At 44.8% G+C, this 72,089-nt stretch overlaps 1 protein-coding gene across 2 annotated transcripts; it reads right to left on the bottom strand.

Moving 5' to 3' along the window:
• Positions 1-27,661: 27,661 nt before the first annotated feature.
• LOC308480789 (kelch repeat and BTB domain-containing protein 8-like) lies at positions 27,662-38,861 on the bottom strand. Of its 2 annotated transcripts, XM_081012647.1 has the most exons (5): positions 38,740-38,861; positions 36,212-36,349; positions 31,916-31,994; positions 30,880-31,101; positions 27,662-29,260 (listed from the first exon to the last, which is right to left on the bottom strand). In XM_081012647.1, exons 2-5 carry the CDS (start codon positions 36,288-36,290, stop codon positions 27,751-27,753), a joined length of 1,890 nt encoding a protein of 629 aa, XP_080868773.1. In that variant the 5' UTR covers positions 36,291-36,349; positions 38,740-38,861; the 3' UTR covers positions 27,662-27,750. The 2 variants fall into 2 exon arrangements, with proteins under 2 accessions (XP_080868773.1, XP_080868774.1); XM_081012648.1 differs by lacking the exons at positions 31,916-31,994; positions 38,740-38,861 and having other exon boundaries at positions 36,212-36,351.
• Between the last annotated feature and the right edge of the window lie 33,228 nt (positions 38,862-72,089).

Below are 72,089 nucleotides of genomic sequence, written 5' to 3'. Positions count from 1 at the left end.
TCCTGTCTGAAAAATTTCCAATCTAATCTCTGAGTATGCATTTCTTATTTTCCCTACTACATTTCAAACTCATAATCAATATCTCTATCTTTTTCTACTTTGTAACACTTCATATATTTCTCCTTACAAGACTTCTTGTAGTCCTACTAGCGTAATTTGTTGATTACAGTTGCTCTTCAAATAATTCATATACTGCTTCCAATCTTCTGTAATTCTGTGGTCCCGCAGGTTTCGAATCCTTCCTGTCATTCATTTACTGTACCATTTTAAGCAAGATGCTGTTGGTGCTGTGGGTTAAACCACAGAGCCTAGGACTTGCCGATCAGAAGGTTGGCGGTTCGAATTCCTACGACGGGGTGAGCTCCTGTTGCTCAGTCCCTGCTCCTGCCAACCTAGCAGTTCGAAAGCACATCAAAGTGCAAGTAGATAAATAGGTACCGCTCCAGCGGGAAGGTAAATGGTGTTTCCGTGCGCTGCTCTGGTTCGCCAGAAGCGGCTTAGTCATGCTGGCCACATGACCCGGAAGCTGTATGCCGGCTCCCTCAGCCAGTAAAGCGAGATGAGCACCGCAACCCCAGAGTCGGCCACGGCTGGACCTAATGGTCAGGGGTCTCTTTACCTTTACCTTTAAGCAAGACAACCTTAGGTTTACAGACGCCACCTTGGCTCCTGATCCCAATCCCAGATGTCCTGTTTTGGCTTCTGTGCTCTGGCTATGCAAGAGCGCGGGACCAAAAGGCACATGTTTTTTTCCTGCCCCGTGTTTTGGTGTGCGTCAGTTGGCTCACACCAGACTGTGAGCCCCAAACCTGGAAGCCACCATGCGTTACCACTCGTCTTCCTCCTTCCACCGCAGCTTTCCAGCTGACACACTTCATGAAGTCAGCGCTGCTGATTTCCGGAAGTACGTTGGCAGCTGCGGCAGAGGTGGAAACCGTAGTGGCGGCGGTTGCAGTGGCAGCTGCCGTAGTGGTGGCTGGTGAAGGTGCAAGGCAGGGCGGAGCCAAGGGGCAGGGTTGGAGTCAGAGAGGGCGGGGCCAGAGTGAGAAGGGGCACAGCTTCCATTGAGATCATGCCCTCATTTCCCTCAGGCCGGTATTGGAGGGTGTGTCCTTGTTCCCCTCACAGAGCTACAATTCCCAGAGGTCTCTGGGAAACCAGATTTACTGTTAAACCAATCTGAAAATTTTAGCTCTGTGAGGGGAATAGGGGGAATAACAATTTAGCAAATTACAGCCCCTAGGATTCTCCTCATTATTTAGGACTCGCTTGTTTAGGACTTGTTCGTATTGACCCTCCAGAAAAAAAAAAGCCCAAAACATTTGTTCCTCTTTTTGGCAAGTCTTCCAAGGGCTATCATGTTTTTTTAAATTACCACCATCGCATACTCTTTTATGGTACTGCAAAAAATAAAAAAATAAAAATCCAATCTGTGGAAATAACGAGATGGTTGTTGATCTGAGGCAGAACAATGTTACGGCCCTAACTTTCTCTTTAATAAATACTCCATTTGCATTAAAATTACAAGCATATGTGCCCAGCATTGGAAGCCCTAATTACATCATAAATTTATGCCTGCAAATTCTTCTTTGAATCAATCATAGAATGTATAAGGCTTCGGTTATGAACCATTAATGCTGTGTAGGATTTAATTCCTCCTGGATATGCATCTGAAACATGACAACTTGTATCCACAGATTCTTCCCAGAATTATATCCATGAGGCTCTGAGAGATGCACTATTTTTTATAATTAATTATTCCAATGGGTATGCAGCAAAAGATTTCAAAAGAGCATAACTCAGAGGAATAATAAAATATGGACGAAATTCAATAAGTTAACTTAGTTGCACTCAGCCAGCAGTCAAAGTTTTTAGGCCAAGAAAGAAGAGACTTAAACATCTGCTGGAGGATGAGACCATTTTCAAAGTGTTAGGTGAGTGACTGAGGTTGTAAAAAACCCCTTACAACTAGCTTTCACTTTATATCCTTCATCGCTGTCTGCTTAGGTTCTTTTTCTAAATTTTTGAGAGTCTGACGATCTATGGAGCATTGTCTGTGATGACTGGGAGCGGCAATTTTATAATTCATCTGAGAAAAAAAGGCTTTGACCATCTTCCCCTGGAGCTCAACAATCTCATCCGCAAAGCAACATTACTCACTCCCACAGTGAGAATCAGGAAATGAAGTCATGTCACTACCTTTGACAGGTCTCACTGAGTTTACGCAGAATGTTGTCAACACTTCAACTAGATGCACAGCTATTTGCAAGTCAAATTTCTACTCAGGTGTGCACTAAGGAGAAACAGATCAGAAGAGAAGTGGGTAAACTCACGTGTTTGATGCTCAGACAATGTTTGCCAGATGCAATTGAGAAAAAAGTGCTGCATCGGAAACATGACTGGCCGGGTTGCCTAGAGGTGACAAGAGAATTTCTCCTTCCTGAAACAAAAGGCAAGAATTCCTCTGATAAAGGGATGTGATTCAGAGTGATGAGAAGCATCTCTGCGTGTGGTTCTCCTCTGCGTTAAATACAACTAGGGATGACAGAGAAATTTGATTCAGTTCACATTTAAAACGAATCTAGCAAATCTGTACTTCCCGAAGCAATAAATGAACAAAAATACTGCTATCCTTCGGAACTGGCACTCATCTGAATCTTTTGTGACTCAGGTGACAACCAAACAATGGTTGCATCTGTTAGGGGATATTGCGCATGCAAATATTAACAAAACAGAGAAAACACATTACACATTAGGGGAAATTGCTTGCAAAAACCTGTACAGTGGTACCTCAGGTTTCATACGCTTCAGGTTACATATTCCGCTAACCCAGAAATAGTGCTTCAGGTTAAGAACTTTGCTTCAGGTTGAGAACAGAAATCGTGCTCTGGCGGCGCGGCATCAGCAGGAGGCCCCATTAGCTAAAGTGGTGCTTCAGGTTAAGAACAGTTTCAGGTTAAGAACAGACCTCTGGAACAAATTAAGTACTTAACCCGAGGTACCACTGTACATTAGTCAAAAGTGTGTACAACAATGTATTTATATGAAGAAATCCGCACTAAAATGCTGGTGAATGTGCAGGAGGATTTTTAAAACAGCAGCATATAACTTGCTGCAGGAATGTGGATAACCAAATGTAAGGTTAGCAAAATGGGAAAGTGAGAGCACTAAAATGGACAGACCTTTCCACCCTCGCTAATGACCCACATGTGCTGCTTCTTCAGGGGCACACGTATTTCTGCTTAGTGCCAAATCCAATGCTCTGCTGTTTTTGCAATGCAAGCTGCAGCGTTCAACACACTTACTAGGGATCTTCTTCTTCTTCTTTGGCGATCGCTCATAGCTGAGTAAGATTGTCTTCCATAAATGCAGTTTTAACAATAAGTCCGTAAGTGACTGTGGAGGCCAATTCTGGATCCACACGTCCTTCCACAGTGAGGACATTGCTTTCCATGTGGGAGTTGATCACGGTGTGGATTTGCCAAGTGTGCCTTCTTCTTAGCACGTTTCTCCCTTGCGTCCTGAGTTCGAGTGTCTTCAAAGCCCATGACACCTTTGGTAAAGGCTGTTCTCCAATTGGAGCGCTCACAGGCAAGTGTTTCCCAATTGTTGGTGTTTATACTACATTTTTAAAGATTTGCCTTAAGACAGTCTTTAAACCTCTTTTGTTGACCACCGGCATTATGCTTTCCATTTTGAAGTTCAGAATAGAGTAGTTGCTTTGGAAGATGATCATCCACACAACATGACCAGTCCAATGAAGTTGATGTTGAAGAATCATTGCTTCGATACTGGTGATCTTTGCTTCTTCCAGTACACTGGTATTACTTCACCTCTCTTCCCAAGTGATGTGGAATTCTTTCTGGAGTAAACGCTATTGCACACAGCAAAACTTACTTCTGAGTAAGTTATGGTTAGCATTACAATGCACATCTTATAGCCACCGAAGAAGAAGAAGAAGAAGAAGAAAAAGAAGAAGAAGAAGAGGAGTTTGGATTTGATATCCCACTTTATCACTACCCGAAGGAGTCTCAAGCGGCTAACAATCTCCTTTTCCCTTCCTCCTCCGCAACAAACACTCTGTGAGGTGAGTGAGGCTGAGAGACTTCAGAGAAGTGTGAGCCTCGGTCCTGTATACCTGAAGGAGCGTCTCCACCCCCATCATTCAGCCTGGACACTGAGATCCAGCGCCTAGGGCCTTCTGGCTGTTCCCTCCCTGTGAGAAGTGAGGTTACAGGGAACCAGACAGAGGGCCTTCTTGGTAGTGGCACCCGCCCTGTGGAACGCCCTCCCATCAGATGTCAAAGAGATAAACAACTACCTGACATTCAGAAGACATCTGAAGGCAGCCCTGTTCAGGGAAGTTTTTAACATTTAATGCTGTATTGTTTTTAACACTTGATTGGGAGCCGCCGAGAGTGGCTGGGGAAACTCAGCCAGATGGGCGGGGTATAAATAATAAATTATTATTATTATTATTATTATTATTATTATTATTATTATTACTAGCCCAAGGTCACCCAGCAGCTGCATGTGGAGGAGCGGAGACGTGAACCCGGTTCCCCAGATTATCAATCTACCGCTCTTAACCACTACACCACGCTGGCTCTCCAAGAACAAGACACTGAGCATTCACGTGAATGTTGCTCTGCACACACACTTTCCTCACTCGCTAACGAGTGAAAATTTTTAAAATTTATTTTATTTATGTACCACTAGGTTATTATTATTATTATTATTATTATTATTATTATTATTAATTGACTTTACATACCACCCTATACCCAGAGGTCTCAGGGCAGTTCACGTAAAAGGATCACAGTATGTAAAATGGAATAATCCAATAAGATCCCTCCCCCAAAGAGCCACGTTTTAAAAGGGTATGGGATGTTGATCAGGTCAACCAAAGGCCTGGTTAAAAAGGAACGTTTTTGCCTGGCGCCTAAAGGTGTATAATAAAGCAGGCATTTAAAAGCATCTAGTATGTAATTAAAATCAGCAGAAAGCTAAAAAGAGATTAAAATACATGCCAACATCCCACCCTCTCACTATATATAAGGGTCTGGTGACTTCTTTTTCAGTGTATCTGAAGAAGTGTGCACGCACACGAAAGCTCATACCAATAACAAACTTAGTTGGTCTCTAAAGTGCTACTGGAATGAATGTTTTGATTTTGTTTCAAGCTGAAAAGAGTACAGGGAAGATAGGCGGGGATTTCTGAAGTGTAGGTGCTCCTACAGTAACAGATCAATTTCTTACGAGTGCAGAACGACTGTTATGTGGCATCTGTAACAGGGTCAGTTCCACAGATCAAAGAGGTCAAGTGGGCATATTGGGGTAAGGCGACTCTGAAAGAAAACTGGACCCAAGCTGTTAAGGGCTTTGGATATGAACGGAAATGGCAACAAAGCTGATTTTGTCTGAACGTTAGGTGAAACTTCGGAGTTGTTTTGGCAGGGGAGCAGTCCGTCTCAAGAAGCTGTGGACTCTCTTTCAGCGGAGGTGTTTTAACAAGATGTTGGGACAGCGTTTTGTCAGTGATGCTGTAGTTGTACGGCCGCATGAATATTGATAGCCCAATGCTGGAAAGAGGAAAAAAATCCCATTAAAAAAATGGCAAATTAAGTTAATGGAATATGCAGAGATGGCCAAACTAACTGGTAGAGTTAGAAATCAGGATGATAACAAATTTAAAAATGAACGGGGAACTTTTATTGCATATATGACAAAGCATTGTATGCAAGTAAATACATCAGCAGGATTCTAAAAGCACTTGCAATATTATCATAATAGATAAAAATAGATATGAATGGATGGAAATATGATTTGGACAAGCACGATTTAACAATGTAATAATGTAAATACGGAGGGGGTAGAGGGAAGTCGGGGTATTGGAGAAATCCCATATTTCGGTACTATATTGAATGTACAAACATTAAGCAAAATGATACAGTTGCTGAAATTTTTATTTTTTATTTCTTAATGTTTATTGTTATAAGACGTTTGTTATAATGAAAACCAATAGAAATATTATCGAAAAGGGATGCTGTAGTTGTTGGAAAAATCAATGTTTGGGGCTGAAGAAAGACTCTATGCAGCGAATGAGGATAAACAAAAAGTTTATTGCTTGGCTAGCCAGCAAGCTGGCTCAGAGAAATCAGTTTCCAAAGTCTGAGCCCACTCAAAAGGGAGGGGCTCCTTCATATATACATTTCTGTTATCTCTTAAGGCACTACATATGCATAAACTGCTGCAAAGTCCTTCCTATCCTAGGCCACATCGCCCTATTAACATACCATTTATGGTCTTTCCTTAATTGCATATACGTCAGGCTGAAGTAGCTTCAGGTTAAGTATTTTCAGGTTGCGCTCCGCGGCGACCCGGAAGTAACGGAGCGTTTACTTCCGGGTTTCACCGCTCGCGCATGCGCAGACACTCAAAATGACGTCACGCGCATGGGCGGAAGTGGCGAATCGCGACCCGCGCATGCCCCAAGGCAGGTTGCGTTCGCTTCAGGATGCGAACGGGGATCCTGTTTGCATCCAGAGGTACCACTGTACATTAAGCAAGCACACAATGAACTCTCTCTAAGCAGCACCTCGCTGCCCATTAACCCTTTTCATTCCTTTCCTTATGTGGGCCTACCTAAGGGAGTTTAGGACATGGAGAAGGCACATCTCCCTTTCTTATGTAGACACTCTGGAATGTGTTTTTGCAAGACAAAGATAACAGCTCATGGTACGATATTAGGATAGCCTGGCTTGAAGGTCTCTATATGCACTGTTAAATTGTGGGTGTACATATCAGACGACACAGCGATTCTTCAAACAGCTCTTGTTTATTCACAGGCCAGAACAGAACTGAACTGAAGGGTTCAGCCAGCCTGCTTATATAGAGCTCCAGAACAACGTAATTGTAACAACTTTCTGTAACTATCCAATCACTTTCGATCCCTTATTTACATAACTATCTACAGTATCCCCCTGCTGGCCCAGGGTGAGAACTTCTGTACATAACATGCACCATAGTTGCAAGGTTCATACACAGAGCCAGAGATTGGACTTGATGACTGCCAAAGCTTGCATTCTATGATTCTGTGATTCTGTGAATCAGTCTCTGATTCCTGCAAGGTCCTCTCTACCTGGCCTAGGAGGTGGGGTCCACATTCACCAGCTCTACTAAAGAGGCTCCTGGTGAGACTAGAGGGCCATCGCTATGCCTGATAAGAAATCCTAATTATTGGACTCTTTTGCCCCGTATTTTTTTGCCTGCCAAACAGCTGTGTCATGCTTATAATATTTCATTCTCTTGTTAATTATGCTGTTTTAAATGTGCGTTCTATATTTGACTTCACTTAGCATTGTTTTCTTTTGAAATGTTTAAAACTTTCCCTCCGTTAACTTTCTTTGTGTTAAATATGTATTCCGTAGTGGACCTCCTTTGTAATGTTTTATTTTGAAATCTTTAGGATAATATTTTAGTTTCCTGTTAATTATGTTGCTTTGACTGTATACTTTTTTATTTGACTTTCTTCAGAAATGTTTGATTCTGGATTGTTTTATTGATGCTTAATACTCTGTAAACCGCTTTGAGATTTTTCTTAAAAATATAAAGTGGTATAGAAATGACATGACATGACGTGAATACATACATACATACGTCTCTGAGGCCCTGTGTGCTGGTCCCGGGGGCTAACCGAGAGGCGAGGTCCGAGTCCAGTCCGAGGTCAATGGTGCGGTATGGAGTCTGTCCATCAAAGCTGTAGCTGGGTCCAAGGCAGGGAGTCAGGTGGGGTCAGGAACTCTGGCAGAAAAGCAGGACAGGGTGCAGGCAGGAACAGGCTAGCAACAACGTTGCTCCCACAACCTGGGACTGGGGCTGACTGGCTTTTATCTGCCCCGAGGCATAGGGCGGCCCCGGTCCACAGGTGACTCACCTCTCCTGGCCTGGAGGCGAGCATTCCTCCTGCAGGAACTTAGTTCCCTCTGTCTCTCTGCCCTGAGCCTCTGCAGCTCAGGAGAGGCTGGAGGGTGACCGGACCCAGAGGAAACCTCCTCTTCCCCTGACGGGGCTGCGAGTGGAGCACCTGCAGGCAATGGGTCCTCCATCACCTCAGGAGCCAGAGCAGACTCAGCTGGTGCCTGCACCTGAGGATCCAGCACAGGTGAGGACCCTTCAGACTCATGCCCCAGTCCCGGCTCAGCTGGTTCTGGAGGCGGGGACTCCTGTGCAGGCTGGGATTCCTCAGGTTCAACCTCTGAGTCCAAATCCCAGGCCATCACACCCTGCAGGAGTGTGGTAGAAAGTCTTAGCAATGGTGAGTGCTGTTTCCGAAGTCATTATCAGCTGCTAAATATTCACCCATGCACCAGCAAAAGCAGCTCATTATAAGAAGAAATGGATCACTATTTCTAATTTACTTGCAGTGGTTAATTACAGCCAATTATTACATTGAGTAATAAATTACTACTTCTAATTATACTGTGGGTACAGTTGGAACCATTAGAAATGCAATTTGCACCGTTGTTTACATCCTGAGAATGCCTAAGTAATTGTACTTCCAAAATCATATGGAACAATTGGTGTTAAACAATGTTAGGACGCCCACATGTGACGTTCTGTTCTTTGGTGGAGTTTCCAGGTGTTCTGAGAGCAAATTAATGCTTTTCTTTATGGCAAAGCTTTTCAGACTTTCCATACCCGGGGAGCCCTTTCGACGCGGGCCCAGCTACCTATAAATATCTATCACTGAACCTCTGTGAATTGCAGAGGGTTCTCCAGAACATTCCAGGGAGGGGGTAACAAAGTGGAACTGACTGCCGTTTCATAATCCTCCATCCCTATTGTCCTCCATTGATCAACTTGTCAGGTGGGCGGGATCACTAACCTGTCACTCACTTAGCATCTAATGATGTCATTAGTCAGGGTGCTGATGGTCCTCCTGGGTCTTCCTGTCAGTGCCGATCAGCAGGCATGCTGCCTTTAGATGGCATGATAAAAGCCTGTAATTTTATTAGGACAAGTTACTACAACTAATCCAGAATGCGGCAGCTAGACTGGTGACTGGGAGTGGCTGCCGAGACTATATAACACCGGTCCTGAAAGATCTTCATTGGCTCCCAGTACGTTTCCGAGCACAATTCAAAGTGTTGGTGCTGACCTTTAAAGCCCTAAATGGCCTTGGTCCTGTATACCTGAAGGAGCGTCTCTGCCCCCATCGTTCAGCCTGGACACTGCAATCCAGCTCCGAGGGCCTTCTGGCAGTTTCCTCCATGCGAGAAGTGAAGCTACAGGGAACCAGGCAGAGGGCCTTCTCGTTAGTGGCACCTGCCCTGTGGAATGCCCTCCCATCAGATGTCAAGGAGATAAACAAGTATCTGACTTAGATAGAAGACATCTTAGAAGACATCTGAAGGCAGCCCTGTTTAGGGAAGTTTTTTTAATGTTTGATGTTTTATCATGTTTTTAATATCCTGTTGGGAGCTGCCCAGAATGGCTGGGAAAACCCAGCAAGATGGGAGGGATATAAATAATAAATTATTGTTGTTGTTGTTGTTGTTGTTGTTGTTGTTGTTGTTGTTGTTATGATTACTTGTTTACTGTTGTAACAATTGTTTTCTCAAAATTTATCTTTTGTACCATGAAAATAATAGAATGAATGAATGAATAAATAAATAAATAAATAAATGATAGGCATGCTGTTTTTGTCTCCCGGTAAGAATCCTCTCATTTCAGAACACCACCTGACAGAGTTGGTCTCACGATGAGGCAAAGTGAGGCAGCTACCTCAGGCGGTATATGCTGATGTGTAGGGAGGAAACAGACCTGAGAGTGCCCTGTGGCTTTTTCTGTATCAGAAGAAGAAGAAGAGTTTGGATTTGATATCCCGCCTTTCACTCCCCCTCAGGAGTCTCAAAGCGGCTAACATTCTCCTTTCCCTTCCTCCCCCACAACAAACACTCTGTGAGGTGAGTGGGGCTGAGAGACTGTGGAGGAGCAGAGACATGAACCCGGTTCCCCAGATTACAAGACTACCGCTCTTAACCACTACACCACACTACACAACACCTATGCTAGCCTGCTGCCCTCAGCTGCAGTGAAATATATTGTCCTTTCACCAGTTTTGGAATAAGATTCAACTTCCAGTCCATGTTTTTGGCCTACAACTCCCATGATCCCTAGCTAGCAGGACCAGTAGTCAGGGATGATGGGAATTACAAACCTAGACAGCATCTTAAAAAGCAGAGACATCACCTTGCCAACAAAGGTCCGTATAGTTAAAGCTATGGTTTTCCCAGTAGTCGTGTATGGAAGTGAGAGCTGGAGCATAAAGAAGGCTGATCGCCAAAGAATTGATGCTTTTGAATTATGGTGCTGGAGGAGACTCTTGAGAGTCCCATGGACTGCAAGAAGAACAAACCGATCCATTTTTAAGGAAATCAGCCCTGAGTGCTCACTGGAAGGACAGATCCTGAAGCTGAGACTCTAATGCTTTGGCCACCTCATGAGAAGAGAAGACTCCCTGGAAAAGACCCTGATGTTGGGAAAGATGGAGGGCACAAGGAGAAGGGGACGACAGAGGGTGAGATTGTTGGACAGTGTTCTTGAAGCTACCAACATGAGTTTGACCAAACTGCGGGAGGCTGTGGAAGACAGGAGTGTCTGGCATGCTCTGGTCCATGGGGTCACGAAGAGTCGGACACGACTAAACGACTAAACAACAACACATGGTGTGGAGAAAGTTGATAATTTCTCTCTCTCTCCTAGAACTCGTAGACATCCCATGAAGCTGAATGATGCAGCGCAGGTGAAGGAGCACTTCTTTCATAGCATTTAATTAAGTTCCCACAAAGGTAGCGAAGGCCACCATCCTGGGTGGTTTTAAATGGGGTTAGACAAATGTCACCAGTGGCTACTAGACATGATACCCATGTATTTCACTGTTGAAGGAAGCATGCTGAAATGATAGTTTCTGGAAACAGCAGGGTGGGAAAGTGCTTTTTGTGAGACCTTTGCCTGAGAGCCCAGAAACTCAGTGTAGACAATACTGGACTGGATGAGCAAATACTTTTCCAAGCTGGTAGAAGGCAGCTTTCTTGGTTCCTGTATCACAGTCTGGAAACTCCTGTATTAAAACATTCATGTCCATTGACTAGTATTGCTAGCAGCCTCAGGGAGGAAATGCACTTTTCACCAGCAATTACAAGCTTGCGAAATACATATCTGCTGGTGATTGTGAAAGCAGGGGCAGAAGAATTTGCAAGGAAGGGAAGGCTGAACTCTTCTCGTACCTCCCTCTCTTGCAAATGTTCCTGCCCTGGACTGCTTTTTCATCCCCCCACAAGTCTTGGGAGTCTGAGGTGGGGAGCAACAGCAGCAGCAGCAACAACAACATTATTAATTGAGGAATGCATTTGTAGAGAAGATTGGATGGGTATAGGAAACATTATGCATCTTCTTGTTGGGAATGGTGGGAGAGGATATTGATGAGAAAGATCAGAAATTGTTCCTATACGCAACAACAACAGCGAGGTTACTGCTGGCTCAGGTGTGGAAACAACAATTGCCAACAGTAGAAGAGTGGCAGTACAAGGTCATGGAATATGTGGAAATAGCCAGATTAACGGGGAAAATTCGGGCGATGAAACATTTCAAAAAGAATGGGAAAAATTTATGTTATACATAGGATAAGGTGAAATAGTGAAATCAGTAGAATGGAAATAAACCTCATAATGGGAAATTAAAAGAAACTTTATTGGATGTTAATGACAATATAAATTAAAATGTAAAATACAATCAAGGTAACTAATTGTATCTGTAAATGAATAATAGACAAACAACAAGATGTATATATACAGAAAGATTTATTTGTGCAGTGGTACCTCGGGTTAAGTACTTAATTCGTTCCGGAGGCCTGTTCTTAACCTGAAACTGTTCTCAACCTGAGGTACAACTTTAGCTAATTGGGCCTCCCATTGCCACCGCACGATTTCTGTTCTCATCCTGAGGCAAAGTTCTTAACTCAAGGTACTATTTCTGGGTTAACGAGGTCTGTAACCTGAAGCGTCTGTAACCTGAAGCATATGTAACCCAAGGTACCACTGTATATAGACACTGTACGGATAAAGTTGAAAGAAGAACAACAATATACAAAATCGATAAAGACAATGCGAAAAACTTAGAGACAACATAAAAAAGCCATAAGAAGGAAGAAGGGAAGTCAACTCTTAGGAGTAAATATAAAGGTAAATGTAAAGTAATGTGTATATGTATAGTATGTAATCATAAAATCAACAAAGATTATCTTAAAAAAAAGAGAGGAAACATTATGCATCTTGCATGCTGACTCTCCTCTGCAAATGCTGTTCCATGTCCACCTCACTAGTCCAGTTCAGGCATTCAAGGTAGACATCTAATGAATGCTCGTTGGTGAGGAGGGTCTGCCCTGACCTCCACATGTTCATTAGCAAGGCTGTGGGGAGCACCTGCGCATCACCCAGCACATTAAGAGACATGTACCAGCAGAGACTCCCTGCAGATGTTCAAAGGAAAACTCACGGATTGCTGTGGGTGTGCGCAGAACCTGCCAACCCCCACATCCATGCACGATCATTGTGTATGCCTTGAATACCTGAACAGTGAGGCAAACATGGGTTGGAACCTCTACGTTTGCTCTGAAACTTACAATGCAAACTCAGACGCACCGGAGTTCTCTTTTCTCTAAGCCCCTGGTCCTCACAGCACAACGGCCGAGAAGAAAATGATAGCAGTACATAAATTCCCTGCATTGTGGAAGCCTCTGATAGGGGCCATGTGCACAAAGAGGCCTGTAATGTTATTGCCTTAATCTTCAGCTGCTGCTTAGCAGAGATATAAGGCCACAGGACCAAATACAGTCAGCTTCAGATGCTGAATCCAAGCCCTCGCTTGCCAGAAGGAGATCCCTGCTTAATCCTCTGGAATGCTCAGTTCTTTGCCTAAGGAATCAGCTACAAAACAGCACCACGGTGATAACCACTGGGAAACCTAAAGGATGGCTGACGGGTGCAAAAGGGGATCCAAGCCGTATGACGGAACAATTTGCTGCTGTCTGGCTATGCGTGCGTGCTGCGGATAGATTTTGGAATAGAAAAGCAAAGTCTGGGTGCTCCTGGCAACCCAGGGGATTTTAAGCACGCCATAACGAAATCCACTCTGTAGAATGTGGGCACACTGGGAAAACCAGCTCGCATATTAACCCTAAAAAGACACACTCCTTTTTTCAAGATGAATTTAAAACTTTTGCGAGTGTTGCAGCCTGTTTTGCCAGTTGTGCAAAGGGGCTTACCTCCTTAGATTTGATGCAACAAATGGATGGAGCGACCACACTTGGAATACTGGGAGCAGTTATGGTTGCCTCACCTCAAAAAGGATATTGTATGTTACATGCACCCCAGTCTCCAAGCAGTGAGAGACTCCTGTGTTTGCTTGGAATGAAGGTCAACAGAGGCGGTAGTGTCTTGAAGACATACAGTTTTACTTACTTACATCCTGAGTAAAGGATGGAGGGTCTTACAGAATTAACACCCCAACAGATCTTGCTTCCTCATTAGGTAAAGGTAAAGGGACCCCTGATGGTTAGGTCCAGTCATGGACGACTCTGGGGTTGCGGCTGTCATCTCGCTTTTTTGGCTGAGGGAGCCGGCATACAGCTTCCGGGTCATGTAGCCAGCATGACTTAGCCGCTTCTGGCAAACCAGAGCAGCACACAGAAACGCCGTTTACCTTCCTGCTGGAGCGGTACCTATTTATCTACTTGCGCTTTGACGTGCTTTTGAACTGTTAGGTTGGCAGGAGCAGGGACCAAGCAACGGGAGCTCACCCCGTAGTGGGGATTTGAACCAATCGGCAAGTTTGGAAGCAAATTGGAAACAAAAACAGACTTTTCTTTGAAATAAAAATTCTCCAGTCCAAAAATATGACCCAAAAGCTTTACTTCCAGAACTCAAACTCCAAAACAACAACACCACCCAACCTGAAACAATAAAGTTACATTCAGTTACAGGCGCAACTTCTTATACTGGTCCCAGCATTGGTTAAATACCGTATCTTAGATAATGAATATCTTCCACCTAGAGCTAAAAATCTAAGCTCTGTCTCATCTCCATTCCAACCTCTATTAGCCTAAGGCTGTTTTCCTGGGGAGAGATTAGTATATCCATTCTCTTCAGTAGCTTGAGAACAAAGACTCACTCCACCCAAGATGGAAGCCTACAGATTAGCATATGCCTAGACTTGTAACACTATATCTTTCATGTGATTTAAACACCCCATGACTAAGCCCTGAAGACATAGCCCCACTTAATCATTAACCTGTTAGGCTCTCTTCTCAGCTCTTCTTTAGATTCAGTGGAAATTTCCATGCCATGCTTCACAGTGTATATTACGGAGTTATTCTCTATTTCATTGTACACGAAACAATTATACTTAATACTCATTAGCTCTCCAGGGAAGCTTCATGTCACAGCTCTGGATCCAGCACAGAACAGACATGCCTCTGTTTCCAATTTCCAGCAGCAGCCAAAACCTTTTTCATACAACTCTGACATACCCAGTCCCTCTTGACTTATAGCTATTCATCCTAAGTTGACATTGCATCCATCGAGGTGAGATGGGAAAAGGTCCACTCATTTATCTCTATGGCCACCTTTTTTGGACTTGTAAATCACAGTATTTAATGACCCACCAAAGTCATTACTTTAAGGAAGAAACAGGTTTGGCTGGTTTCCTCCTATAGATTCTTCCCCACATACACCAGGATCTCAGGTTTGGAATGGAGCCAGGGTAGCATCCGGATGGAACCCACCCCAAAACCTACAACAACATTGTAGAGCTGGGAAAGGTTCAGAAACGGGCAACCAAAAATGGTCAAGGGGCTGGAGCAATGCCTTTATGAGGAATGCTGACATTGGTTGAAGCATTTTAGTTTAGAACAGTGGGGACGGGTGGGGAAGGCTGCTAAAGCCTTTGATAACCTTCTATTCCATTCATTTGCTTAACCACCTTTGGAAGCTGCCCATGTTGATGGCTTCCACAGTGTAGAGGTGTGAGGGAGGATCATTGGTCAACCACCCTGAGATCTCCAGATATAGGGTGGTATATAAATTCAATAAATCATAAGAATAATAATAAATGGTGGATCATTTAGGGACAGATATGGCTCATTAACCTGGGGTGGGTGGGTAGATAGATCATGTAGGAGACAGAAAACTCTGATCCTAAACCTTAGCTGGCTTGTGGGATATCTTCAGGAGAAGATAAAGCTAAGAAGGAAACCCTGCACAAATGCCCAATAGAGTCCCTAAGATGGTTGGATGGCATCTTGTACACCTCCTTCTGGCAAATCCTGCAGCCAAGCCGGTGCCAAACGTATTGTTCTGCTTTCCTTTGGACCACATCAATGAGGCCGAGAGGGGGTCTTGATATCTTGGCAGCCCAGGACCTCCGTACACAATGCCCAGGTTTGCACCGCGGAGAGGTCACTTTGGTGCTGTGCGACTTCACCCCCAGAGGCGCACTCCATGTCTCTCGTGGACCGTTTGACAAGACGATGCAACCTTTTACTAGCATTCTGAGATTTATACTGCAATCTGGCGTAATGGAGCCCCCAACAGCTGTTGGCTACTTTATATCTATCCTCACAATAAAAAGGTTTCGAGCTTTTCAGGGTGGGAACAGTATTTAATAAGAAATGAATGGGCCTCTATTTTTCATAAGGTTAAAATTCATTTTAAAAAATAAACGATTGTTCTGCGCTTGCCATGCTAGTTGCTATTTAATTAGCACGAAGAACTCTGAGCATTTTTCAAGTGAAAATGGATGAAGAATCAATCCCTGAGGGATAACTGCTGCTTAGCGATTTTAATCATACCCTCAGCGTTGCATCTCTCATCCTGCAGTATTTGGAGAGAGATTAGGGAAGCTGGTTTCAGCTGGCAACATTGTTTCTATAAATACTTTTGGGTGCCTACCGCAGGGGTGGGGAGCGCTTTTCAGATTGAGGGCCACATTCCTAACTGGGCAATCTTCTGGGGTCCACATGCTAGAGGTGTGAGCAGAGGCAAAAAAACACACAAAAACAAATGCAAATGTTGCCTTTGTATTGTAGGCTAGTTTCCATACACATTGCACATCCCTGTTCTTCATCCTGCTGTCTTTGTCCATGGGGTTTTCTTGGCAGGGATACTGGAGTGGCTTGCCGGTTCCTGCTCCAGGTGGATCACGTTTGGTCAAAACTCTCCACTATGACCTGTCCATCTTGGGTGGCCCTGCACGGCATAGCTCATAGGTTCTGTGAGTTATTCAAGCCCCTTTGCCATGGCAAGGCAGTGATCCATGAAGGGGGAAGCTACAGCATGAGTTTGACCAAACTCGAAGCTACCAGCATGAGTTTGACCAAACTGTGGGAGGCAGTGGAAGACAGGAGTGTCTGGCATGCTCTGGTCCATGGGGTCACGAAGAGGAAGCCTTTCTTCCTCCCTCAATCTGTCAGTGACTCTCTCGCTGTGTACTCACTAACCTGATGGTAGCACAACATTGTAGTCTTTCTCAATCCAGAATTATTTGTGCTCATCCTCAACATGCTGCTTTCAATCTAGATTGGTTGTGTATGTTAACCGGCCTCATAAAACCTGCCTACTTGAGTCTAATTAATGCACAAAGGGGTTAATGTCATAGAGGGAACTGTCCCGTCAAGCTTAGCCTATGCCACTTCCCCTTACCTTGGGAGGAAATTTTTGTTGTGGTCAGTTGACATGTGAATTCAGTGTGTGAGGAGGTCTCAGCTGGTTGCTCTAGCTCAGCCACATGACTTTTGTTTCAGTCTAGAATGAATTTTGAAACTTGCATTATTTTTTTAATAGCAATAGTTTAGGAACTTTTACCATTTTGTAACCAAGCAGTGATTTACTGCCTGTGCAACTTTTCCTGACTGCTGTATGAAAAAGCACATGAATCGGACCTTTGAAGAGTTTTGTAAGTAAACCATTTCATAACTTATTAAATGTATGCGTTATCTTTGTACCAGGGGAATGAGATGCTTTGGAGAAAACTATTGAAAGAGCAAGTTTTTAAAGGTTTTATAGCCTATATTTCCAGGCTTTTCTTCATGTTTTGCCATGTATAACTTCTGCTGGGGTTCTCTCACCAAAGAGTCCTTGCCCTGAACTTAAAGAAGGAGTGAGTGTTAAGCGATTATGAGAATTGTAGCTCTGGGAGCAGAATAGGAGGTTTCCCTAAAAACTCACAGCACCCTTAACAAACTTCAGTTCCCAGAATTCTTGAGGTGAAGGCACAACTGTTTAATGTGCTATCATAAATGCGGGGTCTAAATAATAATAATAATAATAATAATAATAATAATAATAATAATAATAATGTGAGTGTGGCCCAAGAAGGAGGAAGCTGACAGGCAGTGCCACCTCCTGGATTATAAAAAAGAAGAAGTGGTGGCTGAATGAGGGCACCATTGACCCTAACAGAACAGCCTCCACTAGGAGCTGATAAGCAACTTTTTAAAATAATGCAGAGTTCAACAAGTCTGATAATGCGTGCATGAAAAAAAGTTCTTTTGTGCTCCTCTACTTAACCTGTCCACTTAAAACTATGTGTTACTGTGAATAACATAATCTCCGATTTTGCTCTTGCAATGTTGAAAAACGTATCAATCAAGGAATTGTCAGAAATCTTCCTTTGTCCTTTCATTGCTTCTTAAAGAGGGCTGCTGTTTTCCCTTAATAGCAGTACAGCTTTAATTCCCTGCTCATCTTCAGAGGACTGGAAAGAGCCTGCCAATAAAGGAGGATTTAGCTTTCCCCTAGGCAAAACTTAACCTTTTCCCCCACTGCATTACCAGCTACGCCTGCACATAGGGGTGTCCTTTTGAAAACGGGAAACTCAATTGAGATGACACATGGATTAGGCAGCCAAAGAAACCAAGGCTAGTTGCATTTTGCTGAACGATTTCTTATCTTCAGGACAAGCCAACCAGTAAAGTTCCCTTTGCTCTTCTCCAGGATTTTTAGAAACTCCTGTCATAAGGTATCTCCCGTAGTAGATGGCATGGTGCGCTCACCTGACCTCCAGTTGTCGTGGTGCAAATGCACCAGCAGGAGTGCCGGATTGGCTCTGCTGGCGTGTTTGCACTGCAACAACCTCACTGCAGCCTCTTCTACTATCTCCTAGTAAGCAGCAATGAAGAGACAAACCAGAAGTAAGGTGAACATCACTACCCTGCTCTCTCATCTGCTACTGAGCTTAACCAAATCATATTGCTGATGTTTGCATCTGCCTTTCACCATGCATAGACCCTGTAGGGTAGGGACAAGACCTCTCTATCTGGCTGTCAGGACTCTCCCTAGGCTATGCCACATTCCCAGGCCAATGTCCCTCACTGGCTCAAATCTGTTTATCCCATGGGTGCTTTGGCCTAGCTGAAATGTGTCCCTGAAGTACAATCACGCCTCTTGTCTTGGCGGAAGTTGTGTGTGTTTGGAGGGAGTCTGCATGCTGCTGCTGTAGGCGGTTGCAAATTACCTAAAACCTTGCAATATCTACGATCTGTGGAGGAAGAGAATGACCTACAGTGTCTGGGGAAAACTCTGGAAAAGTGACTTGAAGTTTACAGCATGTTATTCTTTGAAGGAGAACTATCTGAAAATGATTCACAGATGGTATTTAACTCCAAGTAGGCATTCTAAGATGTATAAGGCTGAATCAGATAAGTGCTGGAGATGCAAAGAGGTGGCGGGAATGTGCTTTCATATGTGGTGGACTTGTAAAAGGGTAAAAGAAAATTGGGAAATGATTCATAATGAATTGAAAAAAATGTTTAAAAGTACTGTCCCAAAAACCCCAGAGTCCTTTCTGTTGGTGATAATTCAGAATGAAATTCCCACGTGTCAAAAAAGGTTATTTATGTATGCCACTACTGCAGCCCATGTTTTTTTAGCCCCAAAATAGAAAACGAGTGAGGTCCCAGCTAAAGAGGAATGGCAACTCAAGTTGACAGAATATGCGCAATTCACAGACTTAACACATAGAACAAGAGAACAAGAAGAACATATGTTTAGAGAAGATTGGAAAACGTTTATTGAATATATGGGAAATAATTGTGTACAGTTGGAAACGTTGGCAGCATTAAGATAAATTCAACAGTGTAAACAATTTTTGATGGATGCAATAATGGAAATTCTGAATGGTATAGTTTTTGTAAAATATGCAGGGATTTATGATCCATAAAATGAACCATGGAAAGAGAAGAAGGGAAGTCATTGATATCTTAAGGATGTAAAATTAGTATTTTAAATTGTAAAACAGAAAATTTAATAAAAATTATATACACACAACACACACACACACACACACACACACACGAGAATGACCTTTTGTTGTTTAGTCGTTTAGTCGTGTCTGACTCTTTGTGACCCCATGGACCAGAGCACGCCAGGCACTCCTGTCTTCCACGGCCTCCTGCAGTTTGGTCAAACTCATGCTGGTACCTTCGAGAACACTGTCCAACCATCTCGTCCTCTGTCGTCCCCTTCTCCTTGTGCCCTCCATCTTTCCCAGCATCAGGGTCTTTTCCAGGGAGTCTTCTCTTCTCATGAGGTGGCCAAAGTATTGGAGCCTCAGCTTCACAATCTGTCCTTCCAGTGAGCACTCAGGGCTGATTTCCTTCAGAATGGATAGGTTTGATCTTCTTGCAGTCCATGGGACTCTCAAGAGTCTCCTCCAGCACCATAATTCAAAAGCATCAATTTTTCGGTGATCAGCCTTCTTTATGGTCCAGCTCTGACTTCCATACATCACTGCTGGGAAAACCATAGCTTTAACTATGCGGACCTTTGTTGGCAAGGTGATGTCTACAGTGTGGCTAATTGTTATTGATATCCTCATCCTCCACAAACTGATCTGATCCTCTTTTAAAACTATCCAGGTTAGTGGCCATTACTGTCTCCTATAGGAGCAAGTTCCACTATGTGCTGCATGAAGAGCTTCTTTGTTTTATTTGCCCTGACTCTTCCAAAATTCAGCTTCACAGGATGCTCAAGAGCTCTAGCATTTTATGGTAGAGGGAGAACAACTTTTCTCTCTCTGCTTTCTCCATGCTATGCATAATTTTTTATAAATTTCTATCATGTCACCTCTTATTCGCCTAACCGTCCCCCCAATCCTAGAATCGTAGAGTTGGAAGGGACTTCAAGGGTCATCTACTCCAACCACCTGCAATTCAGGAATGCCGTAACCTTTCTCCATCCATCCCCTTGAACATTTACGTTGCCCTTTTGAACTCCACAGTGTCCTTTTTGTGGAACCCTGCATGAGTATGCTAGGTGCAGACATTTACTCTCCATCATATAGTAGAGGGCCAAAATGTAGCACCCCCAGATGGATCTTCTCAGTTATGGGTCTGCTCAATTTTGCACCCCCTCGGCTTGGTGTCCTGTATGGGGAAACTGGTCGCACCACCCTAAATTTGGTGCTGGGGGCAGATGGGGGTATTATTGGGCTATTGTTTTTGTTATATATTTTATATACTGTGATTTTTTAATGTGAACCGCCCTGAGACCTCCAGGTATAGGGTGGTATATAAATTCTAATTCTAATTCTAATAATTCTACTTCTACTTCTACTTCTACTTCTACTTCTAATTCTAATTCTAATTATAGAGTGGGGCCAGAAAATATGTTCCTCCCCTCCCCTTATTCTAATTACACGAGGCTTAGAACACCTGCATAGGGCTAGTGCAAAGGTAGCCAACAGATTGTTAGGATATAGTTCCGTTCCACCTTTGGAACATGCATGTGGAGTTGTTGTGGGTCACGTGTCTGTTTACTTCCAGCACAGTCTGCCGGGAACTTCCGTTGTTTATAGCTCTTGCCTATGCTGTTTGCTTGTACACGAAAGGAAGCAGACATGTTTTTCCTTTGTTCTAATGCTGAATAAATGCTTGTAAATATGCTTACATATGCCTCTGTCCGCTACTTCCATTGCAAAGAGTTCTCATCTCTGCTGGCTTGCGTGCTCAGTCTCTAAAGATTTCTGAGGCTTGAGTCGCAGTTTTTGATGCTGTTCTGAGAACCAGAGTTTGCCCGGCTGCCGGCCGGTGGGCTGGAGCCAGCTGGGGGCCTGCCAATTGCCCCCGTCTCCCAGGACGCATCCCAACACAGATATCCTCTAGATATTTTTGACTTCAACTCCCAGCAGCCCCAGCCAGCATGATCAATAGTCAGGCATGATAGGTGTCAGGTACACTGACTCGGGAAAGCAATTGTGGGTGCTGATATCATGACATCATAATGTTGAGTGTGATGCCCAGACGTCAAATGTGACACCTGGATGCGATGCTGTCATGCATGATGTCTGGGCATCGCACGGCAGCCTGCAGCTCCTCTGCCTCCTGCCTCCACCATGGGCTGGGGGCTGCTTCCCCTCCATGGCAGGTGGTGGAGGAGGGGGAGGAGCCACTACGTTGCTGGATCATGTGATGATCATTGAGGGGGCCCTGCCCCCTAACGAATATTGGGGTGGCCCAAAAGGGTTCAGCACCTAGGAGTCGGCACCCCTGATAGTCCACAACATGTGGAAGGAATCATGCACGTGCATATTTCCTACATCCGTTTTAGGATGTGTTGGAGGTAGGAGATAAGATTGGTGGAGCCTTTTCATGTTGTCTCTTTGTGTCTCCCGACTGCGGAATCAAGTTATATTAAAAAATAGCTATGGAAAAGTTCTGAATAATTCATTGGCAAGACGAAATGCAGCGAAGGGAGGAGGCAAACACCTGATCCCTACCAAAGGCAGGCTTGGGATTCTCTGGAATTAAAAGTTTTCCACTTGGCAATTGTTGCCAGAGGCTGATTTTTTTTTTTTAAGGGTTAAAGTGAGGAAATCAGCTTTTGGCACCACCCACACCTAATTATTCTACAAAGGACCCAGCATCTCTGTCAGTGGGACAAACTAACAAGTTCAATGATTTGCATCTGGTTGCATATAATTTTTTAATTGGTTGACATGGCGAAATCCTTGACAGGAGCAAAAGCCAGCAGCAATCTTTCTGCATCCCTTTGATTGCATGCCCTCACCATGATGGGATCTCCTCCTGCTGCCACATTGCTGGAACAGCATCAGACAGATGGGCGAAGAGTAAAGGCTTAAAGTTTGCTGAGAGTTAAAAGCTCAAACGACAATGGTGCACATTCAGTTGAGGTGCCTTGCTCATCAGCATGCATACTGATCATCAGGCACCTGGAGGGAATTTCCACAAATCTGTTGTTCAGACCTTTAATCGTCACATTGACATTCAAACAAGTTAGCGCAAAATGGAGCTTCATAAAATACAGATCAGGCTAGTTCTTGCACCTTAGGACCTTTTGAGGGTTGACTGGGTTGAGTCAGGGGCTCTTCAGCATCATGGGCTAGGACTCACTGTTTCATTCAGCTCTATCTATCATCTATCTATCTAATCTTTCATTAACCACTTTCCTCAGAGCCTTAAAGATATAAGCTGTCAGGGACCGTGTTGAGGAGGGCTACACAGATGAGGATTGGTGGGAGCCTCCCCCTGCTCCCGATCAGGATCCTGAATCTTCCCAGGAGCAGTGGGAGAGTATTAATTTGGAACAGTGGTTCGCAGAGGGACATAGTTCAGAAGACAAAGGTTGGGAAGAATTGGGTGGTGAACAGCTAGGAGAAGAAGAACACACACACACACACACACACACAGAGAGAGAGAGAGAGAGAGAGAGAGAGAGAGAGTTACCAGACTCCTGTTTGCTGCAAAGTGCCCAGTTGATCAGTCCAAGGTCATGGAGATTAGATAAGGTAGCTGCACAGAAGGCACAGTGGTTGCGAGATCAGGTTGCAAGAGGAGGAAGTGACAAGGGTGACTCAGGGGGAAGTGGGTGTAGACCTTAATTGGGAGCACCTTTACTCTGAGAATGGACTCTGTTCTTTCGCTGTGATCATTAAAATCTCTTTAAATGGTAAGAGATTATTTTTGCTTTGTTCTGTTTATCCGCGGCCAAAGGGAGGGAGGAAGTTGCTTCCCCGAAGCCTGACATAAGCAGATACTAATATAAGATACACAAATTATTAGAAAGGGAAGGAAAGTAAAAAAATGGAGTAATATCTAAGTAAGTAATACCCAGAACCGGGGCCATCTTAAGCATATGCGGCGCCGGGGTGCAAAGATCCACCTGGCTGCCCCAGGTTGCCCAGAATGTGTCAACCTTTTTTTAGGGGGGGGGAACCCCAAAGTTGTTGAGTTGCCGCCTCAGCAACAACAGGGGAGCCCAAGGAGGTGGCGGCAGCAGAGCAAGGCGGGGACCAGGCACGGGGGGGGGCGGGCAAGCAGAGCCCAGTGCAACAATAGTCGAGCCTGAGGCTCATGTGAGCAGCGTGCACTGGGTGGGCCTCTTGACGGCCCACCAATCCCAGGCACACAGGAGGGCTGAACCAACCAGCTGCCTCAGCGCCTCACTTGCCTGCAGCAGAAGAGCTGCCGTGCTCCGACGGGCTATGTTATGCTCGGCAGTGGCTGTCGGTTCTTCCCAATCCCCAGACTCCAAATCTCGGCCCCGGACTCTTAGCCTGGTGCCCCTGAGAGCCCGCGCCTGGGTGCCCTGCACCCCTAGCGCCTATGGGTAAGACGGCCCTGCCCAGAACAGACCCACTTAAATCAATGGACTCAAGTTTAGTGGTGCCTGCCATTTTTTTTGCATACCACAACAGTGTCCTGGATCAGTGTCCTGGACTTTGGAAGGTACAAAATGGTGGGTAAATTGTGAACATAGTTGGCAGGGTCATATGGAAAAGGCTGCAGTATGAGGAGCATCCGAAGGGATGAAGCTGAGCCATGCACTCAGAAGGTCCTAGGTTCAATGCCCAGCCTGAAATCCTGAGGAACTGCTGCCAGCCAGTGCAGACAATGCTGGGGAATATGGACCAATGGTCTCACTCAGTATAAGGCAGCTTCCTAGGAGCTGCATAATCCTCTTCCACAGCGAACGAAGAAGGAATCCATGCCATTACTGATGGATAGCCCCACCCCCAGGAAGTTGTTGGAGAACTTAGAATCATAGGATGTTAGAGCTGGAAGGGACCCAAGGGTCATCTAGTCCAACCCCCTGCAATGCAGGAATCTCAGCTAAAGCATCCATGACAGATGGCCACCCAACCTCTGCTTAAAAACCTCCAAGGATGGAGAGTCCACCACTTCCCAAGGGAAGTCATTCCACTGTCAAACAGCTCTTACTGTCAGAAAGTTTTTCCTGATGTTCAGTTGGAATCTCCTTTTCTTGGAACTTCTCTCCTGTGGAGAAGTGAAATGGTTCGGCAAATAGGGCGGGGAATTCTGGGAAGCCAGTTCTCTGTATAGTGGTACCTCTGGTTACATACTTAATTCATTCTGGAGGTCCGTTCATAACCTGAAACTGTTCTTAACCTGAAGCACCACTTTATCTAATGGAGCATCCCGCTGCTGTTGTGCCGCCAGAGCACGATTTCTATTCTCATCCTGAAGCAAAGTTCTTAACCCGAGGTACTATTTCTGGGTTAGCGGAGTCTGTAACCTGAAGCGTATGTAATCCGAGGTACCACCGTACTCACCAGGAGTTTTACACAGTGTCAGAGAGCGCAGGCTTTACGACATGCACCAGGTGCAGTCAAATTTTGAAGAACGCAGCTGCTACTTTGCAATCAGCCTCGGCATACTTTGCTCAGAGGCAAAAATGACTAGCTTCCTTCCACGATGCTGTAATTGCAAATTTCGCTCAATTAGGGATATGTGTGATGAAGCTCATCTAGGACCTGTGGCCTCCTGTGGCCAACCTTTGCTCCTCAAAGAATACTGTGCACAGGTAAAAGCGTGCGTTTTAAAGATAATTGGGTTTTTCTTTTTCTCTACAGCTACACAAATCTCTTTGCAATGCGGTTTGGCTAGCTCTCTCTGACACATATTCTAGAAGATGCTGGAGTCTAACCAGTAGTGGATGCTGTGGTGGGGCAAAGACGCTGACCTGACCTGCAAACAGGTGAGTCACTGCTGCTGAGTGGGAGGGACAGAGTGAGGTGGGCACTGAGGTGGACGCAGTGCAACTGCACAGAAAGCTAACCACTGGAGGTGGCAGTAAGAAAATTTGTTGGGTATTTTTATCATATGTGGTGGGAATGTAAAAAAGTGAAAAACGTATGGGAAATGATATATAATGAAATGAAAAAAATGTTGAAATATACATTTATTAAGAAGCCAGAAGCATTTTTACTTGACATTGTAGGAGATGATATAAATAGAAAGGATTGTAAATTATTTTTATATGCAATGACGGCAGCAAGAATATTATTGGCACAAAATTGGAAGCAAGAAGAAATACCGACAAAAGAAGGATGGAGGATGAAACTGATGGACTATGCAGAATTAGACAAATTAACAGGAAGAATTTGAAACCTGCGGGACCAGAGATTCACAGAAGACTGGTGTAAATTTACGGACTATTTGAAAAGTAATTGTGACGATCAGATTACGCTTGTAGGTGTGCAAGAAGTTTTGTAAGGTGAATTATTTGAATTATTGTTAAAACGGTAAAGAGGAGAATTGTTAGTTAAGATAATTGAAGGCAATATGAATTTAAGAAATGCAGAAGAAGTGATAAGAATGGTGGATCATCAGAGGTGCTGATGGAAGTCCAAAAAGATTGTATAAGAAGTGAAGTTTTGTTGTATGTATGATAATTAATATGTTAAAATTAATAAAAATTATTATATAAAAAAGAAAACTTGTTGGGTAAGAGGTGGAAAGGAGCAGCTGGAAGACTGAACAGCAGCCGTCCACACTGCAACTATTTTGTTGTGGTACCTCTTGCCATAATATTAATGCAGAGTGCTGGGGGAAATTTGCAGGAGTCCATTTTTCTCTTCCAACACTGATTTCCTTTCCCTTCCCGGTTCAGACCCTGCATATTGCCTCTTGTTGATTCAGGCTGGGAGATTAGTGATGAGCCATCTCTAAATTTGTCCTTCGAAAATCCTCACTAAATTGCCCCTTTGCCTTTTCCCCTTTCCTACAAGGGGGAGGGGTGGGGAGGCAGAGAAAGCAGGTTTTAATTGCCGGTTTCTTCTCACTATTTAATTGCGCGATATATATATATAAATATATTTAACACAACACAGAGACCTAATAAAGTTAGACATTCAAGAATAAAATATCTTGATATCCAAAACAAATCCATAAGCTAATATCTGCAAATAACAATAACATATAGAACGAATACAGAAAGCTGGAAACCGATTCACCTCCCTGTAAGCCAATTATAAACTTTAAAGTGCAATAGTTCAATTATAATTTTTCTTTTCTCCTCTCTTAATAGCACTATTTATAGTCCTATTTCATCTTTAAAAAAAAAAAAAGGAAAGGAAAAATAACAAGAGGAAATCAGTAATAAAAGCTCCTACTCCCACGGGATGAGAAACAGGCTTTGGGAAATTTAGAGAGGCTGTGCCAGAGGTAAATCAGAGTCCTCAGCCCAGATCAACAGGAAGCAACATAATGGACTGAACTTTCAAAGAGGAAGAGTTCAGCTTAAAGCCACAGCGGATCTGGAAAGTCTTACTAGCACTGTACCTGTTCCCACTGGGTAGGCTGATGCTGCAAGCGGATTTTTTACCACTCCCCCAAAAGGCACAAGTGAGGATAGGAAAAGCTTCATTAACTACGAACCCTGAAATTTTGTATCCCTTACAAACCAGTGCCTTTTCCCCCCCTTCATTTTATATGGTTTTGTAGGGGCCCCCAAAACAGAGTAATTGATACATCCAATCAGGGTTCATAGTTAACAACCAGAAATTCAACATGGTCTGATTCACTCTAAATTGGTGCCAAAATGTTATAGGTTAATGAAGCTGATGGGAAAAAACAAACCCCATGGGTTGCTTAGAACTAGCGATGGGGGAGAATTTTGATTCAGTTTGCATTTAAAGGTGAATGTACTTAATCCACATTTTCCAAAGCAATTTGCAAACTGAGACACGGACACCCTTCGAAATGTGCACTTCTTTGAATTTTGCGGTGCCAAATAAGACTGCATATATTAGTGAAAATAACGTATGAAAAGGCATTATTTTAGGGGGGAATGCCTTGCAAAAATATGTCTTCTTAGGCAAAATTGCATACAAAAACGCGTGGGAGGAATTTGCAATAACATGCGGCTGAATTTTCTCAAGGACTTAGGTAAAAGAATTCAGAAACCGATGCGGAAATGTGGAGAGCTGGGTTTAGGACTGGGAAAATGAGCAAGTGAAATTGACAGATTGAGCCATCCCTATTTAGAACAGGAACAAGTAGTCCACGGACCTCTAGATTTTGCTGGATTAAAACCCTGACCATCGGCTATGTTTGCTGGGCTTTATGGGATCAGGAGTCCAACAATGTCTGGAAAGCCACAGATTCTCCATCCCTGCCTTGGAAAATACCAGAATACAAAATTCAAGGAGAACTTGGGTTGTTGTTTTTTTTAATTAAGCTTCCAGGACAGGTGTAAGATTTTCTGTTTCTGTTGTCCTTAACCCCATTATTCTGAGAGCAGCACCAATGAAATAAATGGGAGCTGGAGGCAAAGCAAAGTCCTACTTTCAGATGAGAGACAGACCTTTATTATGGGAGTCCATTCCTAAAAACACAGGGAAGCATATGGAGCCTTTGAAGCGTTTGGGGGATCATCTTCCACCCCAACAGCAGTTAAGGCTGCAGCCCTCTCGAGAGGAAGAGGAGCTCAGCTGCTGCTTCTTGACATCATCCACCCCGGATACCGCTGGGCTCAGTGCGGCGCCAAACAGAAGGAGCTGGATTGGTTTTTTGGGCATCTTCAGGGGTGCGATGCTGGATAGTCTCACCTGGGAAGCCGTCGTGGGGATTTCCTCAGGGCACCGGGTCCAGCTTGTGTCCTCTGGAACCCAGCTGTAAATCGTATTATAGGAGCGGGTTTCGTCCTTGCCCGCCAACAGGTAGATCTTACCTTGCCATTCCACCGCGCAAGAAAAAGCCAAGGCTATCGGTAGCTCTGGGACAGTGACTTCCCAGCTCACCCTGCCATTCTCAAAGAGGTAAAAGCTCCCTTTGGTGCAGTTGGGGAGCTCCTCAGTGGCCATGGCACTCTGGACCAGGAAATTGCCCCTTTCCTCGGTGTACCCGCCGAAAACATATATCCCGTTACTGACCGAGACAGCCGCTGCACCGTAGCAGGCAAAGTCCATGGGCACCTCATTCCACCAGTCAGCATTTGTGTCGTAGATCAGAAGCCCCTTGTAGCTCCTGGAGGCTTTCCCCCCTACAAGGTAAAGCTTATTCCTGAGCACAGTTGAAGCTGGGTACATCACGGCAAGGGGCAGGCTGGAGATTGGGGCCCAGGCATTCTGCTCAACACTGAAGACCTCTGCGGAAGAGAGAGGGCCAGTATCGCTGCAGCCTCCGACAGCATACAGCTTTTTGTCACAGGCCAGAAAGGGGTGGAGGGCCCTGGCTGTGAACATGGATGGGAGTTGTGTCCATTGGCTGGTCAAGGAATCGTACTGATGCAGAGTGTCAACAAAAGAGCAGTCGGCCTTCTGACCTCCAGACAAGTAAAGCTTGCAGCCCATGGAGGCACATCCAGAGTAGCTCAGGTACTTCAGCGGTGGCAACGTCTCCCACTTCTCTGTGTTTGGGTCGAAACAGTACAGGTAGGATTCTGGGTCATCTCCATCCTGGGTCCTGCTCTCGTCGACCTTCAGGCAAGCAAGGCAGTCGTCGTACATGCCCTTCCTGAGCCCGCCACTCGCTTGGAGCCTCCCTGCCCCATCCAGCTCCTTCCACTTCAGACGCACGTGCCTGTAGTACTCTGCAGTGTCCGCCTGGACGTCGATGAGCTCTTCGTGGGTGAGCAGCGAAAAGCGGACATGTCCGAGGAGCTCCTTGTACAGCGGAAGGCGCACGGAGGCCGCAAACTCCACCCAGTTGCGCACAGCCTGGTAGACGATCAGCTCAGAGGGCACTTCCAGGTTGTCTGAGGAGATGAGGCTGATTAAAGCTTTGGGTTCCAGGTTCAGGAAGGCTTCCTGCTTAGTGAGGGGCACAAAGTGTTGCTTGATGTAGCATGAGGCTGCATCAAGTAAAGGCTGGTGGTTGTGCTGATGAGCCAGGCTGTAAAGGGTGAGGCAGTTGTTCATGGAGATGTTCATCTCGAGAAACCTGGCAGGGAAACAAAAGCAATGCCATCAGTTTTAGAGACCAATGCCTTCTCCCATTGAAATGTTTGGATGAAATATTGCTCTGGGAATTACGTATCTCCCCATGTTGATATCCCCCCCCTTCTCTCAACAGAAACACTGAGCAGTTAACAGAGGGGTGCCTCCCCTCCCTGATGCTGTAGACTACAGTTTCCATTATCCTTCCTATCTTGGCTGGGGCTGGTGGGAATTGTAGTCTAAAACATCTGGACAGACCATGTTGGCTACCCCCGGGCTACCAATATCAATAAAAAATATTTCTATCAACATCATAATGATATGCACAGAGTAGCAGTGTCAACAAAAAGGATGATTACATTCCAAAGAAACTTCATGCCTAAATGGGGCCAATAAAGGGGAAAGCCATTTGGGAAAGAGTTCCTTAACTGTGGGGTGCCGTCACCAAAAAGGACCTGCGATCCATATTGGTGGTTCCCAAACTTGTTTTCTCATGGACCACTTGTCTTGGCAGGCCACTTAATATCCCCCCCCCCCCACGGTTGTTGTAGCAATTGTAATACACTGTGCTAGACACTGTGCGGTTTTTAACTGTATTTTTACAGCGGGTCATGATCATCTGCGGACCACAGTTTGGGAACCCCTGATCTATTCAATATTTATGTATAGGTTTTTAAAGGGAATGATAAGAATATTCTCTGACTAATGTTTGGGTTGTTTGGATTCTCTAAGACTTCTCATTGGTTTTTCATATGACTAACCCATCCACTCTGTGAATTGCTTCTCTTGCACTTGATGCAGAAGCTACAGTTAGTGCACAATGCTGTGGCAGGTGTTCAGAGTGCAAAGTTGTGCTCCGCCCCACGGGCACCTGGTTGGCCAATGTGCAAACAGGATGCTGCACTAGATGGGCCTTTGGCCTGATCCACCAGGTGTCCTCTTACACCCGTATGTTCTTAGGTGTTCAGTTTGCTATGCTTGGGAATGTGGCAGTCTTGCAATGTGTGCAAAAGTTTTAAAATGGAATGGGGCGACTTCCTTGCTGTCAGGGGCTGGTCCGGATCGGAAGATTGGGAAATGCAATCACAGGGAGATCAGCTCCTAACAGAAGAGGAGGGGGAATATCCCCCTCCCTGCTTCCAGCATTTCCAGAAGCAGAGAGACAGGCAGACACAGAAGCTGCACAGTTGAGAGAGGAGCTACCCAGTTATGAGATAGTAGCTAAGCAACCAGAAGGGAGGGAGCAGCTGGGCGATACATCAATTGGGAGTGGGGGGGAACCCCCTCCCTCCCCCCAAACTCAGAGGTCCGAGCGTGTCAGAGAACAAAGGAGACATGGGCAGGGAGAGGGACTTGCTGCAGAAGTGGGGAGGAGTCAGAGTAGGCAACTGATATCCTTACGGAAGTTTGCCTGTTTGTGCTTGCAACATAATGCTGTAATAGAAGGACTACAGATCTACAAAATGCTTGCTAATTCTAATCAGTGAGAAGGGAGAAGGGAACTCCTGTACTTCTTTGTATCCTGTCTTAGTTTCCTGATGTTAGCCACCCTGAGCCTGGCTCCGGGCAGGGAGGGCACGGTACAAATAAAAATTTATTATTATTACTTAACACTTGCATTACCTTCCAGCTGTCTCTTTCAGTGGAAGGATCTGGAGCTTGCTAGCTGCAGTAAAGAGGTCCTGGGCAGTTTCTGCAGTGAGAGACACCTCTTCCGTGTAGAGATAGTCCAGCAGGCAATGGAGTGTGGAAGCAGTGATGTCCTCAAGCTGGATCTCCCCATTGTGTGACTCAGAATGGAGGAACATATCTCTGAAATAAGGACTGACTGACGCCAACAGCATCCTGCATATGGAAAGGAGAAACGTGCACATAATTTATTAGCTATATTTACTGGGCAGGGACCCCCCCCCCCAATATTATTGCCTTCTAGGCATTGTGCAAGAAAAGAGTAAAGCCAAGTAAAATCACAAAAACCAGAACAAGCTTCAAAATGCAGTTTTAAAACACCAGAGGGTAAGCTGCATTGCAAACAGCAAAAGTAGAGAATTTAGAATTTAATAGAAACACTTAAAAAGCCTGGGAGCATGAAAAGGGTTGGGGGTTTTTTGGTCTGGCACCAGAAATACATTAAATTAGTTGCCAGGTGGGCCTGTCAGGGGAGAGCATTCTATACATGTGGAGCCACTACTGAGGAGGTCATGAATCATGAAAGCGAACAAGAAGATTCTCTGACGAATGTTCTTTTTCTTTTTTGGCCATGGAAAAGGGAGAGTTGTTTGAATTCTCCAAGACAGGGTTTCCCAAACTTGGATCTCCAGCTATTTCTGGACTACAATTCCCATGATCCCTGAGCACTGGTCCTACTAGCTAGGGAGGATGGGAGTTGTAGTCCAAAAACAGCTGGAGACCCAAGTTTGGGGAACCCTGCTCTAAGACCTCTCAGTGCTCTTTCATTTGACCGAGTAAGTGTATGGCTCAAGTCCTAGAACTTCCACAGGACGACATGGGACCCAGAAGCCATTTAGATCCACCTGCTGAAATGTTCCTCCTACATAAAACAACATTGTCCCTGTCATGGTGGGAAATAGGCCAGGATCAAAACAAGTTTTGTTTTGTCTGCAAGGGGTTACCACTGCCTGCAATGGTACAGACTCACCTGTGGCAAGGAAAGCTCTTTCCTTCCACGCCCAAGGTGACATCGCATAGCTGCTGGGTCTGGTATAGCTGTTTCAAGCCTTAAAAAGAAGAAAGGAAACGAAGCTGTTGTTACTCTCTCTCCACACAACAGCGAGATTTTGGGGAAATGGAATTATAGAACCAGAAGTAACCCTGAAGCTCATCCGGTCTAACCCTGAAGCTCAGCACAGGCTCTGTAATGTAGAATGCAGCAACAGCTTCCCTGACAAGTAGCCATATAGCTCGGCGTAGATACTATTTGTGGAGAGTCCACCACCTCCTAAAGCAGTCTGTTTAATTCTGAGCATCAGGCTGTTTCTCATAAACTGTAGCTTGGGAATCTTTGCTTCCCTGCAATTTCCACCCACTGGTTCTAAGTTCTCTGGAGCAACAGAGAATACGTCTGCTCCAACGTTTGCAAAGACAGTTTTTCAGATATCTGAAGGCAACTGTCATGTCCACCTCCTAACCTTCTCTTCTCCGTGCTTACCACACCCAACTCTTCCTTTTATTTAAATCCTTTATTATTTTATTCACATAATATACATTCTTTACAACAAACAACTCCAAGAAAAACAGATAACTCCAAAATAAAATCATATGTAACAAAACCATAAGTCTCATGTTTTCATTTACACTGATCTCCTCTCTGATATCCTTACTTGATATTTCTTGCTGCTTTCTGCTTTCCTTATAGAATCTTTATGAAAATTTAAATCTCTTAAATCCTATACCAATCTTTAACAGTTTCAATTAATCTCTTCACTTCCCTCCCCCACAGCCCAGTACTTCCCTCCACCCATTATTTTTTTTGGGTGTGTGTGTGGTGAAATCGTTTTTATTTGATTTTACAAATTTTGTTGTTGTTTAGTTGTTTAGTCGTGTCCAACTCTTCGTGACCCCATGGACCAGAGCACGCCAGGCACTCCTGTCTTCCACTGCCTCCCGCAGTTTGATTTTACAAATATAAATTTATAACAAAACCAAATACATATCCATATAGAGAAATTTCTTTGGATCTCAATGTTGGGTTTGGAACTTAACTGGTTAAGTTGTTCCCATGATGCCTCAACATTCTGACGTCAGCTTTCGAAGCTGGGAGGAGCTGGGAGGAGTTACGTTCTGTTCCCCTCTGGTCTTTGAGGGAGAAAGACGCAGGTTTGTCATGGCTGCGGTGAGCCCAGGAGATCCCTGGGGAATGTCGGAATAAAGAACTGAAATGGACAAACCTGGACTCTGTGTGTGTTTGTCTGAAGCTAAGTGAAGCTACGTGACAGTTTTCACCGCTGTGTTCAACTCTGCTGAGGCGTGACTGAGAGCTCAGAGCGGAGGCGTGCCGGGCGGCCATAAAGAGCTAATTGAGGATCGCAAATCAATTAGCGGGGGTCACGTCAAACCAATAAATCAATTCCACAGGTTATGGACCCTTAATCACCGATCGTAAAAACTGTCACAGGAACGCTTTGAAGTTGCGGTTCAGAGCAACGGAAGTGCCGGAATGCGTTTGAAGTTGCGGCAGGAGGTGGTGAGATTTTTGCCTGTTGCTAGGAGGCAAAGGAGTAGCTGCGGAGCTAAGAGAGCAGCTGGAAAATCGTTTCTCCACGGAGAAGGGAGAGCCGGAGAAGCTGAAACTGATTGTAAGTAAGCTTGGGCCCCTTGGGAGAACGGAAGACAATGGCAGGCAGCCAGGTCTTGGAGGACATTGCGTTTCAAACAGCTCACTCTAAGAAGTTGGGCAAGGGCGTAAAGTCAGCAAGGGCTGCCTGGGATGTGCTGTGAAGCTTCAGCAGGAGGCCAGAGCCCTGGAGAAGTATTGAGAAAAGTCTAAAGATGGCTGGTGCCCCTGTTCCTGATGCTTTAGCCTCAAGGAGTGCTAGTGAGCAGGTCGGGGGGGCGAAGGATTCCAAAGGCAAGTGTAAAGGCTTGTCCACTGTGCGTGCTGGAGTGGAATGTCAACAAAGCAGGTTCCCAGAAAGCCGCAGTGGGAGCCAGGCCAGAGGGGGCGGAGCTGGCAAGGAGTGCTTTTCCGGAAGAAGGAGGGCCAAGCCAGCTGGGAGGAGCCCAGGGCAGTGTTTTTCCACTGGAGTTCGTCGTTGCTATGTGTGCAATTTGACGCGCCGCTTGCTACGTGTGCCCATGGAGAGCGGAGACAGCTGGGCAGGAAGAAGGTCCCAAGGTCAACCAGCTGAGTTCTCATGGGAACCAGTCTCGGAGAGGAGGCCAGCGTGGGAACGCAAGGGAAAGACGTGGCTCAGACGCTGGGGAGGGTTGTTTTCTTATCACTGCTTCTATGGCAACTGTGAAGAACAACTCCAGCCAGGACACGGTGATGCGCTGAGTTTTGAATACTGCTATTGGTCAGCACCTGCTAAGCGAGCCTGCTGGCGAAATGCGGAACTGCAGGGCTGTTTCAACAGGAACAACTGTGATGTTAGCAGACGGAATGAGAAAGTCGGTTTCTGCTGTGGCTAACATGTCTTTTTCTCCTTTACAGGAGGAGCTAGAGGTCTACGTTGTGCCGGGACTGAATTGTTGTTTGTTATCTGTATCAGCTCTAATGAAGCAGGGATACAAAATTTGCTTTGAAAATGACACCTGTTCCATTTTCAGAGGGGGGAAACAAGTGGCCAACGTGAAAAGGGGGCAGAACAATCTCTTTGTTCTGGAGTCACCTCTGGAGGGTGGTGGGAATGCTGGAAAAGCACAGGCGCAGTGTGCTAAGGTTCCCAGTCATGTGCAAAAGTTGCACAGGTGCACAAAAGGGTGCGAACTCCGGAAATGTGGGAGGTCCCTAGGGTGCAGGGCATGCAAGGGTGCACAGGTACATGGTTTTCCCGGGTTTGGGAGGGTAGCCAAAGAGCCCTTTGAGCTCTTTGAGGCAGGTGGTCCAAAGGTTCAGGAAATGATCTTCTGTGGATATGATCCTGCAACCAATGGGTGGAAGTTTGCATACCCAGAGGGTGATCAAACCAAGCTGCTGGTCAGTAAGCAGGCTGAGTTCTGTGAACAGGATGGGTGTTCAAGGCTCAGGGATAGTCCTGATTTTCTCTCAGAATGTCTGTCTGATTCTGAGGAGGAAGGGGAGCCAGAGGCTGCTCCCGGTGATGGGGACCAGGTCCAAGATCAGGGTTCAGAACCCGGTGATGGGGACCAGGTCCAGGATCAGGGTTCAGGGCAGGTTTGGGCATCTCCAAAGGTTGTGAAAGGAGTGTCCAGGTGTGAGGCTTCATCTCCGGTTAGCGTAATGGAGAAAGCTCACAAACAGGGTGTCAAGTCAGAGGGGGAAGGATCTGACGGAGAAGACACAACTGCTGGCCCAAATGGGTCAGTAGGGTATCAGGTCACAAGTGCGTGGAAAAGTGTCGCACAGTGTGATTCTGGGAGTGTTGAAGGGGTTCAACAGGTGCCTGGGAAAGATGCCGGGAAGGGGCACAAGGCAAAGGGAAAGGTGTTGAACTCAAAAAGGTCTTGTCAGAATGGTTCGGCAAGAGGGGGTGTTGGGTTTGGAACTTAACTGGTTAAGTTGTTCCCATGATGCCTCAACATTCTGACGTCAGCTTTCGAAGCTGGGAGGAGCTGGGAGGAGTTACGTTCTGTTCCCCTCTGGTCTTTGAGGGAGAAAGACGCAGGTTTGTCATGGCTGCGGTGAGCCCAGGAGATCCCTGGGGAATGTCGGAATAAAGAACTGAAATGGACAAACCTGGACTCTGTGTGTGTTTGTCTGAAGCTAAGTGAAGCTACGTGACAGTTTTCACCGCTGTGTTCAACTCTGCTGAGGCGTGACTGAGAGCTCAGAGCGGAGGCGTGCCGGGCGGCCATAAAGAGCTAATTGAGGATCGCAAATCAATTAGCGGGGGTCACGTCAAACCAATAAATCAATTCCACACTCAAGACTTCCCCCCATCTGATCCATGGGTCCTACTGTCAACATTTTCAACTGTGTATTATTTCATAATCTACATTTTAAATCTATCCACACTGTCCATAGCATTTGTTACATTACAAGTGAGATTAAAATCCTTCTGGTTTTTCATCTGTTTACAGTTGTCTCCTAAATAAATTGTAAATTCCCCCCATTCTTTCTTGAAGTTTTTTGTCTTCTTGGTCCCTGAGCTTTCTGGTCAGTTTTGCCATTTTGGTGTAGTCTTGATTTGATTTGCCATTCCTCTCTTCTTTCCACACCCAACTCTTCCAACTATTCCCTGCAGGACTTGGTTCCCACCACCCAGGAGTGAGCCATCCCATTTCCCACCACTTGGGAGATCATGAGACTTACCCTGACATAAATAGGCTTCATGAGACGGAAGAGGTTTTTCTATGCCATCCTCTTCGTCGCTATCCCTCAGGGAATCCATTATCTCAGCCTCTAAAAAAGGCTCAGGAATCACTCGGCAGCTTCATCACATTCACCTATCTGGAAATAGAAAAAGACTATAGAGCTCAAACAGCCTTTCCCACTAACTCAGCCTTGTGTGGTGTAGTGGCTAATGTGTCAGACTAGGACCTGGGAGACCAGGGTTCAAATTCTCACTCAGCCATGAAGTTCACTGGATGACCTTGGGCCAGTCACTGCCTTTCAGCTTAACCTACCTCACAGGGTTGTTGTGGGAAATTCAGCGAGAAGAACCATGCACACCACCTTAAGTTCCTTGGAGTAAAGGTGGTATATACCGTATTTTTCGCTCCATAAGATGCACTTTTTTCCTCCTAAAAAGTAAGGGGATATGTGTGTGCGTCTTATGGAGCGAATGGCGCTGTGCAGCTCTCCCTCTCTGCGCAGCACCTCTTCAGCGAAGCGGGAGGAAAAACGGAAGGGGCTCCGTTTCTCCTCCCGCTTCTCTAGAGAGGCTCTGCGCAGAGAGGGCCACCTTAACCTCACTGGGTTATTGTGAGGTTGTTGTGTGATAGCCCTTGTATAGCCCCCTGAGCAACTTGACAAACAGACAGGAGAACATTATTCTTGTTTTCCCTCTTCAGTCAGTCTTGGATTCCATCACTGCCCAAACCATGTGCCTCTATCTCTCCAAACGGCCAGATGATCCCATCTTTTTTTTCTGGGGCTTCCTGTGAGAGAATGAAATCCAAGCACTAATGCCTGTTAAAATGCTTCTCCTGTTCACTTGCAAAATCAAGCTTTTGTAAAGAGGCTCTACAGAAATAAAAGATTCAGAATATTTTTTTCCTTGTTTTCCTCCTCTAAAAACTAGGCGCGTCTTATGGTCAGGTGCGTCTTATAGAGCGAAAAATACGGTAGATGCAATAAAAAATAAAATAAATAATTCCCTAACTTGGCACACTCTCGATGTTTTTGATTACAATCTAGCTTTAGCCTTGGCCAGCATGACAAATGGTCAGGGATGATGGGGTTGCCCAAAACATCTAGAGGGAACCCGATTAGGGAAGGCTGTCCTAATCCAAGTTCTTGAAATCCCAGGCTATGAAATTTTTTCTCAGTTCCACATCCTGCCTCTTAGAGTGTGGTGCTGATAATGCCAAGGTTGCAGGTTTGATCCCTGTACGGGACAGCTGCTTATTTCTGCATTGAAGTATGTTGGACAAGTTTTGCATCAAATCGGGTAACCAATTTGGGTGCCCAAAAATCATACTGCCACTAAATATAGAATTTGTTTTGTCAGCTACAACCTGTGATCAACCTATTTCCAAAGGGAAAGGGAGAATTATGGCTATCGTCTAGGATTCAGCTTCCTATTCCTGTCCAAGAGTTTCCAGGAGCTTCTGATCTGGAATTTCTCACAGATGTTAGGTTTACTTTTAACTTTTTTTTTGACATTAATTTTTTTTAAGGACACTTTTTAATTTAATTGCTAACATGCAAACATAGTACTTGCAGATTTGAACATATGTGTTTCAGACCCCAGCATTGCAAAGGTATTGTGTTCTCATGATATCACAATACATTTTCTCATAAAAACATCTCCCGCCATGTGACCACCTGATACAGTAAACTTTCATGTTTCCTGCCTCTAAGAATGGAGATCCCAAGATTACCCCAAGACATTTTGGTGAAGGACAAAATCGTGTCCCACTTCCTAGTCCACCTACAAAAGATGGCCAAAATGTCTGTTGACCCTTTGTTCAACACTGCTGACAAGACAGCATCATCCACTGTATAATAATAATAATAATAATAATAATAATAATAATAATAATTTATTTATACCCCGCCCATCTGGCTGGGTTTCCCCAGCCACTCTGGGTGGCTTTCAACAAAATATTAAAATACAATTGTCTGTTAAACATTGAAAGCTTCCCTAAACAGGGCTGCCTTCAGATGTCTTCTAAAAGTCTGGTAGTTGTTTTTCTCTTTGACATCTGGTGGGAGGGCGTTCCACAGGGCGGGTGCCACTACCAAGAAGGCCCTCTGCCTGGTTCCCTGTAACCTCACTTCTCACAGTGAGGGGACCGCCAGAAGGCCCTCGGAGCTGGACCTCAGTGTCCGGGCAGAACGATGGGGGTGGAGATGCTCCTTCAGGTATACTGGACCAAGGCCGTTTAGGGCTTTAAAGGTCAGCACCAACACTTTGAATTGTGCTCGAAAACATACTGGGAGCCTGTGTAGGTCTTTCAAGACTGGTATTATGTGGTCTCGGTGGCCACTCCCAGTCAGAGGTTAGCTTTGGGGTCACATTAGCAGGCCGTGTGGGACACACAGGTCTGTTCTCCAACACCTCACAGCTGCGTCCTGAAAAACTTCATGCCAGTCTCAGACAGCTGCTGCACTCTACCCAATAGTAGGGCTGGACCTCAGTGTGCCCGTGTGTACATGTGACCATAACTGCTAACCTGTGTTGCAGAGACAAGGCCTCAATTTTTTTTTCTAGGCTTGCATAGCAGGGGAATCAAAGGAAGAATGATAATGGTCGCCTCCCCTCTATGTTCCAACAGCTCCAACTGCCAGTGGATGGCTCTTAAGGGGGCAGGCACCTCAGGTACACAGTGTGCTTTAAACGTGTAGTGTGCACACGGTAAGGATGGCTTTTGTCATTCCAGGACTATCCTTGGAAAACTGGGACACTTGGAGAGTATGGAGCTTTAACCACTGTTGCTGATTTGGTGGGGTAGAGCAGGTATTCAGTGCTGCAGTAGGCAACCTTAATGTCTTTCTTAACGCGCTCTCTCTCTCTCTCTCTTGTGGAATCTAGACACATATAAAAATGTTGTGAAAACGCTTTTTTAAAAAAGGTTTTGAAAAATGTATCTAATTTGCCATAGCTCACCATTGCCATCTAGTGTTACATTTCTATAATGCACTTTACAACACAAAACGTTTTATTTGCAGCTGTTTAGCTGAGTTCTGTCTGTCTCTGTCTCTTGAAATGTATCTCTCACTAGAATCAAATCAAGCGGAAAAGAGGGATGTTTCAAAAACTGTGAACTCTGGCTATTTCCAACAACAGCAAGAGCCTGTGGCTGAAAAGCTACAAAAGCACCAGTCACCCTTTCTTGGGGATTTTTTTGCAATTGCTTCAAATAGCTAGAAGAGCTCCCCTCACCCCCCCCCACGTTCCTTCTCTAGCCTATCATTTTCTTTAACCTCAAAAGGCGCCTGAATGATGCCCTTCAGAGGTCTTTGAAGCACCAAACTTTTCAATAGCACGTGTCACAAAACTTGCACCTGAGGCTCTGAGAATGCCAAGGCTGGAATTGCAAGATATCATTGCTTATCGAGCCAACTGCTGAGTGACACCGAAGTCAGTTCCATGTCGATGGAGGTGATTGTAGTAATGTCTCAAGCACAAAAAAATACTGGTTGTTGTTACTTCTTCTGGCCACATCTCCTACTTCACAGGTTACAATCGCCTCAAAAATCACCTCATTAGACGTAGCAATGCTTGTGAATAGCAGTTGCTGGAAACCACAGGAGGGGACAGAGAAGAAGGCTCTGGTGCTCAGATCCTGCTGAGCATCCCACAGGCATCTGGTTAGCCACTGGGAGTGCGGAATGAAGTGGTCCATTGGCTGACCCAACAGGCTCTTGTTATGCTCTTATGTGGAAGGATATTGTGAAATTCGAGAAGGTTCAGGATAGGGCAACCGAAATGATCAAGGGGGATGAGGAACTCCCCTAAGAGAAAAAGTTACAACATTTTAGTTTGCAGCTTTTTAGTTTAGAGAAAAGGTAAAGGTAAAGGGATCCCTGACCATTAGGTCCATTCGTGGCTGACTCTGGGGTTGCGGCGCTCATCTCGCTTTATTGGCCGCGGGAGCCGGTGTACAGCTTCCGGGTCATGTGGCCAGCATGACTAAGCCGCTTCTGGCAAACCAGAGCAGCGCATGGAAATGCCGTTTACCTTCCCGCCGGAGTGGTACCTATTTATCTGCTTGCACTTTGATGTGCTTTCAAACTGCTAGGTTGGCAGGAGCAGGGACCGAGCAATGGGAGCTCACCCCATCGCGGGGATTTGAACCTCTGACCTTCTGACTGGCAAGTCCTAGGCTCTGTGGTTTAACCCACAGCACCACCCGCGTCCCTAGAGAAAAGGTAAGTGTATAGAACTATTCACGTGTGGAGAAAATGGAAAAGGAGAAGTTTTATCTTTCTCTCTCCTTCTTCTTATTTGGCGATCACTCTTAGCCAAATAATAATAATAATAATAATAATAATAATAATAAATTTTATTTATACCCCGCCCTCCCCGGCCAGAGGTGGTTAACACCAGTAAAATTACAGTAAAAACATAATAGGGAAAAAACCCAATTTAAAATACAGGTTAAAATGCAGCCTCATTTTAAAAGTAGCTCATAGATCAAAACCATAAGGGGAGGGAAAAATAAGGGTTAGACTGAGTCCAAACCAAAGGCCAGGTGGAACAGCTCTGTCTTGTAGGCCCTGCAGAAAGATGCCAAGTCCCGCAGGGCCCTAGTCTCTTGTGACACAGCGTTCCACCAAGTCAGAGCCAGTACTGAAAAGGCCCTGGCCCTAGTAAGATTGTCTTCCATAAACAGGTTTTAACAGTGAGTCCGTAAGTGGTTGTGGAGGCCATTTCTGGACCCACACATCCTTCCACAGTGGGGGGACATAGGTTTCTGGGTGGGAGTTGATCACGGTGTGGATTTGCCAAGCGTGCCTTCCTCTTAGTGCCTTTCTCCCTTTCGTCCTGAGTTTGAGTGTCTTCAGAGTCAATGACACCTTTGGTAAAGGCTGTTCTCCAACTGGAGCGCTCGCAGGCCAGTGTTTCCCAGTTGTTGGTGTTTATACTACATTTTTAAAATAGATTTGCCTTGAGAGAGTCTTTAAACCTCTCTCATAACACTAGAATGTGTGGATATCCAATGAACTGTTGAAAGATTCAGAATTGATAAAATAAAGTACTTCTTCACATAGCACATAGTTAAACTGTGGAACTCACTGTCTCAGGAGGCAGTGATGGCCACAAACTTAGATGGCTTTAAAAGAGGATTGGGCAGATTCATGGAAGATAAAGCTATTAACAACTTCTAGATTGAGTGGCTCTGTTCAGCGTCCACTGTTGGGGGCAATATGCTTCTGAATACCAGTTGCTAGAATCCTGCTGCCCACAGAGGAGCAATGACATCTCAATAGGCTTAATCTTCTGTCTCTTTTTCTATGTAGCAGATCTGTTATGTACTGAAGTTCTCACCCTGGGCCAGCAGGGGGATATTGTAGATAGTTATGCAAATAAGGGATCGAAAGTGACATTCAGTGATTGGATAGTTTTAGAAAATTGTTACAGTTACGTTGTACTGGAGCTCTATATGAGCAGGCTGACTGAACCCTTCAATTCAGTTCTGTTCTGGCCTGTGAATAAACAGGAGCTGTTTGAAGAATCGCTGTGTCGTCTGATATGTTCACCCACAACTTAACAAGATCCCTCTCCTAGTCAGCAGAATACATTTTTCCTGTGCTACTCAGCTCAGAAATTATGCATCATCACACCATCAGCACGGTTGTGCAGGCAATGAACCAGCAACTGGCCGGTTCTTAGTCAATACAGCAATGTTGACTTGTTATCCAGAGGCAGCTGTACTCAAAGCATCACATTTCAGGGATAAAATGTAATGGTTCTTGCCCTGATCTGCCTGCCTGTCTGCCTTCGAGATGAATGATTAAAGAACGTGAAAGATGTGCAAGTTCTATTCTAAATTCTGCACCAGGAAAACACAAATTCATGCAAATAAAGAATGATTCTCCGCATTCCTTGTTTGTTTATTTGGTTGTTTTTGTGTGTTTTTTAAACCCCAAAACATAAAGTTGCTTGTCAATTTACTTTGATTTCATCTGCGGAATTAGGAGTTTAAAAAATGGCGGTGGCAAGAGGCGACGTACGAGTAAACGAGTGACAGCATAATATAACCAACAACTACAGTATGAAGATGAAACTTGTTATTAATATAGCACTTTCCCCCTGGAGTGCTCACATGCATTATCTCAATAACCTTTGCATCAACTCTGCAAAGTAGACCAATATTTTGTTATTATTGTCAAATGGGGTGGTTGGTGCCAAGCCTGAAATTGCAGTGAGTTAATGTCTAAGGCTGCATACACACCATGTATTTTAAGCACAACTTCCCCTGGAGAATTTTGGGAACTGTAGTTTGTTAACAGCACAGCATGAGGAGCAAACTACAGTTCCCAGGATTCTTTGCAGGGGAAGCCATTTTTTTAAAAATGTACTTTATATGTAGGGTACGTACACAGGCTATTCTGGAAATTTGTTCCAGGGAAATGCAGTTCTTCAGCTCTTCAGCCATTCTCTTAATAACAGTAGCCAATGTGCTCCTCTCCAAAGGTTGGGTTACAAATGCCACTATCCAAAACCATTGTCTGTGCTTGTTCTGCAGATGGGAGTTGTAGTCCAACAACTTCCGGATGGCACCATTGTTGAGTGGTGGGACAACGGTAAGACTGCTAGCATCTTTGCAAAGCTAAGCAGGGTCTGGTATGGTTTCAAATTGGATGGGGTACTGTGTGCTGAGATTTCTTCACTGCAGGGGTTTGGCCTTGATGACCCTTGGAGTCCTTTCCAAGTCTACAATTCTATGATTCTATGAGGTCTACCAGTGTTCAAAGACATCCATTTGGCCTTGGGTTGGGAGCAACCATGTTTGTGCTGTTGTTCCAAGTACAGTGGTACCTCGGGTTAAGTACTTAATTCGTTCCGGAGGTCCATTCTTAACCTGAAACTGTTCTTAACCTGAAGCACCACTTTAGCTAATGGGGCCTCCCGCTGCTGCCGCGCCGCCGGAGCACGATTTCTGTTCTCATCCTGAAGCAAAGTTCTTAACCCAAGGTAATATTTCTGGGTTAGTGGAGTATGTAACCTGAAGCATATGTAACCCGAGGTACCACTGTACCACTTCCTGGAAATGATACGATAAAGATACGATAATCTTTATTGTCATTGTCCCATACAGAACAACGAAATGGAAAAACCTACATCAGACATTCAAAACCCACAAGCCTGCTATCCCAGCTATCCCAACCTGGTTAGCCCCCTAGAAACTCTGATACCCCATTATTTAAATACAATATACTCCCATAGAGACTCCTTATACTGTGTTTAAAACCAAAAGTGGTGGTGGCACTTGCCATTCTTATGATAAGAAATGCTCTGCTGGGGGAGGGGGACAAAAATAGGGGGTTGAGGAGGGTCAGTTGTGGGGAGAGTGAGAAATGTCTCTATTTTCATCTGATGAATGTTGGAGGGTATGTAACTGGAATCTCTGGTGACCAGAAATGTTTCACATCAGGATCCGTGGAACCTCTTTTGCAGACTCGCCTTAGTGAATGTCCTTGCGATTGCATTTTCATTCTCTTTTTAAAAGCAGGCATACCCCAGAGCCTTAATTATTTTGGGAAAGCAGATGCGCTGTCCCTCTTTCCCAGTGCGCAATCCCTCTTTCCTGGCCCGTGCGCTTGGAAAACCATTTCCCCAATTTCTGCCTTTTGGAGATGCTGTGTCAATACTTTGTTAATTGCTGGAGTTGTCATTCTTCGGAGCTCGGCTCTCTCCCCAGGGTCTCTGGAAGTTAATTCTCAGAGAAGATAACTGTGTGTTTCTGTATGCGTGTATGTGGGTTGGATGAATATTATCTCACGGGGGTGGATTCATGCACATGAATGCTAAGTTACTAGGCAGACAGCACAGGTACTTTATTTTACAGGGGACCCCCCTCTGTTCAAAGGCCAATCCACTCCAATTCAAAGGTAAAGAGCCCTAAGAAGTTGCCCACTAACAGGTAAAATACCTGGGAAAGGGATTCAGTTGTCACACGAACCACCTGGTCACAGTCTTGTTCCCCACTATGTTGAGACGCGTACGGGATATAAATGAATGAATAAATATTGCTTTTGCTTTGCGCATTAATCATTTATTACGGCGCCATTTACTTCAGAGTCCCGGCGCCGACTGCTGTGACTGAGGAATGTTTTGAGGCAACAAAGCCTGTCTATTGCAGATGCTGCTCCATATTCCAACGCCAGCTGCCAGCAAGGGAAGACTTGCTTCCATTATGGGTTGAGCGACCTACGGCTGATCAGGCCCAATGCTTTGCCCCAGAGGATGGGAGCTGTAACTTGGCAACTGGCAGATGCCTGCAAGAGGATACTTGCTTCTGTTATGGCCTGAATGAGATTTAGCCACTCAATCTTCTTTCTTTACCTCAGAAAACAACACCGAGGAAGGCCCAGCCCGAAGGAAGGAAATCCCACCTGAGTAACGCTGTCATGATTGTGGCATTTCTTCGATATCATTTTTATTGTGAGAATTGTTCCATAAGCCGCTTCAAGAGCCTCTCGGGGTTATAAAGTGGGGTCTAAGCATTCTGATTTTTTAAATATATCATTTTTTTGGTGGCGTTAAAAAAAATATTCAAAAATATCTAAAAGAAGAAGAAGAGATTTCAGCTCAGCTTTGAAACCAAGCTTTAAATGCAGTGCTTCTAATTATGCAACCTCAGACAGGAAAGTGTGAGGAGAAGCCCCCCAAATTTCATAATTGAGAAAAAGTGACAGTGTCATTTTTGGCATCTCAAGCCAAAATCGCAGCTTCTGCTACAGCACCAGCATCTGTGCAGTTCTAATTAACGCTGGCGTTACCCTCGGCTTCCTGCTAGACAAATCTGATTTGTGCTGTATTGTGTATAAGACTCGCCTCATTTGGGGAGGGAGAAGGGCGCCCCGTGTACAATTCCGCATACCGGTTTCAAACTGCTTTGGACTCCTTCAGTATATAAGAACTCCATATAAATGTAAAATATTCCATAATTGTTTATTTTGATTCTCTGCATGGCAAGCGCCTCTGGGACGTTCCCTTTGGTGCGCGCGAAGCATGGCGTGTTGTGATGCTGATATCCCACCCTGCGTTGCGCCTCGCCACAGCTCGAGGAGCTTCACACATATTAAGAAAAATTAGATAAAGGAGCCAGCTCTCTGCGTGCATAGCATTAAAGCACGGCCTGCGATATTCTTCTTTCAAGCGTTTCTGAACAGAGAATCTTGTCTCCGGGAAGTGAAATGCCTCTTCTATCCTCTGCCTCCCACCGCCATTGTTTGGTTCCACTTAGCTGAAATCTACCCTGTGGGGCTACAGAGTGGGGTCATTGTTCTTTGAGTGGTTGGTGTCTTCCGATCACATGTATACGAAAGAAAGTACTTGGATATATATTTGTGTGTGTGTGTTCATTTATTTGCTTTAATGATTGCTCAATCTCTGCCATTCCATACAAGAGATTAGATAGATAGATACAGCGGTACCTCGGGTTATATACGCTTCAGGTTACAGACTCCGCTAACCTAGAAATAGTACCTCAGGTTAAGAACTTTGCTTCAGGATGAGAACAGAAATCACACGGCAGCGGCAGGAGGCCCCATTAGCTAAAGTGGTGTTTCAGGTTAAGAACAGTTTCAGGTTAAGAATGCACCTCTGGAACAAATTAAGTATTTAACCAGAGGTACCACTGTAGATAGATAGATAGATAGATCCCCTCTCTCTCTTACACACACACACACACACACACACACACACACACACACACACACACAGAGGAGCATAGCTAGGAAAAAAGTGCAACCCTGGATACAAAGCAGAGATGGGAACTATATTATATAGGCGCCCTGCTTTTTGTTTAGCACCAAGTCAAAATATCTTTCTTTTTTTAAATTTAAAAAGCTTGGGAATTTCCCAATCTTTAAGCTTGGGAATTTCAGGAGGCTTTGGGGAAAACAGGAACCAGAGCTGAAGGCAATGAAGTTGTTCAGGGAGCCTTAACATTAGGATCTGTGCGTGGAAATGGCTGTCTTTAGTTTTAGACTTTATTTTTTGCTTCCATGAAGGCTACTAAAGTTTTCCCCAGTGCATCTTCTCCCCAGCCCACAATGCCCCAGGCATAGAGTCACCCCAGGGCATTCTGGGAAGGGTGGGGGAAATGGCAGCTGCCACCCAAAATGGCTGCTATTAGTGAGGGTCTTCCATCTTGTAGGGTGGCCACCATGTGAGGGAGCCGATTGGTTTCATTTGCCCTGCTTTTCTGTTTTATCTGGGATCCTCCAGGATACAAAATCATTTTTTATAAACAAAACACTGTCTTATTTACAATACTAGAACTCAGCTCCCAGTTTAATTCCTTCCATGCTGCTCCCCTGTCCCTAAATAATTTCTCACTGAACAAAACCCAGATTTTATTTTAACAACATGCCGAATATGTTTCCAATCTCCTCTTTTAAAGGACAGTCTGAAACTCTCCGTGAGAGAAGTCCCACCAGCCTTTTCCGAACGCTGATTTGCATTTTTGATCGTGCAGTAATATCACTTCCAGCCAAGCCATCTGCTGGGGAGTTTATTACCACATGTAAGGCAAAGTCTTCCCATTAGATCCAGAACAGGGATGATAAAGTAGCTCAGTCCTCTTTCTCTCGCCTGCATTTCCAGTATAGATTGGTGTCAGCTGAGTTGCCGAACAGCTGCACAGATGATGGATTTTCTGAAAATATACACTGTTCTTTGACCAAAAGGCTTTCTCTCTCAATTCCACCCTTGCCAGGAGTCTTGCTGAAATTAATGCCCTGGGAGAAGTCAGATTCCATTCCATTCCACGTAGATCTTTGCATTCTGTCCCTAGTTGATACACACTAGGTCTTCCCAGTGTTCTATTAGTAATAGAATGATGCACCAGGAATGGACATGTATAATGCAATTTTCCTCTCGCACACACATATATGCATGTACACGCACACCCTGAGGAAAATGCCAGTGTTAGGAAATAGCAAAGTTTCGGATGGAGCAAGGGGGGGGGGGGAGAGCACATCTTATTTATTTATTTTAAGTAGTCCCTCTGGGTCCCTTTTTCTACCGAAGGGTTCAAGGTGACATACAACAGGAACAGCAGCGACTCACCAATAAAAATGTAAACAATTTCTGGGCGATAAAAATAGAACATTTGCCAATAACGAAAACAGCCGCTGCCACAGTCAATAAAACAGCAGTTCATAAACCCAAGAACCACTAAAATGATAAAAGAGTGGAGCAATCACTTAAAAGGCTTGGGAGGTCGGTGGGAATGGTGATAACTTAGTAGCATAATGCTAAAAAACTGAGGTGCCGGATGAGTCGATTGGGGGTGGTTTTTCCAAAGGGTGGTTGGACAGTGTTCTCCAAGCTACCAGCATGAGTTTGACCAAACTGCGGGAGGCAGTGGAAGACAGGAGTGCCTGGCGAGCTCTGTCCATGGGGTCACGAAGAGTCGGACACGACTAAACGACTAAACAACAACAACAACAACAATTCCAAAGGGACGCGGGTGGCGCTGTGGGTTAAACCACAGAGCCTAGGACTTGCCGATCAGAAGGTCGGTGGTTCGAATCCCCACGACGGGGTGAGCTCCCGTTGCTTGGTCCCTGCTCCTGCCAAGCTAGCAGTTCGAAAGCACGTCAAAGTGCAAGTAAATAAATAGGTACCGCTGCAGCGGGGAGGTAAACGGTGTTTCTGTGTGCTGCTCTGGTTCGCCAGAAGTGGCTTAGTCATGCTGGCCACATGACCCAGAAGCTGTATGCCGGCCAATTAAGCGAGATGAGCATCGTAACCCCAGAGTCGGCCACGACTGGACCTAATGGTCAGGGGTCCCTTTACCTTTATTCCAAAGGTAAAGATCTAGAACTGAAAAAAAAAACCTCTCTCTGGTAATCACCTGCCTCCTCTCAGTTGGTCCTCTGGTGACTCTAAGAAATGTTCCTTTTCCTCAAAAGAGCCTCTTGACTTAAGTCTCATGGCTTTTGTCTCATGGCTAAAGTAGATGTTTGTTCAACATGTAGCATACAGGGACAGGGAACCTCTCTGACCTTTGGGACTCTACTTCCCAGTCATTCCCTGCAGGTGCCTAAGCCATCACGTCACTCCTAAAAAGTTTCGTGAGCCCAATTTTTTATTTTTTATTGAAAAACTAATTTTATAACCCTCCCTCAGTGATGACACCCAGGGCAGGCTGCACCCCCCTTCCTCCACCACTGGCCAGAATGTGTCCTTGAAATCCAATCATTCTTCTAGCTAGCCTAGATGGAGAGCAGAGAAGGGTGTGCAAGTGTGTGTAATACCTACTCTACTGTGTCTTATCTTACTATATAATAAAATTACAATGCTGTCACCACACAGCAGTTCATGTGGTTGTCAACAAGAGAGGGCATGGGTGAGGAGAGGGTTGACCAAGTATGGGAGAAGGGAGGTTGGCAAAGTTGTTGGTGGGGTTGGCAAGTTGAGTGAGCAGGGGTGGCAGCCCCTAGCATAGGTAAAATTCGCAACCTCTGCTCTGTCCTTTGGCTGAAAAATATTCCCCACCCTTTCCTTCAATAAGCAAAGTCCAGTATACAGGGAGGAGAGCTGGACTCTTTGAGAACTGGGTGTAGGTTTGCAATGACTTTGCTGCTACAGTGGGTTCTGCATTTGCCACCATCAGAGGAAGAGATCATGGGAGACATCAGTAGCAGCAACCTAGTGAAGAAGCCCTGCCCTGTAAGGGACTAATACCTGACTGCTTCAACAGCCATTTTCAGGCCAGGAGATTCAGGCGCAAGATGGTAGATGGAACACTAGAGAATTGGTACTGCGGTAGCTGCTGATGGGTTTAGAGACCACCCTACCTGTGAGTCCTGCAAGACGTCCTACTCAGGATACACAGAGACTATTGTTTAGAAGTTTTTGTTGGGATCAAGATTCAGTTTTGGATATACTTAAGTTTGCTGTTATTGTTTTATTAGGTAAACTTTGCATACTGCTTTGCATACTGTAAAAAAAAAAAAAAAGCAGATGAACAACAAATCTCCTTTGCCTCCAGATGACCTAGAGACTCTACCTTGGTTTTGGACAGATACCTCTACCTAGCTGTGCACAGTCTGTAGCTGAAAATGAAGCAGATGTCACATTTTGTTCTTACTGCATAGTATAAGGGTAGCCAATGTGATGCATGCCAGATACTGTTGGACTACAACTCCCATCATTCTTGATTATTGGTGATGCTGGATGGGGCTGATGGGAGCTGTAGTCCAACAACATCTGGAGGGCACAACATTGGCTACCCCGGCATAGTACAGTACACCACAATAGCATGATTATTTTTATTTAAAAAACTAGACTGCAATGAAATATGATAGCTACTAGCCCATGCAAGTACAGTTGACATATTAATCAGATTTCATTAGCATAATTGCCATTCCCTAATTTATGAACCATTGGCCTATGCCTTCTGTAGAATATGGCAATCAATGCTTGAGCCCAGCAAGTGTCTTAATTATCTGGTAGCCATCTGGTAATATTCTAACAAGGCAGAAGTTAGCATAGGAACACAGGGAGCTCCCTTTTACTGAGTCGGGCCCCTGGTCCATGTAGTTCAGTATTGTTTGCACTAACTGGCAGCCCCTCTCCAAAGTTTCAGACTCAGGACATTCACAGCCTTACCTGCAAATGTCAGGGATTGAACCTTCTTCATGCAAGGGAGATGTTCCACCATTGAAGAGAAGAACTGAACAGAGGTCAGAAATGAGCAGGTGCAGTTTGAGACTACTTGGGAAACATCCTGGAGAGGAAGGCCTTAAGGCAGGGACCCTCAGTCCCGACAACTGCTCCAAAGGGGCAAGACCTACTGGGAAGGGTTGCTGAGACCACTAGGCTGAGCTGCATTCCCTTTCCTTGCTCTAAATCAAACCAAACTTGGGTCTCTAGCTGTTTTTGGACTACAACCCCCATCACCCCTAGTTAGCAGGACCAGTGGTCAGGGATGATGGAAACTGTAGTCCAAAAACAGCTGGAGACCCAAGTTTGGGAAACATGGCTCTAAATCATGCATGGAACCTACAGGAGTAGAGAAGGCAATCCTCTGCAGAAGTTACCATTCAAATGCACAAATGATTCCAAAACCATTTCATAAGAACATGCCAGAGGGGATGGTTATAACCAGGTCTCCTGCTTGTTGTTGTTCTTTAGTCGTTTAGTCGTGTCCGACTCTTCGTGACCCCCTGGACCAGAGCACGCCAGGCATTCCTGTCTTCCACTGCCTCCCGCAGTTTAGTCAAACTCATGCTGGTAGCTTCGAGAACACTATCCAATCATCTCATCCTCTGTCGTCCCCTTCTCCTTGTGCCCTCCATCTTTCCCAACATCAGGGTCTTTTCCAGGGAGTCTTCTCTTCTCTTCTCATGAGGTGGCCAAAGTATTGGAGTCTCAGCTTCAGGATCTGTCCTTCCAGTGAGCACTCAGGGCTGATTTCCTTCAGAATGGAGAGGTTTGATCTTCTTGCATTCCATGGGACTCTCAAGAGTCTCCTCCAGCACCATAATTCAAAAGCATCAATTCTTCGGCGATCAGCCTTCTTTATGGTCCAGCTCTCACTCCCGTACATCACTACTGGGAAAACCATCGCTTTAACTATACAGACCTTTGTTGGCAAGCTCTCCTGCTTATGTGCGTTGAACTGTCAAAAAGGGCAAAACCAGGAATGAGAAAGCTGTGTCCCTCCAGATGTTGGAGCAATTCCCATCCTCATTGGCCATTGGGCATCCTGGCTGGGGCTGATGAGAGCTGGTGTCCAACAACACCTGCAGAACCCCATGTTCCTTCATCCCTGGGCTAAAGGCACTTCATAGGCAGTAAAGTGCACATTTTAGGACCAGAACAGCCATGTAGTGACTTAGGCTGGATCTCTAAATTGGTGACTGGCAGGCAGAAAACTTCTAAACTATTGATTGAAGATCAATGATCTCCCAGTGTTAGATCTCCCACTGGCAAATCTTTACAAAGGAACACACAAAGGTCACTAGAAAATTAAAGAACCTTCCTCTGCTGTTAACCTATTTCTCCCTCCTTCCCTTTGTTGTGCTTTGTTGCAGGAAGGAAGAGAAGGGAGTTAAAAGGAGGCTCCACTTATTGTTTTTATTCATTGCTTCCCCAGAGGAAAACTGAAGCAGACACATTAATGAGGAACAATTCGTACAAATGTGTTCCGTTCTCTGCAGATCTGTGTAATCCAGTTCGGTGACAGATAAAAGAGCACTGATTAGAGGAGGAATTTCTTTCTCCTCTCCCCCCTTTTAAAAATATGCCTTAACCCTTTGGGGATTTTTTGTGTGTGGTTATGTAGGAAACCTTTTATTTCCATGCCATAGGGTTTGAGCAGCAGCTCAGCAACATCAACAGGGGGGGAAAGAACTTCTTTATTTCTTTGTTGTGGAACTGTTCAAACACTTTGTTAAAACGAATGAAAAACAAGCTTGACGGGGTGCAAGAGAGTCTGGCTGGAAGATGCTTCGGCTTGGTTCAGAAGCTTCCCTGAACTTTAGAATCTACTCCTTCCTAGAAATCTCCCCTATACCCCCTCAGGTTAAATGTTCATCTAACTCTGTACATGTTATTTCTGCAGGGAAGACATTGTGTGGTGAGTTCCTGCCTCCCCCAGTAGAAATAAAGACACAGGACACCATAGATTAGGTTAATGGGCGAAATAGGCCACAACGTTATTGATTACAGGAATGAGCGGTATTGGCTTAGGCATTGGTCCTATCGTCTATCTGGCTTCAGCCAGATTGCATGAAGACCGGAAAGGGTTAACCACCAGGAGGGGGAGTCCTGCTGATGCACATCAACTAGGAGCTCCCCCGGGGTCACCGCTCGGGGCGTGCCTTAGGCCCACACCTCCATAGGCTTTGGACAAGGCCACGCCCACCCGGAATCCTTTACCGGACTACCCTACATTGTGGGGGGAGGCGATGGAGCTCCCTCCCCCCCTCTCATCTACTTAACCCTACCCTTACCAATGCCTAACCACCAATACTGAAAAGTTGTGATGAGTTGCTACGTGGTAGGTGAAAAACCAAATGGCTGGAGCCAATTTGCCAATTGGAAAAATTCCTACCAGGCCCCATGACGGCGACCAACCAAAGTCCATAGCAATGTCCAAGAAGCCTGCCTAAAGGGAGGGAGGGATGGGAAACCAAATCAGCTGAAGCGGCTGGGGAGATGATGCGGCCGAGGATTCCCTAGATCTCGCGGGGGCTGGACACAGCCAAAGCCAGGAGTGCCAGGTTCCACCCAACGTTTGGAGAGACAGGACTGGTGCATGTGTGTGACATCACTGTTGGGATGCTGCCAGGGAGACGGGGGCATCAGGCAGGCCCCCAGCTGGCTCCAGCCACCGGCTGGCAGCCGGGGGATCAAATCAACGGTCTCCCTTGGAACAGCATCAAGCAGCGACATGAGCCTCAGATATGTTTAGAGACTCGGCACGCTCTATCAGCAGAGTGAATAAATCTCCACAATGGAAGTGGCAGACAGAGTCATGTGTAAGCATATTTACAGCATTTATTCAGCATAGTTCAGGAGCAAAGGAAAAAACATGTCTGCTTCCCTTCGTGTCCAGCTAAAAACAGCAATAGAAAAGCAATATACAAAACGGAAGTTCTGCTGGAAGTAAACAGGCATGTGACACACAGCAGTCATGCCTGTTCCTTTTAAGGTGGAACGGAACTATATCCTAACAATCACATGGTGAGAAGAGTCCTAACTGTGCCGGGTGCGCTCTTTAAACGTCCTGATGGGTGGAATGGGAAACAAAAGATGGACAGCTGAAAACAGTGATGATACATTGGACAAGGATCTTTGGTTATCTTCTTTGGCGATCACTCGTAGCCAAGTGGTATTGTCTTCCATAAACACAGTCTTAACAGTGAGTCCCTAAGTGACTGTGGAGGCCAATTCTGGATCCACATGTCCTTCCACTGTGGGGACATTGCTTTCCGGGTGGGAGTTGATCACGGCGAGGGTTTGCCAACCATGCCTCATCTTAGCACGTTTCTCCCTTTCGTCCTGAGCTCGAGCGAATTCAAAGTCCATGGCACCTTTGGTAAGGCTGTTCTTCAAATGGAACTGTTTCCCAGTTGTCCGTGTTTATACTACATTTTTTTTAGATTTGCCTTGAGGGAGTCCTCAAACCTCTTTTGCTGACCACCAGCATTACACTTTCCGTTTTTAAGTTCGGAATAGAGTAGTTGCTTTGGAAGACGAAAATCTGGCATCCACACAACATGACCAGTCCAATGAAGTTGATGTTGAAGAATCATTGCTTTGACACTGGTGATCTTTGCTTATTCCAGTACACTGGCATTGGTTCACCTGTCTTCCTAAGTGATGTGTAAATTTTATTTTATTTTTTTTACTAATGTAGCCGAGTCCTCAGTACAAGGCAGCTTCATATGCTCCTATTCACATCAGTGGTGTCATAGATGCACGAAAGACTCATGTATGAAAAGCTTCCAGAGTGTTTGGAATAAGGCAACTCTGGTCAGGGTGGATTAAAAACAAACAAGCGAGCCACTCAAAACCACCGCAGATAACAAACCACCACAATGAAACGTTTCACTGTACATCAGTAAACTTGTACCGCTTCCCATCTGTGCAAATTGATGGTAGCAAATAGTCACCACAGCAAGGAACTAATTTATTTTGGGATAAATTATTACTGGGACCCATAAACATGTGCAAGAACAAGAGACTCATCAGCAGATTATTTATTGAAGTGGATGACATTCTGTTGACCATCCTCCAAAGTGCCAAAATCAACAGACTCCATACCAGCATTTCAGAGACAGCTGAGCTGTTCTTTCCCCAGCAAAGTCCTGTTCATGGCTTTGTTTATTAGCCCCTTGGAAATCTAACCAGAAGAACACACACATAATTTATATATGGCAAAATGGACTGAATTTTGAAATGTCGGGAGGTGGAGAATGTTAGTATTTCATGAGTAGAATGGCATGAGACATCCAGCTTATTAATTTACGACACCACCATGGGGTGGAATGTGTTTTTCTGCTTAGCGGGGAGACATGCGCTGTGAAGACCTTGAGTGTTCTTTAGCTAGACATGTCATAAAATCAAGAAAACTGTTATTTGTTATTTATATTTTATTGGGTCCCCCCCACCAGTGCTGTTTTTTCTGGAAAAAGAGGTGCCAGAACTCTCTCTCTCATTTGCCAACAAAAAGTCTTTATTGAAATTCATTACACAATCATACATAGTATTAACTTCACACATACAAAGAAAAAATATTCTTGAATAAATTTATCATAGGGTATTGATTTAGACTTACACTTTCTCTTTCCACATAGATTCAAACTAAACTAGAATCAAATTAGATAAAATAAAATAAAATAAAATATAACAAAGATAGACTTCCCATCATTTCCCAATGCAGTTGACATTTATAATATTGAATGTACTTATAATTATTACCTTACTCTTAATACATTTTCTAATACTTTCTTGCAACATATTGTACCAACTTTTCTTCATTTCTTACTATTTTATATACCCAAGGGTCATTCAAACGCTGCCACGGTGGTGCCAGAACTCACCATGAACGCATCCCTCATTCTCTTAAAATGGCAATGGCGTCCACCTGAGAGCTGCCAAAACTGCGTTCTGGCTGGGGGAAAAAAATGGCCTGTTTTCTATTTTGACCCTACTCTGCTTTATTCATTTTGCAGGTAGAGCTTTATTTAGTTGTAACAGTTATATCATCATTTCCCCCTGAGGAGCTGAAGGTGGCATATGTGGTTCCTCCCCTCCTCATTTTGCCCTGTGAGATTGCTTAGAAACACACACACACACACAGAGAGAGAGAGAGAGAGAGAGAGAGAGAGAGAGAGAGAAAGAGAGAGAGATAAAGACTGACCCAAGGTCACCCAGCGACCTTCCTGGCTGTGTGGGGATTTGAACCCTCTTCTCCAGGCCCTAGTACAACACTCTAACCATTACACTGTGCTTCCTTCAGGAGCTCTGGTGTTTCTCCCCCTCCATGGTCCTTGATGACAATGGTTGGGCCTTGCAGAGTCACAAGAGCTACTGGGGCGGTTCATCCCATTTCACTGCCAGGGGTGAAATGGGAGCGCAACACTGAGCTGCTGCCCTGACACTGTTGCAGCCTCCCTTACCTTGGGTTGTGTGGTGGCACCCAAGAAACACCAATGATGGTGGTAGGTTCTGGCGAGATCTTTGCACCACTTCCCTGTTGATAGTAAATGGGAGGGTGGGCATCAGATCCTGACATCCAGTTAAATACCGGAACATTTAAGGGACATGCTCACTGCAAAAGAGACTGAGCCAGTGCAAACACGAACTGAGCAGGAAAAGCAAGCAGTCTCTCTTGTATTATGGATTTCTGAAAGAATATTTACTTTCTTGGGTGCACAGTCACTCCCGAGGACACAACATCTGCTTCTGTTTTCTTCGTTTCATCTGCATACCCTCAGCCTAGGTTTGACTTCCTTCAGATGAAAGGCTGAACCACATCAGTTTGCCGCTACCAGGGATGTCTTTGAATACCTTCTGCGTTATTGTTGTTTAGTATTTCTATTTCCTTTTTAATGCTAGATGTTACACTAGAGCAGCAGCTCGCAAGCCTGCGACAGCTGGCAAGAAAAAGCCAGAAAGGGGTGAAGTTTATGTGCATGGAGGCAGGAGCCAGCTGTGAGATATTTGTTTAAATAATGATCCAAACAAGCATGTATTGATTCCTGAAACAGGCAGAAGGAAAGCCTGATGGTGTCAGCCGGAGAAGTCCCAAGGTGTTTCTTATATGGAAATTTGATCTGTTTTTGCTACTCTATTACCTTGCCAAATGACTCAAACAATGATATGAGATGCATGAAGCCAGCACTGTAGACAATTGCTCACTTTTTTAAAAAACTGCCATAGTACTGTTGCATAGTACTTTGGATATGCAAAATGACCTTTTATTTTGGCCTTTGCATATAACAGGTGTATGGGGTGATAGGGGAGGGGTTTGTTGTTGTTTAGTCATTTAATCGTGTCTGACTCTTCATGATCCCATGGACCAGAGCACACCAGGCACTTCTGTCTTCCACTGCCTCCCACAGTTTGGTCAAACTCATGCTGGTAGTTTCGAGAACACTGTCCAACCATCTCATCCTCTGTCGTCCCCTTCTCCTTGTGCCCTCCATCTTTCCCAGTATCAGGGTCTTTTCCAGGGAGTCTACTCTTCTCATGAGGTGGCCAAAGTATTGGAGCCTCAGCTTCAGGATCTGTCCTTCCAGTTAGCACTCAGGGCTGATTTCCTTAAGAATGGATAGGTTTGATCTTCTTGCAGTCCATGGGACTCTCAAGAGTCTCCTCCAGCACCATAATTCAAAAGCATCAATTCTTCGGCGATCAGCCTTCTTTATGGTCCAGCTCTCACTTCCATACATCACTACTGGAAAAACCATAGCTTTAACGATACGGACCTTTGTTGGCAAGGTGATGTCTCTGCTTTTTAAGATGCTGTCTAGGTTTGTCATTGCTTTTCTCCCAAGAAGCAGGCGTCTTTTAATTTCGTGACTGCTGTCACCATCTACAGTGATCATGGAGCCCAAGAAAGTAAAATCTCTCACTGCCTCCATTTCTTCCCCAGGGGAGGGGTAGTACCTCTAAAACACATTGAGCTCCTTCTGGGGTAGTGTGGCGTTTGCCCTCCTAGGTGTGTGACATCATACTGGGTTCATAAGGAAAGCGGTAACTAATTGTAAAATGACTAACCAATGGGAACCCAAGGGGCAGAGTTAACTGTGTATAAGGTTTAAGCACAGAGGGTTTTTTGAGGAAGTTAGTGTTAGAGTTAGGGTGGTTGAGAAGACAGTCTGGAGTTAGAAGAGACAGAGAAGATAAGTTTGTGGGTTGGGCTCGTCTGGTGTGAGAGAGTGAGAGAATTTGTTAAGAGGAGTCAGTCAAACAGTTGAGATAATCAGTCAGAAGGTATCAGGAAGGTATAGGCCAGTGAAGAAACTAAAGTTAAGATACTCACAGGAATATTATCTGAGAAACCATAAACTTGTTAATGTTTGTAAAATAAACTTGGTTTTTTTTTGGTTCACTTTTAACAACTGTCTGGACTCAGTGTTTTACCAGAGAGTAACGGGTTGGTGGCAGCAGGGAAGCGAGCACAGTGGTGGCACAGGGATCAATAGACCGTTAAACGTCCGGGGACCCTGTGTGATTGCCACAGGTAGTTTGTCCACCTTTGATTCCCACCCTGCACTCGGCTCTCCACTGTGGCTCCTAGAATTATCAGCATGTGACAGCAGCCACACCCTGGGAATAGCTTTGACTGGCCAGCAAAACCAGATGAGGGTAGCCGATGGGTATCAAACCTTCTGTGAGTTAGGGACTTCCACTGCATGCAACGACAGGCTCTGGTAGCTTGAATCAACAAGACCAATAGTGGATCCAGTGGTCAAGAAGGTAGTTTCTGCATGTGCTATAGAGGGAAGTGAGGGGCAGATGGGGCTCGTCCACCTGGGAAGGTAGCCCATCTAGGAGAAGGAAAACTCTGATCCTAAACCTCTGCTGCCATGCAGGATATTTCCATGGGTAAAGTCAAACTATTGCATTAGCAGCACAAAAGTGACCACCCTGGGACACAAGCCTGGGCAGTGTGTACAAAGGTCCTGGGCTGCCCAGACGACAAGATCACCTTCTCAACCCTCCTCTCAGCTTTGATCCAAAGGGAAGCAGAGCAATGCATTTGGCACCAGCTCAGCTGCAGGATTTGCTGGAAGGAGTCATACAAGGTGCCATCCAACCATCTTAGGGACTCCACTCTGGATTTGTGTAGGGTCTTTTGTAGATGTCCTGCAAGGCAGTGGAAATTTACTATGGAAGATGCCACACCAAAATTTCCTCCTTTTCTGCTGCCCCTCTGGAAATCCCCACTTGGCATCCATTTGGTCACGTGTTGGCTCTGCCTGGGTGAGGTCAATGTACGACTTGTATCTGGCCACCTTGAGAAGCCACAAGGGCAAAACTTGGTTTGGGGAGACTGATTCTCTTGTAAAGGTGAGCATTTCCTCCTTGATTGCTTGTCTCTTCCTTTCCCCACACTCAGCTGGTATACTTGTAAATCACCAGCTACGAAAAAGATACATGGAATCTGCAGGGCTCCCTCCTCAAAAGGAAACCAACACCATCAAAGGCTGTTTTCAAAGTTCCCTCTGCATGGGGGAAATTCAAAGCAATATGATGAGATAAGAAAGAGCTTTTGTACATTTGAAAGTCCTTCAATTTACTCAGATAATAGCATCTTTCCCATGTTGCTGCAGAGGGTCCCATTGCTCAATTGCAGTGGAGACATTGCAGAAAGGGTATGTATTTAGATAAAGATCAAGGTGAATTGTGAGCATCGCTTCGCAGTAGGAGCTTGTTCACAAGAAGAACTGGGCATGAGAGGGAGAAAGACCACAACATACAGTGGTACCTCGGGTTACATACGCTTCAGGTTACATACGTTTCAGGTTACAGACTCCACTAACCCAGAAATAGTACCTCAGGTTAAGAACTTTGCTTCAGGATGAGAACAGAAATCGTGTTCCGGCGGCGCGGCAGCAGCAGGAGGCCCCATTAGCTAAAGTGGTGCTTCAGGTTAAGAACAGTTTCAGGTTAAGTAGGGACCTCCGGAACAAATTAAGTACTTAACCTGAGGTACCACTGTATTTGAAAGCCATGTGTTAGTTTGAGTATTCACGTGAACAACTGGAGTACATAGGAGGACAATGTCATGGCTGATTTTGCTTTGATTGGTTTGGTATAGAAAACAAACCACTACTTTGGGAAGGCTTCCTTTAGGGATACTTCTGAATTCCTCCACTTAACAGATTCCTTTCCAAATCTGCCTTCTTATCTCTCTTGTCCTGCATGCTGAACAGCACCAAATGTGGCAGCTTTTCACCCCTCTTCTGATAATATCTTCCTAAGAATGTAAGTGGAGCCCTGTTGGACTATCTAGTCCATCATCCTCACATTAATGAGGTGAGAAACCTGATGCCCCGGTGGGAAATCCAGCAGCAGGACCTGAACACAACAGCACTGTGTTGCAATTCTTAGCGACTGGTATTAAGAGTCATAGCCATCGTGTCTGGAAATTCTGGGCCATTTCGAGAATTCTTCTGTCCACCCAAGCCTCTCTAAAATTTGGAGTGATCAAAGACTGAGCCACTCTAATCTAAAGATGTCATTTGTTGAAAGATGGTCGTTTAAGTGTGAAGAATGTCTCTAAGTTAAAGGGCATGGATGGGGAAAATGATCCTTGACACTTTCCAGCTTTGTAGTTTCCCCCCTTAAGTGAAAGTGCTGCTCTTTCTCCTTCTCCCACCTTCTTTTATACAAATATGCATCACCACATTCTCCACCTCCTCCTCAAGTACTCTTCAAATACCAGAGGAGTGGTTTCAGAATTACGGATCTAATAAGGCAGTGATTTCTGTTCCAGTCCATCAGTGATGGACCATGGGGTCTCAAACAAAAAAAGGTTAGCCCCTCCACAATTTATAATGACAGCCCCTCCCAAAATTCAAGCAGAAATTAAGTTTTAAATACATAACTTGACGTACGCAAAACAGCTACCTCAAACTCAACCGAACTGATATTTTGCTCTTTGGTGGTTCAGTCATAACAAATGGTACCTTGCATTTGCTCTCAAAACCAATCTTCCAGGCCCCACAGCTGGCGATTTGCATGATCCCTTATAATAAATAATGATAATGATAATAATAAATTTATTATTTATACCCTACCCAACTGGCTGAGTTTCCCTAGCCACTCTGGGCGGCTTCCAATCGGGTGTTAAAAACAATACAGCATTAAATATTAAAAACTTCCCTAAACAGGGCTGCCTTCAGATGTATTTTAAAGATAAGATAGCTACTTATTTCCTTCACATCTGAAAGGAGGGCGTTCCACAGGGCGGGCGCCACTACCGAGAAGGCCCTCTGCCTGATTCCCTGTAACTTGGCTTCTCACAGTGAGGGAACCACCAGAAGGCCCTCGGCGCTGGATCTCAGTGTCCGGGCTGAACGATGGGGTTGGAGATGCTCCTTCAGGTATACAGGACCGAGGCTGTTTAGGGCTTTAAAGGTCAGCACCAACACTTTGAATTGTGCTCGGAAACGTACTGGGAGCCAATGCAGATCTCTCAGGACCGGTGTTATGTGGTCCCAGCGGCCACTCCCGGTCACCAGTCTAGCTGCTGCATTCTGGATTAGTTGTAGTTTCCGGGTCACCTTCAAAGGTAGCCCCACATAGAGCGCATTGCAGTAGTCCAAGCAAGAGATAACTAGTGCATGCACCACTCTGGCAAGACAGTGCGTGGGCAGATAGGGTCTCAGCCTGCATACCAGGTGGAGCTGGTAGACAGCTGCCCTGGACACAGAATTAACCTGCGCCTCCATGGACAGCTGTGAGTCCAAAATGACTCCCAGGCTGCACACCTGGTCCTTCAGGGGCACAGTTACCCTATTCAGGACCAGGGAGTCCCCCACACCTGCCCGCCCCCTGCCCCCCAAAAACAGTGTCTTGTCCGGATTCAACCTCAATCACAATCCTTACCTTTGATCACAAGCCTAAAAAAGAAGGGGTGGGTGAAGAGAATAGCAGCCACTGTCATGGATGGGCCAGGAGTTGGCTTCACCTGCTGAGCAGCAGCCTGAAGGAGCAGAAGGCGAAGTGACTCCACCTGCTGCTGATCAGCCTTCTTGCTCCTGATGAGAACCTGCTGGCTCCAGCTTTCTTAAACTGGGTTTCCAGCTTCTGTCAGTTGCTGGAAACAACATTGGTCATTCCTGGCCAGACCTTCTGCTTCTTGCTTCTCGTGACCTTGGACGCTTGGATTTCTTGACTCCTGGATCATCTGACTATGTGAACTGAGATATTCCTGACCTTAGGGCTGGACTGAACCTTGTATACAGACTCTGCCTCCAGGCAAGTACCCACCTGAGACTAGCTGGTTGGCTGGCTTCTCCCTCCACTGAGCTTTGCCATGGCTGGCAGCACAGGACTACGACAGCCACAGCTTCTGCCAAGACAAGATGTCCACGGATTTTGTATTATCACACTGTGGGGACCAACCTCTTTCAACTCCAGATTGGTTCAAAATGATCCACATTAAGGTCAGGAGTAGGAACATGATGCCTCATAACCTGCTAGCTGCTCCAGCTTTGAGAACACGATGCTAGGACTATTGTGGAACACATCCTGGAATAAAATTAAGAGTCCACCCCCACCTTGCCAGATGGCAGATCAGGCAGGAAATTTTTGAATAATGACCAGTAACTTGAGGTGGTTGGTAAGGAACATCCTGTCAGTTTGCATTTCTTAGTACAGAAAGTATTTGATCTGATGTGTAGAGATCTTTCCTATTCTACTTATTTCAAGAGGGTTCCGGAAGCTTCTCTGTGTAAAAAACAACAACAAGCAGAAGGTTTATGATGTTTGGGTTATTCCTTCAGAGAAGCTGAGTACAGCTGGTTTAAGCTGGTTCTGTTATCTCTTTCTGTCAAGGTCATGCTGACTATAATAATAAGTCCAGAAGGAGCCTGGTTTTCTCTTCCTTCTATCTCTCTTCCTTTCTGGTGTGGTGTTCTGTACATAGTATGCTTAGTGTTAAGGTTTATACTTATAAGTTATTGTAAGTTTAAGTTACGTCTGCTGCAACTGGACAGTGGCAATCCTGAACGTACAGTGGTACCTCTAGTTGCGGACACAATCTGTTCCAGGGTGCCATTCGCACCCTGAAAAGTCCACAACTAGAGCGGCGCTTCTGCGCAAGTGCGGAGTGTGATAGAGCGCTTCTGCGCATGTGTGAAGCACGCAGAACGCTTCTGCACACGCGTGGGGAGGGCGAAACCTGAAAGTATACACTTCCGGGTTTGCCGCATTCACAGGCTGAAAAGACGCAAGATGAACCTAATGCAACACGAGGTATGACTGTATTGGATTTGTGACCATTATGCTCATTTGCCTTCAGTATCACTGAAACTCTGCTGGATGAAATATAAATTGCCTCTGGTCTATTTTTTTGGGAATCCTGCAATGTGTTTAACGTGTTTATTACACTACAACGTGTTTACTATACAGTGGAGCTCTGCTCTGGATCAATATTGAGTAGAAATTCCATGGCACATCCACCCCCCTTTCCTATTGGTGCTCTGCAGTTGCTTATGAAATATGTTAGGAAAGCATGTTTAATCTGCATATTGACCAGTCTGAAACAGGTCTCACCCCTTCCCAAATCTGTAGGCTTGTGCATGTCATTCAGAGGCGCAAAGATATGGGTATGGAGAGCACTGATGTACCAGACCTATGGCCAGCAGGGTCCCCAAGCTCTGAGTTTCTTCTTACTTTTTTAAAGCAAGGATCTAGCCCTCCTAGAAATAAAGTTATGAAGCAAAAGGAGCAGGTCCTCTTCTGGGACATGGTCCGAGGTCACATGCCAGTGGTAGAGTGAGACGTTCGGGTGGGGGGTTGTGGGGTGTGTCTTTCCATTTCCCCATCCATAAATGGGGGACGAGAGAGATGGAGCTAATGTGCATAAGAATAATAATTTATTATTTATACCCTGCCCATCTGGATGGGTTTCCCCAGCCACTCTGGGTGGCTCCCAACAGAATATTAAAAACAGATAAACATCAAGCATGAAAAACTTCCCTAAACAGGGCTGCCTTCAGATGTCTTCAAAAAGTCAGTTGTTGATTTCCTTGACATCTGGTGGGAGGGCGTTCCATAGGGCTGGTGCCATTACCGAGAAGGCCCTCTGCCTGGTTCCCTGTAGCTTCACTTCTCACAATGAAGGAACCGCCAGAAGGCCCTCAGAGCTGAACCCCAGCATCCAGGCTGAAAGGTGGGGGTGGAGACGCTCCTTCAGGCATACGCCAATTCTCCTCCCCTGCCCTGTGGGACAGATCACAATCTCCTGCTCCCCTTGCAGGCTGACAGGTGGAATGATCTGTGGTGCCTCCAACTCTTTCAGCAGAACCTTGCAACTGTACAATTCTGTGGCGTCAGGTGCAGGGCAGGTGGGTGTGGCTTAGCTGAAATGGCCGCAGAGGCCAAATGGGGAGTCTGGTAAGTGAATTAGGCCTGTGAGCTGGAGGTAGAAACCACACAGCAAACACCCAAATGGGGCCTGAATCATTTCCATGACCGACTCTCTCTCTTTTTTAAAAAATAATTTTTATTGAATGATTTTATGTTACAAAAAAAATACAGCCATATTACCACTAAATATAATTAAGAAATAAAAATTACATACATCAGTATTTAATGTGTTATCTGTTATTTACCATCTTATTTCCTCCCAAACATTCCATACAAAAACCCACATATGTGCAAACACCCACACCCTTACACAAAATGATAATAATGAAAGTAAATATTTTTTCCCCTTTTATCTTCCAAAATCTTTTCTTCAACTTTGATTTCCTGTCGAGTCCCTTTGCATATATTTTATCTTACAATCGAATGTACACAAAACAATAAACCTTTCTATATAAATTTTCCAATACTTTCTGAAAACATAATAAATCCTTAATTGTTGTCCACCTCCTTTTAGTTCCTTTATCACTCGAATGCTAGCACGGAGTCAAAACTATTATTGTATTTTTGAACATATCTTCTATAACCATCCCATTTCCCCACAAATTTTTCCTTTGAGTTTCCTCTGAGTTTACTAGTCAGTTGAGCCATCTCCACCAATTCCTGTAATTTGATTTGCCAATCTGTTATTTTTGGAGCCTCATGACCTTTCCATCCCTTGGCCACAAGTATACGAGCCGCTGCGGTTGCATACAAGAATACCTCTCTTATACCTCTCTCGTATATTTCCCCCCAATAAATCTTAATCTTTTCACACGTCCACCACATGTGGACCATGTTACCGTTATTTCCTCCACATCTCCAACAAGCATTAATTCCAAGAGTCGGTCTTGATGGGGAGAGCTTTCCATTTGGCACAAAGGAATTAAACAGATGCGATACAATGCAGTAACAGGGACACCCAATGATGAAGTGCTCCATTCCACTTTGAAGCACCCTTTCTGATTTGGATAGAAAACGCTTCCTGCAGTGAAACACTCATTCTCGTTTTGTGCTGCGCCACAGTACCGCACAGGAGAGTTCAGGAAGAAACATCCCCGCCTGTCTTCCCCCAACAACCGTGAGTTCAAAACCCCGCAGATCAAAGCTGGTGTGGTTTGGAAGTCTTGCATTTAAGAATCCATAGCAGCGTCTCAGTGGAGGAGAGTCTGTTGTGTGCGCCAAAGCCCTTGAGAGAATTGGAGTGTTGCACTTTTCAGGAAATTAATTAATTTGTCTCTCCGAAGGAGGCATTAATAATTTATATTAGCAGTGGGACACCGTCGTTCTTTGCCAGCTCGCGCTGCTTGAGGGGGCAAGGTGGTGGCTGTTCGCATATTTCTCCGGAAGTTCAGTGTGTACAAGAGGAATCCAGTTGATTGACCCTCCCCGGGGTTGTCAGTGAGCCTTTGGGGATTAAGGCTATTTGCAAATAATGAACTGGGCCTCATCTAAGCGATGAAAGTCACCTTCCATGGAAGAGTGGGATAGGAACAACTTTTTTCCCTTCTTTATTTTCTCGTGTTTCTTTTGTTCTGAATGTAGTTCTAGTTCAGTCTCTGAGATGATCCTCCTGGTAAACCCTTTAACAGGTCCTCCTAACCCAGGATAACCCACAGCCTAGGACCCTCGTACCTACAGGACCTCCTCTCCCAGGATGCCCCACAGACGACATTAAGGTCCATAAATAGCAACACCCTAGAGGTCCCAGGCCCTAAGGAAGTCAGATTAGCCTCAACCAGAGCCAGGGCCTTTTCAACACTGACTCCGGCCTGGTGGAACGCTCTGTCTCATGAGACCAGGGCCCTGCAGGATCTCATTTCTTTCCTTTTTTTAAAAAAATTAATATTTATTAAAGTTTCAGAAAGAATAAAATCACATTAATAAACACAAAAATTTTAACAAAAACAAGGAAAGATACCCCATACAAAATACAAAGTACAGAATAGAAAGAAGGAAAAAAGAAAAAAAAAAAAAGAGAAAACAGTTAAAAATAGTTCCGTCCTTTCATAACCTCTTTTAAATTTACTTGTTTCCCGGACTTCCTCATACCTCCCTCTTTGGTATTCCAATTCAGTTTGTAAACCCAGCAATTTCTTACCCTCCTTTTTAATTCCAATTCTAAATCTTGATATATTATGCCATTAGATTTTTACCTATTTGAACCTATTTTTCCATTTCACTTAGTCTTTTTGGTCCTAATCCTTAATCTTGATACATTTATAACTTTAAAATCTGTTCAGCTAGAAGCCACTTAACTTCAATCCAACATCACTCTAACATTCATTGATTTTGCAGTATTTCTGTAAATAGTCTTTAAATTTCTTCCAATCTTCTTCCACCGACTCTTCTCCCTGGTCACGGATTCTGCCAGTCATTTCCGCCAATTCCATATAGTCCATCATTTTCATCTGCCATTCCTCCAGTGTGGGTAGCTCTTGTGTCTTCCAATACTTTGCAATAAGTGGATCTCATTTCTTTCCACAGGGCCTGTAAGACAGAGTTGTTCTGCCTGGCCTTTGGCTTGGAGCCAATTTGATTCCCTCCCCCTCTTTCTTTTTTCCTTTTTCCTTCTGTGATGGAACTCCTACTTGGGGACTTCCATGGCTTTTTTCTGGCCCACGTAAGACCAGTCTGGATAGTTAGCCTTGGTGAAGACTTGACGTTTTCATCCCCAAAAAAGTTTTTGAGTTTCTGCTGAAATGAAGTTGCATTTTAATGTTGTATTTTAATCTTGTTTTTAAAGTTGTATTTCAATCAATTGTTTTAGATCTGGTGTTAGCCGCCCTGAGCCCAGTCTTAGCTGGGGAGGGCGGGGTATAAATTTTATAATAAATAAAATAAAATAAAATAAAATAAAATAAAATAAAATAAAATAAAATAAATAATAATAAAGAAAGCCTTCTGCAGGTTGATGTTCAGCTGAAAAGTGTTGGTCTGTGTGGAACACCCCCATATCATGAACTGTTAAATTGCATGTAGCAGTTTCTCAGGGAAGGACTTTCAGAACCTGAACTGATGCCTTCTCCAGGACTGGTCACTCCTAGACAGGAGGATAAGAGGGCTTCCTGTTCCAACTGAGCACCACTCCATCAATTATTTCTTCCTGAGCTCTGATGTGTTTTTGTATTCTTTGTCCCGGTGCCTAGCTTTCCCAGGGATCTGCCCTGCATAGACCTGTCTGAGATCTCCAAGTGGCCAATGATCCTAAGGGGTTATTAGACTGAACATTCCTACCCCAGGACTGAAGGTCTCAACACCAATTGGCTAGGTTCCTGGCCAGCTCTCAGACACTGCCTCTTCTCCAGGACCACAAGAACAGAGAAGAAGGTGAGCCAGGAAGGGGCTTCAAAACTGCCACCAAAGTACACCTGCACGGATCAGGGCCTGGAATGGGTGAAGCCTCCTGCTCCTGTGTGAGTTCTTAGTTTGAGTTGCTTCCTTGCTGAAGCAACAGCTGTCATAAAAACTTCAAGGCCCTTTTATATGGGGAAATGGATGAAAATCTGCCAGCTCCCTCCAAGTTTGCCCGGTAGTTCTTATTTTCTGACTAATGGCTTGGTTTCAGCTTTCGTGTCCTGTTAGACTCCTAGCCCTAGTCCTGCCCTGCCCACAACTTTCTGAGCTGAATAGGAGTCATGTTAGTGAGAAACCACTTGTGTTACTGAGCCAAAGGGTGTATGGGGTATTAGGCAAGGGATAGTACCTCTGGTGGGGAACACGTCATGCTTATTCCAGGGTAGTTTGTCCACCCACCTTCCACTCAGCTCTCATCTATGGTTCCTAGAAGCTGTAATCATGCAACAGCGGCCACGTCCTGGGAACGACAGAGACTGGCTGGCTAAAACCAGGTGAGGGTAGCCGATGGGTTGCAAACCCTCTATGAGTTAGGGACTTCCCCTGCATGCATGTTGACTATTGAGTCAACAAGACCAATAGTGGATCCAATGGTCAAGAAGGTAGTTTCTGCATGCGCTATAGAGGGAAGCAAGGGGCAGATGGGGCTCGTCCACCTGGGAAGGTAGCCCATCTAGGAGAAGGAAAACTCTGATCCCAAACATCTGCTGCCTTGTGGGAAATCTAAGGAGTAATCCCTACAGAAATTCGAATCGGAGTCCCTAGGACAGTTGGTTGGTACCTTGTGCACCTCCTTCTGGTATCTCCTGAAGCCAAGCAAACATATTGCTCTGCTTCCCTTTGGACTACATCAGCAAGGCTGAGAGGGAGGTCTTGTCATCTGGGCAGCCCAGGACCGCTGGACGCAATGCCCAAGCTTGCGCCTGGAAAGGTCACTTCAGTGCTAACACAGTGGTTTGACTTCAGCCCTGGACATGCACTCCATTGGGTCTCGAGACATGGATGACAACAAAACTGAGCCAAATATTATCACATATCTGCATGTCATATTTTCATTCTCCCCTTCAGCCAAACACCTCAACACACATGGGTGCAATTGGCATATACAGTTAAAGGACTGAGTCCTAAGTGCTGGCACTGCGGTCAAGAGTTAGGGGTATATGCACATATGTGGTGGGAGTGTATTTGGGTAAAGGAATATTGGCAAAAGATTATAAAAGTTATTTATACAAAGATGGAAGACTGAAGAACAAGGATGGAAGACTGAAGAAACCCCAACTAAGAATCATGGCAAGAAAAATTGATGGACTATGCAGAACTGGCAAAACTGACATATAAGCTATGGAACAAGGATAACTGTGACTTTAAAGATGAATGGGAAGCCTTTACAAAGTATTTGAAGACGCAACAAAGCGAACTGGACTCCTTGGCTGGCTTTGAATAAACATTCACAAACTTTTTATTGATAATAATCAGCTAAATAGTTTGAGGAGCTATACAACTGTGTAACACGCTGAAAACAGCATTCTCAGAGAAATCAAAGACTGGAACTGAGGGAAGCCAGGGGGTGGGGGGTGGGTTGTGTGGGAGGGTGGGGGGAGGGTGGAAAAATGGGGGGGGGGGAATAAGGATAATATGTTTCTGGATAATATGTTTTGTTTTAATTTTGAATAAAGAAAGTTTTGAAAAGACGATTATAAAGGTTATTCCTGATGTATTTCAGGTTAAGATAGAAGTCAATAGAGAAATGCTTATCTCAGGAATACTGGGGAATAGTAAAATAGAAAGAAAAGAGCAAGATTGGTATAAAATTATGATCTTAGCTAGTATGCTTGTTATTGCATCAGGATGGAAAGAAAAGGATAAATGGACAATGGAAAAATGGAATGACTATGCTTTTGAATATATACAATCTGACATATTTGAACAGGTAATGATGGAAGATACATGGGAAAACAAATGTCAAAAGATTTTGAATAAATGGACAAGTTATAGGAATTGGATAGCACGGGGGGAAGCCAACCCAAGCATCCAAATTAGAATGAATAATCTGTGCACATGGTTAAAGATTTGAAGAGAGGATAATTTGGGGGGGGGGTTAAAGGGGAGGGAGGAAGGGAAAAAAATTGGGATAAATGAGTAGGGATAAAAGTATATGCATAACGAATAGGAGGATGATTTTGATGCATGTTATTGTTAGATTTTCGACTGAATGATTTTTCTGTAAGTTATTCGACATCCCTGGATGAAAGTGTGATGATAAAGAATGGATAATAATAATAATAATAATAATACCTAGGATGCATCATGGCTGAGTGTGGGGAGTTAAATCCAGCTTCCCTCCACTCCAAGTCCAACATCCAACCTTACCAGCTCAACCCTTAGTTTGGCTTCGGTTTGGGAGACATGAGAAGCAACCAACCTGAATGCCAGAAAACCGAGGCTTGACCAGGGAGAAGAGTCGGTGGAAGAAGATTGGAAGAAATTTAAAGACTATCTACAGAAATATTGTAAAATTAATGAATGTTAGAACGATGTTGGATAGAAATTAAGTGGTTTTCAGCTGTAATACTATAAGGGAATATGAAAAATGGATTATTAATAGGTAAAAATTTAACGTTACAATATTTTAAGATTAAAGACTAGGATAAACAAAGAGGGTAAGGATTTGCTGAACCAACAAACCGAACTGGAATACAAAAAAGGGAGGCGTGAGGAGGTCCGGGAAACAAGCTAATGAAAAATAAATAATGGAAAGATAGAGTTGTTTTTAACCATTTTTATTTTGTATTTTCTTCTTTTTTATTTTTATTTTGTAATATTTTGAAAATCTTAATAAATATCTTATTAAAAAAAGAAAAGAAAACCGAGGCTTGGCTGGAAGATTCGTGTGCCATCCTGCTGGGCATTATTTGGGTGGCAGATGAGGTGCAATGAGATTTTATTTTTTTTACATCTCTCTTTCTCTCTCTTGCCAACCATGCCAGCCTTTTGAAAGGGATGCCCAGCTGGGAGTCTGGCAAAGCTTGCCAAGCCAAGGGGATGGCAGCAACTGGACTCAACTTGCTGCTTAGGAATAGGATGCAGGGCAAATTCCTGTTCACAGCAAGAAGAGAAAACACTGTTCACAGCAATGGCATATCCAGTTTAACAGTCTTTGTCATTTTAAATGTATTTGTGGGAGTGGGGGGCATTTCAATGCTGCTAATGCAATGGTTTGACTTCACCCTGAAGGCACACTCCATTGTCTCTTGGGACAGACGGATGCCAACAACTCTGAGTGCAACGCATGTTGGGGAAATTCTTGTTTTTAATCATTTATTAACTTTCAAAATTCATTTTCAAAGCCCTGAATAAATTAGGCCTAGGGTACTTTAGGGGTACTCTTGGGATGCGGGTGGCGCTGTGGGTTAAACCACAGAGCCTAGGGCTTGCCGATCAGAAGGTCGGCGGTTCGAATCCCCGCGATGGGGTGAGCTCCTATTGCTTGGTCCCTGCTCATGCCAACCTAGCAGTTCGAAAGCATGTCAAAGTGCAAGTAGATAAATAGGTACCACTCCGGCGGGAAGGTAAATGGCATTTTCGTGCACTGCTCTGGTTCGCCAGAAGCGGCTTAGTCATGCTGGCCACAGGACCCAAAAGCTGTACACCAGCTCCCTCGGCGAGATGAGCGCCGCAATCCCAGAGTCAGCCACGACTGGACCTAATCATCAGGGGTCCCCTTACCTTTACTTTAGGGGTGACATGAGCCCTTATATCCCAACCCAGTCACTGAGATCATCTAATGGAGTGTTACTGAGTTTTTCCTAGTTGGTCAGCCCCATTTTACAATATTACAAATCTGAGTCTGCGAAATGCTCTTCCAATGAAGATTCAACAGGTGCCTCCTTTATTAATTTTCAAATGCCTGCTGAAGACTATTAGACAATCGGGGCTTCCAAGGGAAGTATCACCTGATGCCCTTATGATTGACAGGTGATTGACAGGTGGGCAACCCTTTTGGCTGACTTTCTGAGAGGGAAAAGCAGACAATTAATGGGGCAGTGGGGAGAGGAATGCAATAGAGCAGGCATGGGCAAACTCAGCCCTTCAGATGTTTTGGGACTACAACTCCCATCATCCCTAGCTAGCAGGACTAGTGGTCAGGGATGATGGGAATTGTAGTCCCAAAACATCTGGAGGGCTGAGTTTGCCCATGCCTGGAATAGAGTGTCCTGGAAAAGGGCATGGCTGGCTGGAGTCCCAAACACGAGCACTCCACACTGACTGCAACATTTTATTTCCGGTACTCCAATTTTCAAAGTCAGTCCACAAGTGACTGTCCCCTTTTGCAGGTTCTGAGAAATAACAGCAATTCGTCTATTGCTCTTGCACTCTGTGTGACTCTAGTTCAATAACCCCTTACCTTATCTTGATGGACTTCACATAATGACTGTGCAGGGGATGCTTCTTGGAAGCATTTAGGCAGCTATTGTTGGAGGCAGGCTGGTGGATGAGATGGACCTTTGGTCTGACCTAGCCGTTCTTTCATATGAAACTCTCAATGCAGTGGGAGAAGCTTAAGAGATCTGGCATTACAGTTGCTGCTGAATTCTGCCTGAAGGGAACATTAGACTTGAAGGCGGAGGCTTCTGCAAGAGGGAAAGCAGCCAATCAATTTTGCAGAGAAGCAAAATGTGGGAAAGGTGTCCAGAAATGCCTTGTTGAGGTGCTCTGTACATCTTTAGGTGAGTGGACTTGCAAAAATGTTATCAAGCTGGGGAGCAGGAATCCCTTGAACACAAAATTGGTGTGTGAGATAGATATATATGTATGTCACACGAATAAGGAAATGCCACTCGGATTTCAACATTTTGCTTTCATCCTCAGAAGTTCTTTGTTGGATGGTGCTTAAATTTTTTATCTTCTCTATTCTTGTGGAAGGAAACCTAGGAGATAAAAGGACTGAGCTGCCTTGATATTCTCAGGTACTACACTAAGTGGATGAAGCAAAATTGGCACATCAGTCATTTGACTGCCTCGCTTTGATCAAAATTGATTCCCCACCCAGCACCCCTCCTACAACCCTAAAGGCTGATTAATAGGTTAGTGTCCCCCCCCCCCACTCCCTGACGCACCATGACCAGAAAAGTGCTTTATACAGAGGTCTTTTGCAAAATAAGCTGTCAAAGAAGATCCAGAGTCAAACTGGAACCCTTTGAGGTTAGAGATAGACCTAATTCTTAAGAAAGATGAATATGCCTGAGTAAACATGCTTCCCCCCACTTCTGCCGTCCCATCCACAGGTGCAAGAGGTGGGGTGTTGACTATATTTGGGGAAGGGGATGAATTTTGAGAGTAAGGGTGCAAAACTCCCCTCCTCACTACTACTGGTCACTACAC

Source organism: Podarcis pityusensis (assembly GCF_964106645.2).
Source record: "Podarcis pityusensis genome assembly, chromosome: 7".
NCBI lineage: Eukaryota > Metazoa > Chordata > Lepidosauria > Squamata > Lacertidae > Podarcis > Podarcis pityusensis.
Note: the sequence above shows the minus strand (reverse complement) of the source record. Positions and strands in the feature narration are given on the sequence as shown.

Bases quoted from the DNA above. Each gene is read 5' to 3' on its own strand.
- LOC308480789 (XM_081012647.1), bottom strand. From the start codon at position 36,290: ATGGATTCCCTGAGGGATAGCGACGAAGAGGATGGCATAGAAAAACCT. The intron at 31,995-36,211 runs GTAAGTCTCATG...CTTCTTTTTAAG, and splicing joins TGAAGCCTATTTATGTCAGG to GCTTGAAACAGCTATACCAG. The intron at 29,261-30,879 runs GTAATGCAAGTG...TTTCCCTGCCAG, and splicing joins CTGAAAGAGACAGCTGGAAG to GTTTCTCGAGATGAACATCT.